Raw genomic sequence first — 72,089 nt, 5'->3', positions numbered from 1 at the left:
CAAGGCCAAGACTCTAAGGCTTGGTCTACACTCACCCTCCAAATCGAACTAAGGTATGCAACTTCAGCTACGTGAATAACGTAGCTGAAGTTTGAAGTACCTTAGTTCAATCTTACCTCGGTCCACACACGGCAGGCAGGCTCCCCCGTCGACTCCGCGGTACTCCTCTCGTCTAGCTGGAGTACCACAGTCAACGGCGAGCACTTCTGGGTTCGACTTATCGCGTCCAGACAAGACGCGATAAGTCGAACCCAGAACTTCGATTGCCAGCCACCGAACTAGCGGCTGGGTGTAGACATACCCTAAGATTATGGGTAACCCTACTTCTCCTTAATCATAGGGGCTGCAATTCTGCCTTGCCCTGTCTGGGCCAGGTATATAGGGTTGCGGATAAGAAAACTGCTTAAACATTCATAGCCTTGGGAAGGTCTATCCCAATATGGCTCTTAATCCTGACGTTTTCAATTACTTCAATAAATCTCCGTGATGCATATGAGAATTAGTATTTTCTAAGATGAAAAACAAGTTCCGTTAAATGGAATGGTGGCTGCCACTGCACTCAGACAATGTCTTTGCATTGCATGAATTGGATAGAGGATGGGAGATGGTAATTGAAATTAGTTTACAGTCTGGAGCCAGGAGAGTTTTATTCTGACAGTTAGCTATTATTCCTTTTTATTGTAAAGATGATCTTTTAAATCCTGGTATTTAGGGGGAGGGAAAATTAAAGAGCATCTCTTCAGAAATATTTTCCACAGTCTGCAATAATAGACCTTAAATTTGGTGGTTTACTGATGTATTCAAAATTAAAAACACTTTGTGTGATTTCATTTTCCCATCTGAGATTATATCATGCATAACAATGTAGTCACATTTAATTATTGCTCTAATTGTGAAATATATTAAATACATGGCAAACAAATTCCCCAGTTTCAGCTTTCCTATGGTTTTATTGTGGTTACAAAAATATTGTATCTTGTGTATCGTCATGCAAATATTTTGTTTTAGCCTTAACCACTTGAAATGTGGAGACAAAAACTTAGGACAAATCTTGCTGTATCCACACTACTGTCCTTTTCTACCACTTCAAAGTACAAAGTAGCTTTAATCAATATCTATATTTGTCACTTATTCTAGGCCTCCATGTCTTGATAGCTAAATGAGATATGTGGATATTCTTTGCTCCAGCTATTTTTGGTATGCCTTTGCTTGTGTGAAGTCCTAGTTTGATCTGCCAATGTCAGTCCTTGACCCAGGCACAAGTTGCTTAAATAGTATTTTTTGGTATCTACGATCTGTTATCCCTCTTTCCTCCACACACACACAACCTAAATGTTATTTTCCAACAATGTGGCTGAGATTTTGGATCTTAAATGAGTACATTTAAAAGAGGTGATTTCTCAGTGTATTGTACAGTCAACGACGCGTTCAAGCATATCCTTAAGTAAATCATATTCAATGAAGCACTTAAGCATTATTTAACTTTAGGCATGTGCAAAATTCCATTGAAGTTTATAGGACTTAAGCACGTGTCTTAAAATCTAAATTTAAGAATGTGCTTATGTGAATTGGGATGAGATGCTGAAGTGAAGTCCCTAATACAACAGTAGAGTGCATATGCATGCCACTTGTGTAGCATTGCTGGAGATACCTTGGGCATGTGTGGTGGCTTATTTCAGAACTCTGGTATGATCATGATTGGAGTTTGATGTGAAAGTCACATGTTCAGTCTCAGGGAAGGAAGTTTTGGTTTTGAATTTTTGCCTTTCTTTACCGTGTTAACTTATTGCGTGTAACAGTTGCAAGATCAACAGCCTTGAAAACTGAGGTCCTTTAGCCTAGGACAGGTACAATGCAGTGTATATTTATTTACACTGTTATTGGAATACCTTGGTCATGACCTGCTGTGACTCTTTCTGAGTTACTCCAGGAAGAAGAGCTTAGTCTCCATGCCTAATTTATTATTTAGCCTCTCTGTTAAGGCTTTCAATAACTGTGCCAGTTGTGATTGTGGCTTTTATACATGGACGTCTGTCTGCTGGGACTTGGCTGAGCACACCAGCTGCATTTCCTGTAAGCTACTAAAGAACCTCAGATGGTAACAACTTGACCGCTATTGACCCAAGCTAAAGTTGAATTTTCTATTTGTACTCCATTAAATTCCCCGAGACGTACAGTTTCCCACTCCACCCCATCACCACTGACTGTAATGGAATTGCACAATTTAGCCCTTAATTGACCGTCCTTATTCTCATTACTTCAGAAAATGGAGAGGCACTGTTATACTATCTAATGGAAATAGATTAGATTCCAGGGCCAGAAGGGAGCACTGTGATATCTAGTCTGACCTTCTGTATATTACAGGCCATGGGACTTCGCCAGATTAATTCCTGTATGAACCAGAATGTGGCAAAGTACCTTCTCCTCAGCAGGCTCAGTCCTTTTTAGCCTTGGAGACACAGGCTTGGGCAAAGCAAATCCTTGTAGGTAGCACAGGGTCTGGCTATTCCTTCCCTCAGTCAGTCCCTTGTGCTTGTTTATCTTCCCTTCTGGGGACAGAGTGCGGCCTTCCTTGCAGGAAGGGTTCAGAGCCTTGCTGCTCCTAGCTTACTAGCAGCTTCTCTGGTTCTCTCACTCTCCCCCCCCCCTCCCCACGCCGGGGAGAGTTTAAAAAGGTCCCAAGCAGTTGGAGCCAGCTGAACCTAATTAGTTCCCTGGTAACCCCTTGCCCAGCTGAACCTTATTTCCCCATGGTTCTCTCTCCTCAGTGGCTTGGGAGAGGCCTTTTTAACCCCCTGGGACTGATTACTACCCCCCCCCCCTTTGTAGCTGTTTGTCCTGGGTTTGCCATAGAATGAATCTCTTAGAACAATCCTCAGTGACTAAATCCTCAAAAATTTGAGAATTCTTCAAAATGCAGTATTAAATATTAAACTAAATCTAAATTAAATATCGCTAAAACAGTAAAAGAGAAATCCCTTAGGTTTGTAAATTCCAAAATCACACAAAGCTAATTTGTAATCTTACTTTAATGGACAATTGTTGTTTTGCGGTGTGATTGACATAAAGTAGTAGGTGCATCTTGTTATGTCAGTAAGATTTAGGTTCAATGGATCAGCAAACCAGGAGGAAATTAAATATTATGTTGGACATGCTCACCCAAGTATGTACAAGAACTGGTCACAATAGTTACAGCCGGGAGCGCCGCCAGCTTTTCTGTTGCCCTAGGTGGCGGAAGGTCCCGCCCCAAATGCCACCCCCCACAGAGGCGGCGGAAGGTCCCGCCGCCGAAATACCGCTGCGGCCGCCACCCCCCAAATTGTAGCACCCACGGTCGCCTAATGGGTTGCGCCGGCCCTGGTTACAGCTGGAATTAAGGTACACTGTAGATCCTCATTTAACAGAATACTACCCTCCTTCTTTGTAAGACTCCTCTGGGAAACTATATGACTTTTTCATATGTATGCCCTGAAACTTATTACACGGTATGTTGTGAAGGGTATTTCATATTTATAAAATTTGAAAAGTCTTGATACTGGAGCCAAAATGCAGTTGGCTTAAAGAAGCAAGCCACATACAGAGGAAGTGATGCTATAGTAGCACCTGTCACTGATTCATGCACACCCAATAATAAGTGGTGGTAAGAGAAGAGACCAGCTGATGTTAGCTTAGTTTCTCCTTTCCCTAAATTAAAAAAAAACAAAAGAGAAAGAGGAAGTTGTTCACATGGAAGCAAAAATAGGTAATAAAACCTGCATTAAAACTTAGGGTGGGAGAAATGTCCATTTCCTGTAACTAATTTTTTAAACCTTGTAAAACATACAGATGTTCTTATGTTGCTTTTTTTCTATGAAACATTTTTCTTTCAGGAGTCAGCTTAGCAAGCAGCCTTCAGACACAGGGCACATGCATGATATTTTTATTTAACAGTAGAATTCAAATACTATATGTTTTACAAATACAGAGTGGCTAGAGTAACATCATGCACTTCTTTACTGAATTGTTTAAGGCTTTTATTATGATCCATATTTTTTGTCTTGTACCTCCTAAAGCCAGGAGTATTCCTTCTCCAGCTGCCAGTAGGCACTTTTTTTTTTTTTTTTTAAAGGAAACTTCACAAGTTGTATCAGGTAGTTAACACAGGTTGTTAGCTATGTATACTTAACTGCTGAGCTGAGCACTCTCAAAAACCTGTTCCTCACTGAGAGTGCTGAGCACTTCTGAAAACTTGGTCCTGCAAATACAACCAAGACCTGCCAGGATTCCTGTAAGCTTTAAATTTTATAATGCCTTTTTAATCTCCATTCCTTACTATTACCAGGGTGAAATAACCCCTGAAAGTGGATCCAGAACAGTATTTGTCATGCTGTTCTGACTGCACTCAAAAATACATCTAATATGCATTGGAAATCTTCCCAGGATTAGTAGATATGTAGGGAGTAAAACAAAAAATTGTATGCATACTGTAATACCTTTGTATGATCATTGAATGCTCAGATGTGAAGGTATTCCAATATTACACTTCCTGATCTGAAACAGCAAGTTGGAGGGAAAGCATACCATCCCCCCCGGTTTATTTACTTGCCGGATCCACAGGTCCGGCCGATCGCAGCTCCCACTGGCTGCGGTTTGCCGCTCCAGGCCAATGGGAGCTGCTGAAAGCGGTGCGGGCCGAGGAACGTGCTGGCCGCCACTTCCAGCAGCTCCCATTGGCCTGGAGCAGCGAACCATGGCCAGTGGGAGCCGCGATTGACCAGACCTGCAGATGCAGCAGGTAATCAAACTGGCCTGGCCCACCAGGGGCTTTCCCTAAACAAGCCGCGTCCCAAGTTTGAGAAACACTGGTCTAAAGAACTAGTAAAGTGTTTAGAATTCACCCCTACTAGTGCCTGTCATTTTTAAACAACTGAGAACAGGTGAAAATGCATGCTTATGATAGTAATTGATGTTGCTTGCATAGCTGGGACACCCAAGTTAGTGATATGATTTTTCTCTTTGTAAAGTAGTAATCAAAATTACTTACAAATTCTCAGACATAAGTCTGCCAACTTTAATGATGTACAATGGATATTATTTTAAATGTGTCCATTACATTTAAAGAGTTCCTGCTTCTTCATGCAACATGATTAATAAAAAGAAGCTCTGTAACATCCCATCCTGTATTCTGAACCCATCACTCAATGATGACCTGTAGTGCTGATATGTGCTTTTTGAGGGCTGGGGGATGTGTAGCTACTGGTGTGAATCAAAGCTCATGTGTTGAGATGTACAATGCTGCAACATGTATTGGATGATTTATGAACACCTATGTCTCCAATGCATGTTGCATACTGGGTGGTATCATTTCGAGAGTCTCAGTCATGGGCAAAGGCCGTAATTGCATAAAGAAGCATCATGTTTGTAAGAAGAATAAAGAATGATAGACCAGTGCATAGTCTTCATGGTTCCTAGCAGATTTCTTATAAGAAGCAGCAATATAATTTATTCTCAAAGACTTGTCTGTAGTGATGCACTCCATGACCCAATGACTGGTTCCATGTGTCTGTTGTTAATAAAAACTGTTTAGGAAAAAATAAAGAAATCCAGATGGCATTTTACCGATGAATTAATAACAAACAAGTATTTTTAACTAGCATGAATTGTGTAGATCCTCAGTGAAGTGAAGCTTTGGATTGGAAATCCTGCACTTTTGATTGTACTAGAATTGTGAAGATTCACATGGAAACAGAACACCACAAATCCCAACCTCGGTCTCTACATAATCATTTTTTTACACTAGTCTTTCTGTAGCTTAGTGTAACTTCATGAGCAGAATACTTTTGCAGCCATATTGGTAATGTAATTATATAATAAAAATAGCATGGGGGGATGGGATTAGAGGGGCAAGCCATGGTTCATCAAAGGAAATGCTGTGCTGTTACACTATTGTAAATCCATATAAATCCGCTGGTTCTGAATTTGTGATCCATTAAACAAGCTTTTATTCCTTTTGACTACTTCGCAATCCTGAACAGACCACAGATAGGGCTATAATTTACACTGAGGCTCCGGTGATCTTTCAGGAGCCATCCACCAGCTAAGAATAGCAGAGCACAACAGGCTCATACCATGCACCCTCCTTCCCCTGTGCCAGAATGGCTGTATGCCAACCCTGGGGCACATCAACTCATGTCCCAGCTTCTATCCTCTTTATGGCCCCTTTACACTATTGTAGTAGCATAAAGGGTCCAGGGCAGAAGAAGAAAACAGGCCTACTTACTGACTCGCTGAAACAACTTCAGGATTATACTGGTGTAAATATACCTCAGTCCATAGTCTAAAGGGAACAGGTGCCTACGCTTGGCAAAGTGGTAGGAAGGAAACAATAGATCATCCTCTTTTATGCAACTGATTAATTCTTTGGCCATTTAGGGGGCCCTATTGGGAACAAGAGAAGAAAGAATTTGAAAATGTAAAATAGAAATATTCATTGACAGAAGCATTGACATAAAGCAGCTTGTTACTGTCAGCAGGAAGTTGAGGGCTTTTCGAGGAGAGGAACTAAGTGAAAGGCAATAAGAAATACCTACTGTCCAGTTGAAATTACAAAACAACTGAAAACCAAAATATCTTTTAACTCTGGAAATAGTGATACAAAGAAAGCCAAGCATCACTACAGGCCTGGCCTGAAGAGCATGCCTAAGAAAAATAGATTTAAGTCCAGCAAGCTTATGAAAGAATTCTTCTAAAATCACTTCTGTTGCATAACAATTTCAAAAAGCCAATTTTAATTGAATTTAAATGTCCACGTAAGGGATCAACAATTGTCTTACATATATTAACTTGGGCTTGAAAATGCATAGCAAAAATTATTTTAAAATTCAGAAACCAAAAATGAGGTTCCTACTCTTAGCAGTAAAGTAGTATGGATGGGGTTTTTTTCTCCCCATAAGTTTATTTTGCAGAAGTGTGTGTTTTTTGTTTTGTTGAGGCTTTTCAGGGTGGGGTGGGGGAAAGATAATTTGGAGAGGTTTATAATATTTGTTGTTCAAGCCATTTAATCCTCTTGTGCCCAAATAGAATCTTAATGTTTTTCCTTTGAAAGACCATAGCTCTATTTGTAGGTACAAGTAAATAAGCTTTAAAATACTTCTTTGTGTTCTCTGCCACCTTCAAGAGAATAGGTACTGAGTTAGCAAATGTGTCAGCCCAGTACTTTATGCTGGTAGAATAAAACACATTTCTGAACCACTACCTCATACACATTATGTTGCCACCATGAGGGGGAATCTAAACTCTCAGACAACCTAACCTGTCTTTCCCAAAATGGAGCCTGACCCTCTCTGACTCTTCTCTTGGGAAATGTCTTCCTGTCTATAAGAGTTTTCTTCTTAACAAGTATCAGAGGGGTAGCCGTGTTAGTCTGAATCTGTAAAAAGCAACAGAGGGTCCTGTGGCACCTTTAAGACTAACAGAAGTATTGGGAGCATAAGCTTTCGTGGGTAAGAACCTCACTTGCATCTGAAGAAGTGAGGTTCTTACCCATGAAAGCTTATGCTCCCAATACTTCTGTTAGTCTTAAAGGTGTCACAGGACCCTCTGTTGCTTCTTCTTAACACACTTTTTAACCAGTCACGCCTGAGATAAATAGCCAATAACACAGTTACTTATTCCTAACGAGGTAGTATTTGTGTCATCTTGAAGCACCAACCAAGATTAGAATCCCATTGTGTTAGGCATGGAACAAACACATCCTAAGAAACAACCACTGAGCCAAAAGATTTTCAATCTAATAGACAAGAGGGTGGGAGAAGACACAAGTGATGCACGGAGAGAGAAGTGATTGGCAGAACTGGGATTGGATCTCAAGTTTCCTTATACCTAGGCCAGTGCCCTATTCATTTGACTATTCTACCTCCCTAAATCAAGATGATATTTGAAGCTTTCTCCAGCATAGTATCTGGGAGCAACTGAGAACACTATTCACCTTGGTGAGTCAGTCCAATAGATATTGATTATTCCACTTCAGTCTGACAGCATTTTTTTCTTTGGCTTTAAAGAAGAATCAGGTTTGAAGTTCTTAACTGAAGCAGGATATACTTCTGTGTCTAATACAAAATATAAAGCTTAAAAAAATCATAGTACAGGCACTACTCAAGTATAAATTATGTCTGTTATACATTTTTTCACAAGTATGGGTGATATCAGAGATTTTAAAAGGAGGTGAATCTTACTGTATTTTCACCCCATATTGGTAAAGGAAAGCAATAAGTTATCAGTTGTAGAGATGATCTTTAAGATATTTACTTCCATCCCCTCTCCTGGGGCTTTTTATTCATTAAGAAATCTTATCGTGCTTAAAAAGGATTGTGAGAAGTTATGTGAATGCTGAGAGAGACCCGTTAGTGTAGAAAAGAGCAAGTCATGCTCATCATTATCCATTAATTGTGATTAAACTTAGTTTCCTAGTGAAGACAAGTCCACTGAGACTCAGCCCTTCCTCTGTGAAAAGGGTTTGCTTTTTTACCAAACCTATTAGAATCATAGAATTCTAATCATAGAATCATCTTCTATGGTTTTATGGTTCTATGATTAGGGTTGGAAGAGACCTCAGGAAGTCATCTAGTCCAGTGGTCTCCAAACTTTTTTGATCGTGCACCCCTATCAGTAAAAAAATTTTGAGCACGCACCCCCTGCCGCGCCGCAGGGCGGGCTCTACCATTTTGCTGCCCCATGCAAAAAAAAAAAAAAAACTGCTCAGACTCCCGCCTGAACTGCTGAAGCGCTGCACCACGAAGGATCCTCTTGTGCACCCCCTGGAGACCACTGATCTAGTCCAATTCCCTGCTCAAAGTAGGACAAACGCCAACTAAATCATCCCAGCCAGGGCTTTGTCAAGCCAGGCCTTAAAAACTAAGGATGGAGATTCCACGACCTCCCTAGGTAACCCATTCCAGTGCTTCACCACCCTCCTAGTGAATAGTGTTTCCTAATATCCAACCTAGACCTCCCCCACTGCAACTTGAGACCATTGCTTCTTGTTCTGTCATCTACCACCACTGAAAACAGCCTAACTCCATCCTCTTTGAAACCCCTTGTGACGGTGCGGGACTCACCCCTGCGGCACCTCCTCTAGTAGCTGCTTTCTCCCAGCCACAGCCCTCCCCAGGGCTGCTTTTAACCCCTGTTCCTCAGGATTGGGGCAGCCACCCCACTACACCCCCCCCTTCAGGTAGTTGAAGGCCGCTATCAAATCCCCCCCTCACTCTTCTCTTCTGCAGACTAAATAGCCCCAGTTCCCTCAGCCTCTCCTTGTAAGTCATGTGTCTCAGACCCCATTGTTAATGAAAAAGAAAAGGATGAGCTATTTCAAAAACAATTGAGTAGAAAATGTAACAGTAATACATAATCATGGGTTAATTCTGACAGGCTAATGCTATTCTTAAAAGGTCCCCTATTCAGAGATGGGACTTCAAGTAATGACCATGAAAACCAAAGCCCAAATGTGACTTCATTATGGGAGTTCTACTGCATAATGGAGTGCAGAATTGAGCCCAATAACTCTTCTTCATTCAGAATTTGTAATATAAATAGGATTTTGGTGGGATACTACTCGCACTGTAAGTGTTGAGTAGTCTGACTTTGACCCAGGTGTATGTCTTGGATTTGGGCTTTGCCTATAAAATTCAAGTCCAGATATTGAAAAACAACATTTGGAGGCTTTCAGATCTGGGGATTTGGTATGACCTATAGCAGTGGTAGTGGCTGTCTGGGAAATTTGGACACAGATTGGGGTTTGGACAATCTTTCACATTTGTGTGCAAGCACCTCTTTTCCCTAGATGTCATATTTAGGGTGTATATAATTTTAATTCTTTAAAAAAAAAAAGGAGTTTGCATTTTGTAATATTGGACATAGAAGTATATCTTGCTTCAATTAATAACTTTCAACCCGATTCTTCTTTAAAGCCAAAAGGAGGTGGGGTAGAGGACTGAAGAACGGGTATAATTTTAGAAAATAGCCTGCATTCCAAAATTCTAGATTCAAATCTAAAACCTGCCATAACTGAAAGGCTGAGCTGACTAGGTGGAACTAGTTTTCTATCTGAGGCTTCTTTCACAGATATAGGTATGTAATGGAAGACAGATGTGAGCTCAAGAATGCTGAAACTCTTCAGTTAATTCAAGGCATGAACCATAATCACTCCATGTAGGTGGGTCAACAACATCTAGTTATAAAAACATAATTTTCACCTGGCTGGATTACATCAGATTTCTCTGAGGCACTCTTACATAAATGTAGCCAATAAATGGACCTACATTATAAAACAAATTTTGGCATAAAGCACTACAATGTTTTAGTGTTGTGTATATGAAACTCCATTAACTTTAAACAAATGTATTGGAAAGAATAATGCTCTTTTTTTTTCTTTTGTACTTCTATTCCCAGTGGTTTACACTCATCTCAGGATCTATTTGTTGTTCTGATCCTGCTACCAAAGTTTACCGCCTTACAAGTAGTACTGCTGGAATTAGTGGATTATAGGAGAACCTCAATTTTTATGAATACCAGTCTCACAAATGACCAGTTATAAGGAATTATTTTTCACAATGGATAAAAATATTCCATAACAAAAGTAATGTTGATTAAGATCAAGTCAATATCCAGGCACATTCCAATATCTTTGGTGCACTGGAAATCATGTGTTGTGGTTTGAAAGACGAGAAAGTGATGCAGCACGCTATACTGCAGCCTATGCACCGTACATACTGTACTTATGAGAGATTCAATTTTATTATTTAATTTTATTAACTCAATCCCTAAAACAGTGGTTCTATTGTATATCATCCCTCCCCAAAGTATGGTTGAAGCCTCCTCCCTCACGCTTACTAAGTGTAGTGGTTTCCCCCTCCCCCATCCTTGCATGGATCAGGTCATGGGTTCTTTATTGTGATGCCAAGCTGACTCCTCTCTGTGCCTGGGACACAAGGGGTGTTGTCCTTTTGGAAATTTAATATATTATTGCTCTTAACAAAGCGTATGACCCAGTACGCAAGACCCAATACAATAATGCAAATCCCAGCAAATGAAATTCCACACCTCAAAATAAGAATATAAGAAAGGGGACTTTATTGGGGACAGAAAACAGCTTCTAGGGAAGGAAAGGTTTAAGTTCAATAAATACATTGTAAAACAACAATACAACAAATTCTCCACCTCATACCATTCACAAATGCACCATAACATCCAGCTCCCTCCCTCACACCTTTCCATGCAGATAGAATGCGGGGATGAATGTAGCAGCACTGCAAATGTTGGCTGGCTTAAAAAGAATTCAAAGGGCCTTTTTACAGTGTTTTCATCCCTGGGTGGGCAGAGCTCTCTTCTGGCTCCTTGACCTGGAGTCCTGAGCTGGTGCCAGATCAGTTCTCTCCCTATCAGGCCACTGGTCTCCTCAGGGCTGGAACTGTCTGACTATCGTGAGTGAGGGTTAATTAGCGATTCCGTGAGCTGTTCTGCTTCTCTCTCAGCTCCAAGCGCAAACAGCCATGTACTTTGGCCAAACCGGACAGTCTCTACGCAAAAGAATAAATGGACACAAATCCGACATCAAGAATTATAACATACAAAAACCAGTCGGAGAACACTTCAATCTCCCTGGCCACTCGATTACAGACCTAAAAGTCGCAATTCTCCAACAAAAATACTTCAAAAACAGACTCCAATGAGAAACTGCAGAATTGGAATTAATTTGCAAACTGGATACCATTAAATTAGGCTTGAATAAAGACTGGGAGTGGATGGGTCATTACACAAAGTAAAAACTATTTCCCCATGCTAATTTCCCCCCTACTATTGCACCTTCTTGTCAACTGTTGGAAATGGGCCATCCTGATTATCACTACAAAAGTTTTTTTTAATCCTGCTGATAATAGCCCACCTTAATTGATTAGTCTCATTATAGTTGGTATGGCAACACCCATTTTTTCATGGTGTGTGTGTGTGTGTGTCTTCCTACTGTATTTTCCACTGTATACATCTGATGAAGTGGGTTTTAGCCAACGAAAGTTTATGCCCAAATACATTTGTTAGTCTCTAAGGTGCCACAAGTACTCCTCGTTCTTTTTGCTGAAACTAACCTATTCCCTTTGTCTGAGTCAGGCTGTCCCCACCAATGAAGGACTAAGCTGTCCTGGCTCCTCATTGGCCCAGCAAACCGTCTCTCTAAATCATCCCATCAGAAGAGTTTGCGATCTATTTCGTTCCAACCCCAAACTCTCTAAACAGGCAGGGAAATGGTGTACGGATGCTCTAGAGCTATTGTCGGGTATCCATAGTGTAGGTCCCCTACAGGTTCAATCCAGATTTCCAGGACCTGGCAAACTCCAAAAGGAGAATATGTACTTGTGAAGTAAGATTATAATCAATACGCAAGGATGGCAAAATCGGGTTGATTTTTTTTCCCCTTAAAGTAGCCCATATTCAATCCAAAAGTTAGAGAGGACTTTCAAAGCACTGCAGATAGTACAATACCTTCCCATTGAGAAGTCTTTGTCCAATCCTGAACTCCTTATTTAGCCAGAATTCTTAATGAAATCCATAGGAGATTGGCGAGAGTGAGATGCAGGATTTGGACCACCTTGTCCTTTAATCACAATTAAAATGAAAGTCGGGTACAGAGAAGAATGGGTATGAGAAGAATTAAGTGGAATTCAGGTAATCTGTTACACATCTTTAAACTATCAAATTGTACTGTTTTATTTCTATTACAAGAGAACATTTTGAATAAATCTAGGAACCTGCAATATTAAGAGATAAATTTATAAATGGGGATGGGGAGGAAATACAATGTCAATGCCTACAGAAATCCATTTACCGGTTTTAGGACTGTGAGATCAGAGACCTACTTGTTTGCTGTAGTGTGCACCCATCATTACAAATGCCAGGTATTTGTAACATACAAGTTTTGCCTTTTCATTTGACAATATACTGCAGAATGATGTTCATTCCTCATGTATAAGGATTTCAATTAAAATCCATTTCAATTCAGATTAACTGTGTTTTGATGACAATCACATTATGCCAGAAATAAATGTATTAGTGTAATCTGCTTTGACTGTAGCTTCATGCTTATAAAAGTTGGTTCAGCTGCTTGACAGCTTTCCTTTGATGGAATTTTACTTCAGTTATAAGATTAAATATACTTGTGTATTAATGCTGAGTAGTGTGACTAGAGCATTTGTTATAAAATCTTAGCTTTGTGTTTATAATTTAGTCATAAATAATCCAGGGCTGAAAAGGGACCCACAAAGTCTGAAGCTTCAGAAAGAAGTTTTTATTTACAGAATCTAAACCCCAAAAAAATCAGTTGAGCCTATCTTAAGTTATTGAAGGCCCAACTTGGCCATACCCCCATCCAACATAGTGACACTTGTCCCATTCCTCTTCCCTGCACTTGACATTTCTGTGCTGCCGCTGCTGCGTCAATTAGCAAAGGTAGTATGTATGCTTGTCCGTCATTATCAGTCCATCAATCCTATCTATCCAGTTTTGTGTATACTCTCCTACTTTTTGCTTTAGCATTGTGTTTTGTTCTTGCTGGGAGAAAGTTTGCTGCTGCATAGAAAGAAATGGGCCTAAATATTTGGCCAAACTCTTCAGGATATAAATCTTGCATGTAAGATTTTTCACACTTTCTATCTGGTCACCCTACCAATCACGCAGAATGTATCAGAAAACAAAAGGCTAAGCGAAGATAAACTCTGGTTCATATTTTTATGTTACAACTCAATCTACATTCTCCTATTTTCCAGGGTCTGCTGTTTCATAGCAGGTGTGACATTTTTGAAGGGATTTTTGTAGATGCTAATTAATTTAGTCTCTCTACTCAGCTGGGCAGAGAAATAATGAATAAAAAAGAACAAAGCATCATTTTATAAAGAATGAGATGAAACCGGTAGATATTGTTTCCTTAATGGTACCTGTCAGATAAATGAAATGATACAAAACATGAAAATGCATAAAATGACTCTTGAGAATGTGTTTTATGTCTTGCCTGATGTTTGTCACGTAATACAGATGAGACTGAGGCTATGATCCTGTAAGCAGCTCCCTCACTGATTTTAAGGGGCCTGCCCACAGGATACACCTTGCAGAATTGTTTTAATACTTCTGTGAGCACAATAAATAATTTTACTATTTATAATTAGATTTAAAATATATATTTACCTGAAGCAGGTCATGTTTTACTGTGGCATGTCAGAGGTATTTTAAAAAATACAGTGTAACCCCATGTATCTGATCTAATTGGGACCACAGCCAGATTGAATAATGAAAAATCCACATAATTTGAAGAACAGGCAAAGAGCTTCAGCCCGGGAGGCGGGGCTTGGGCTGTCAGCTGGATAATGGAGGCTTGGATAAACGGGGTTGTACTGTACTACAAAAACCTTTCAGGTAAAGTACATGTGACCCATAAAGAAGATATAGGCTGGGTAACTTTATTGCACCATCCAATGATCAGAGTGGCTAGAGCTGCCTAAGAATATTATGGATTATTTTTATTGAGGGAAACTGAAGCAATATATAAGAAAGAGATAAAGTACAGAAGTTAAAAATCAGAACTATAGAAAGACACCTTGTAGACTTAAAATAATTTAAAAAAATACTTTGACTCCAGTACATGGCATCTATCACCTGAGGATCTCAAGGTAATTTTACAAACATTAAATAAATTCTACAGCACCTATCAGGTTGGTAAGTGTATCTTAGGAAAGTAGTAGTGTGTTAGAACTGGATTTTACCATTAAGAAACAGCCCTGCTTTGGGACCAATATGGAGCTGCACTGCCCCTGAAGAGTATTAGGGTATATCTACACTGCAGTTAGACACCTGCAGCTGACTTGGGCTCGGGCTAAGGGTCTGTTTAAATGAAGTGGGAGGGTCCCAGAGCCTGGGCTGCAGCCCAAGCCCAAATGTCTACACCACAATTAAACAGCCCCTTAGCCCAAACTCACAAACCCAAGTCAACTGTCACAGGCCAACCGTGGGTTTTTAATTGGAGTGTAGATAGCCTCACAGGGTATTTCTGCCTCCTGGAGTTCCTCCCTGTGTAAGGGAATACTGGTGTAACATTACTTCCCTTCCAGCACTGGTAATCCCAGCCAGTTCAGCTGCTGTATGTGCAGCAGGTGGAGCCATGGCCCTGCATACTTCTTACTTTGCCACGCCCTCTGGGGTACTGTGTGTTCTCAGTTGGGAAGTAGTCCCTGTTCTTGCCTGAGCATAGGGACTGAATTTTTCCCTGGTCCTTCTGTGGACTGGTCGGGAGTTGAGGCATGTCCTACCTGCCCCTGCATGTCTGGGTAAGGGATAACCAGAAACTATGGTGATCATAGAAACGTGCACTCTTCTCCCCTTATTATTAACAATAGCTATTCCTGTAATTCTCTCCACATAATTTTTAATCATGGCAATTTAATTCCATAATATGTTTTTCCTGACCTTCAGAAGCAGTACCATGAGCTCAGTTCCAAACAGGAATCCAAGGTATATTGTCTGAGACCTCTTAAAATGGCAATTGGTGGCACGAATGTTTGCTTAGCTTATGTCAGTTCCAGGGGCATTGGGAGAACATACTGTTCTTAGGATGGTGCCACATTCTACACTGTATAGCGTGTTCTGCAGAAAAAGGGGGGAAGTGAGTTATATGCAGCCAATTTCAAAGCTATATTCATTTAAAGTGAGATTCAGAACTTTATTTGTATCTCTTGTGATCTCAGTCATAAACTGGAGTTTGCTTATATAGAAACTCAGATTATTACTGTGTTGACATGGGGTTTCAGGGAAGTTACATGCTGGAAGTTCAAGCTCTGGCAAACAAGCCCCTTCTAAACCTCCTGGATTTTCACTACCAAAATAAATAGAGAGTCTGCAATGTGGCCATTAATTCCACTGCCAACCACTGTTGAACTTCCAAGTGCTGCAAATGAAGGAGCCCAGGTATTCCATAATGTCATCACTGCATCATCATAATCCTCTCATTCTGTTCTGTATTCTCTGAACTCTACCTGGTGGCTGAGACAGAGGCTTGAGGATCTCAAGGCAGGAGTATGTGTGGGTGAAATGAGTGAGTGTTTGTTTTTCCAAGCACAATATGAATTCATCCAGGGAAACAAACACCATGAAAGAAATCTAAAACGTCTTTTTTTTTCAGCTATTTAAATTTTGGATATCCCAAATGCAGGCATGGGAAGGTGTCCACGTTCCAGGTTTTTGGTGTGCTGACTTAGTGTCTGCATTTTCCCAGTTCCCAATCTCAACCTCTCAGTCTAGTTCCCCTTCCTTTTCTGACCCTTGCATGGCCAGCTTTGGCCCACTTCCAGCGCAATGACCTTGAATAATTATCCTTTCTTCCTCATCTTTCAATACTTTTCACATCCTCCTGCTGCCTCAGAGAGGAACCAGGTGTTCAGTTTGGCCCGTCATATGCAGAGACTCCATAGATTTCTGAGAGATAGGGGGAAAGGAAAATACAGTATTTGAAGAAAGGTAGCGAAGGGGAGATGCAAAAATGGTGGCATCCATTGCAGGATACTGAGAGATGTACAGCCAGATCATCTCTTCTGTCATCTGAGGTAAGAGAAATTTCTGTCAGATTTTAAAGGAGACTATGGTCTCCTTGAAGTAAACCCGGAATGATTACAAATTTTTTGTTTTTCAAAAGTTCACTGAAGCCTAAAAATAGATCTTTTTTCAGAGGCTACAGCTATTTCAGCTGTGCTGTGGGATACTTCATGTACTGAATTTTAAAACTAGCCTTGACAAAGCACTAGAAAATGTATTGTAGGTGACAATATCCCCTTGTAATGCAGGATTCAGAACTGTGTAACCTAGAGGATGTTTCCTATCTCTTATTACTATATGAGAATTGGCAATGATAATTTATCCATTTGATTTGAGCTAGCTGACGTGAACCCGTATTTTAGAAGACTAATTGAAATCTTCTTTCCCATTGGTGCATATATGGAAGAATATGTAAATACTGATATCAGGCATTCAACTAGCAACTACATTTTTATGGTGTGTGAAGAGGTGCATGCCAGTTACTTTCCTTCTGTGTCATCTTAAGTTTCTGCTACCACTTTTCTGAATTGTGCTTCAAGCAGCTAATAAGCACATAATAGCTCTTGTAACAAGTGCCAGACAGGTCCACTGTGCAATCATTGCCAATTTCTTCTGTACTGGAAACCTACTTTAGTGGTAGTAGTGTACGATAACCTTTGTAAATTGGCTTATGAAATGAAAAGTAGAACTGGCAACTTCTTCAGCTGTCTCTATTAATGTGTTTTTCTCCCAGCCATTTTCATGTATCTAATAGAGCTAAGTAAATAATTTACAACACATAGCTTACCCACCAACTTTTGCCTCGCTTACTGCTGTAGGATATCCTCCTCTGCATGCTATATACAAATCAGAGTCTCCCAAGGTGGCTGTACAAAAGTTTCTGCTATGGGCTCAAAGTGAATTATTGCCATTCTATGAAGACAAAAGGAATGCTTACTGGTTTGTTCTGGTCATCCAAAATTCAGTTAAATACACTTTGTCAAAGCGAATAAGTGTGGCTGGGTTAGAGCCAGAAGGGTACTGAGTGGTGTTGTATATGGGAAATCTAGTCCTGAAGATACTTTGACCTCTTTTGCCTAATTGTACTTCCTTGAAAATATCCAATGTCTGGAGTTCAGACTAGCGATGTCTGGCATTGACTCATTATGAATCATCCCGAAATGGTTAATCATTATTTTTAACGTGAATTTAGGTCTTGGAGGAGGAAATATTTATAAAACACCAGAGAATGGAATTCTTTTTTTATCCAGAAAAGAAGTATTGAACCACATGTTCAGCAAAAGTGGAGGCTTTGGCATGTTGCCCTGCTAATGTGCCTCAATCTTGTCTTGGAAGGATTACCTCTAAAGGTGAAAAAGTGATAGGTCCATATCTCTGCATTCCTTGGCCAACTCCTGAAGCTGTCCTTGCATTGTTGGTATCGTATACCTAGGAGTCAGTCATGGATCAGTGTCATCTTCTGCTAGGCACTGTACACATACATATAAAATAACAGACTCTGCCCAAAGAGCTTAAAACAAGACCACATACACACCAAATAGGCAAGGCTGGGGCACAAGGAAACAATGAGACAATACTAATCCTCCTGATGGGCACAGCATACCAGTTGCTTGACCGTTGTCAAGTTGTAGGCATCATGTCAGAGAGTTTTATGGAGGGATTTGAAAGAAGACAATGAGTCGATTTGGTATATGCTTAGGGGAGTCTCCTTCCCTACAGTCAGGGCTGGGGGTGACACTGGAAAAAGCATGATGGTGCTTCTTAAGGTAGTCAGTTGTGACTGATATTTGTGATATGGAAATCTGCCCACTGAGATCATAAGATGTGGCAATTTTTATAGTGTTCTACCCTCCCTCTCCCCCCTGCCCCACTACCCCCACTGAATTTAAGTAGGTGGAAGAGCATCTTGAAACCAATACAGAGATCCCAGGTTTTTCCAGCTTCTCTCATTTCAAAGTCACATCAAGCAAGCTGCAATAACATCTCTACTTTAGAAAAGGTACTTATTAATGCACATCATTCTTAGATCTATTTCTTCCAGTCCATTTTGAAATGCAGAGTTGAAAACGTTATGTTGCTGCTGTTTACGTTAGTGGTTGGCTTTCAAGGGAAACAAATGTAAGCAGGAAACATGTTGCTCACCCCATGCAATTTGTTAGAATTTCTTGTTAGTCTTGCAGTTCTTTGGGGCAACATGGAATTACATTTTTTCCTGCAATACAAACAGTATCTGTGGATATCTTCTTTAAATGCAAAATTACATCAGTAGGACAAAAACATTGCATGTGAATTAAAAGCAAAATATAGAATATAAGCTCCATTACACTCAGAGACATTAAAACTTTCTTAAAATCTGCCCACCTACCTACATATGTACGTACATACATGCACACACATTCAGTTGGAAAAACAAATTGGGTCAAGACAAAGTAAACGTCAAACCGAGCTATTCTTTTTTTCTTGGGCAAACTGATTCTGAAATTTTGTTTGAAAATTTTGAAAAAAGCGCTAGGAAGGCAGAACAGATAGAGAGGTTCACAGCATGGCTAACATGCTCTCTCATCCTCTCTGATTCTCCAATAACCCTAATTTCTCTCCTATTAGTATGATCTACTAAAGAATCTCACAATCTTTCTCTCCTTCTCAATATGGAACTTTCCACCTCCAAAACAATCTCTTTATCCAAAACATATTGATAAAATTGTCTGATAGATTTGCTCTTCAGAATGGATGTAAGAAGATAAATGCTGTCATATAAATGGTCTGTTGTGATGTACCATATGAATTAAATTGCTTTAGACGTTTCTTACAGGAGCTTTTTGTTCATCAGGACTTTAATTTACAGTTTATGTCCATTTGTCTGACTGTACTTGCTGTGTTTGTGATCATGCTATGTGTACTAGCCTATCAGACTGGGGAGATTATTGACATACCTTGAATGGGAAAGGTGGTGGGGAGAGGAACATGGAAGCTTGAGGGAAACTGGGTGTAGTAAACTGAGGAATTGTTATAAAGTTGGGGGAAGAGAAAGAGATTGGCCAGATCGATCTTGGGAGGAAGCTTTAGATAATTAGTTTCCATATGTCGGTGTACTCTTTTGATCCAAATCTTTCCTTAACCTCCAAATCTCTCGAAGCTCTTCTATCACCATTGTTGGCATTTAATTAACTGCTGGCATTGGAGGCTAATGTTCTAAAATGTATCACCAGGCTAGAGGAAAATAGACAAAATATGTTTTGGGTAGAGATTGTTGAGTGAATGGTGTGAGCTGAACACACCTTTTGCTTCTGGAGACTGTCAGCAATGCCTAATCTGTTTTGTTAGGCATGGGTAGGATGACCAGTTGGGAATTTTAGATTGAGAATGGTGGCTTTGTTCAATTGTAATTGTGATTTACTGTTAAACGTCCCTTAAGTTAAAAAGTTGCAGCCTTTGCCAAAATTAGAGCTGGGTAGGAACCAGATTTTAACTTTATGGGAGAATCTGCAAATTTGAAACTTCTCCAAAATGGGTAAAAACACAAAAAATACTTCTCAAGAAACAAAATTCAGAATTATTTCATTTTAGGACAATTGAAACACTTAATTTTCTATAAATTCTAAATGTTTCATTCCAATTTTCAGCTTTTTTTTTCTTGTTGCTGTGTTGTGTGCTGTGGTGTGGATAATGTAAAATTAAAAATTGAAATGAAATATAACTTTGAAATGGAAGACAAAACATTTAGTTCTAGAAAGGTCTAAATGGAATGTTTTGACCTGATTGAAGCATTTTTTTCATTTCCTTTTAAATGGGCTTTTGTTAAATCTACGCGTTTTTTCGTAAAATGTTTTTTGCTTTTGACAAATCAGCATCTTCCGATTGAAAATGCTCTACTGGAAAATTTCTGACCAGCTCAATATTACTATGCCATCTTCCTGCTGTGTTTTAAGGCAAGGGAATTTTTTTTAAGTGCCTAGACTCCAATGTTTTGTTACTTTGGCATTTCAGATCTTAAATGAAAGAGTTATTCACTTGGGCAGGGGTCGGCAACGTTTGGCACGTGGCTCGCCAGGGTAAGCACCCTAGCAGGCCGGGCCAGTTTATTTACCTGCTGATGTGGCAGGTTCGGCCGATCGCGGCCCCCTCTGGCCGCGGTTCACTGTCCCGGGCCAATGGCGTCAGGAAGCGGCGCGGGCGAGGGATGTGCTGGCCACGGCTTCCTGCTGCCCCCATTGGCCCGGGACGGTGAACCGCGGCCAGTGGGGTCTGCGATTGGCCGAACCTGTTGCGTCAGCAGGTAAATAAACTGGCCCGGCCCGCTACGGTGCTTACCCTGGCGAGCCGCGTGCCAAATGTTGCCGACCCCTGCACTAGGGGCTTAGCAGAAGAGTTCATATCTTTGCTCCTGTTTTGTTGGAGAGAACATTTGGATAAGGCTTAGTTAAAAGGGACAAGATATGATGATTTTCATTGGGAAGATTATCTTTGTATGTGAGAATGGTGTGTGTGGAATTTGCCTGTGATTCTAAACTTAAAATGTGAACAACAAAATTCAATAAAGAAGCAAAAATTACCAACATGCTGCAAGATCCATTATTTTTTGTTTTTGATTTTTTCCATTGTCCCATATTAACATTGTTTTTATGGTAGTTATCCTATATTTAATACTTTTTTAAATGTAGCACATTAATATTAATTATGCAGTAACTATGCAATTGATGTTTGTCACACTTTTTTAACATCTGACTGTTAACTTCAGTTCAGTACCTAATAGTTCCATAAACAGAGTAATCACTTTCTTCGTTTCTTAGTCACCATATCACAATCCTATCATCATTCAAATTTGGATTCCTTTTCCTCTAATCCTTTGTTCTTAATGTAAATTTTGTCAGACAAACTTGTTGTAAGGCCATAAAAATGAAAGTAACCAAAAATCTAGTTTATAATAGTCAGGAGTTTTTTTTTTTATTATTATTACTATGGGAATGTAACTGGTTAAGAGACTAGGATCATGTAAGGATAAACCTAATGGAATGTTGTGGATTTATAAATTACAAGCTTCAGCAGTCTGGCAATTTCAGTGTAGGAACTGGAAAATAAAATTTAGAAACTCGGGGCCAAATCCTCAGATGGCATAAACAAGTGTGGCTCTCTTGATTTAAACAAAGCTATACCAACTTGCACGGCACCAGCCAAGAAGATGACTCTCCCACCCCGCAAAAACCTATCATAAATGTTAACAGGTATTGAAAAATAGGGCACAGCTTTTGATGCCTGCTATATAAATCGTATTTTGGAAAGTATGATAAGCTTTGTTGAAGGAACGTTGAAGGAATGTTTGGTTGTCAATTTGTCCTGACATATCATTCGACTGAAAATTGGATAACTGTCAAATTCCACAGAAAGCATTATCAAAACGATTTTAAACTTCCAGAGCAAATGAGATTAAAAGACGATTAATATTTAGATCACTAGGAGTTTACAGACAGACAACCAAATAAATGCTTTTCAGAGATGAGCAAACAGGTTTGACTAAAGTAAGAGCTGGCTTGAACCTTCACTGAAAACTCGCATCTAGTCTTCCCTGAGGTTTGGATAACTCTTTTATTCCAACTATTTGCTGTGATCATGCAATTCTGTGCTTTCTGGTTTCAGCTAAAAGCTTAAGTGCTAAAATATCTCAAGAAAGGCTGTTCGTGAGGCCACAGGGGCTGACTTTTGTTTTTGCCGGTGAGTGCTTTTGAAGAGGTGTGTGTTTGTAGGGGGGAGTTTTGGAGGGAGGCTATTTTCAGCATATTTATACACTTCTTTCATACTCTAGTTATTGAATATGTGTCTATCATGGGTATCTTAATTTAATCATTGTTAAAATAGTAAGGAACTACATAGTTAGATTATAATAAATTACAGTATATTAAAATCCTTGCACTCGCCTACAAGCTGTCTTCACTAATGTCTCAGTTTAAAGACATTATGTGTCACTGTAGCTTTATGGATGAATCTGTCAGCAATACTATGTCTCATGGGAGGTGCTCAGCACCTCCCATTTTTTTTTAGTGGGTGCTTAAATCCTGAAGCACCCATGGAGTCAGCACCTATTCCTGAGACATTTTTGATCTAACCGGAAGTAAGGGCCTGTTCTAATTCTATTTCTAGTCCAGTCTTGTAGAATCATGAAATTTGGATGAGTGTCCTAACTCTTCTGCGACTATTTGGATAAGAATGAAACATTTAGAGATTGGCTACCCATCCAACTGAAGAGGAAAAAGTTGAGACACAAAACAAAGGCAAGGAAATTTTCAGTGAAAAATGAAATACATGCCTTGGAGCCTTGAACACCCTACACAGCATGACACAGAAAGAAGGGAGATGCCCATTGGATCTTGAGTTGTAGAATGCAGTGCTCTTTTTACAATACAAATACAACAGGCAAATACCAAGGGCAGCAAAATTAGCTAGTAACTGTTGTTCTTGAGAGTGGAAGTAGATAGAGGAGGCCCTAGTTTTGCCTAGGACTGCAGAAACCAGACCCAGCCCTAAGGAGGACCTATTATGTGTGTAACCTTTTTATTATGATTTTCACCATTTAATAATCTATTGGGAGGGGGTTCAATTTATTCTGCAGTGTGATCTTGCGGATTATCTGGGTATACCTCACGTTATCATTTCTGTGCTTGAGGGGTGCACCTCCATCCCTCTTATTCTCTGCCTGTGGCACATAATAGTCTAGTCTCCTGTGGGCTGTAATAATTTGGTCTCATTTTGGTTTTTTGGATCAGTGTGGAGGTGCTGGGTGATGATGGTGGCCTGTGCTATTCGGGAGATCAGACAAGATGATCTGGTGGTCATTTCTGGCCTTAAACTCTGACTTTATAGGACAAGTTTCGTCTGAGTGCATGTTTAATGTGACTACTGGCTGTTTCTTCTTTGACTTTTTATAGCATTGCACTTATGATACCAAACATTTAGGACACAGTTTAGAACACAAATTTCATCAACAGTAATCTGAACTCTTGCATTATTTGTACATCATGGAATAGGGATCAGGTAAAATTCTGCAAATATTGGCAACATTAAGCTATACTGGAAAACGTCCGACTTTGAAATCTGGCTGTATAGAAATCTGGCTGCTCCTGTTAAAAGCATCATATTATGAGACTGTCCACTGGTTTAATAAACACCTGTTTGTGTGTGTGGGGGGGGGGGGGGGGTAGCAGACAGTAGCTGTGGTCTTCTATGTCACACAAGCTATAGAAGTCACAAATACCTATTAGGCTCAAAGGCAGGCTGAAGCATCTAAGAGAGAGGACACCCTGTTTTGGAAGGGCAAAGTTCTTAGGTCTGATCTACATCAGAATATTAGGTCAGTTTAACTATGCTGGTCAGTGGTGTGCAAAATCCAACCCCCCTGAGCAGCGTTGTTAAGCCAACCTAAGTCCCTGAATAGACAGTGCTAGGTTGATGGAAGAATTCTTTCATCTACCTAGTTACTGCCTCCCAGGGAGAACCCTTTCCCATCAGCGTAGGCAGTGTCTACACTGAAGAACTATAGCATTTTCTGTGTAGACAAGCCCATAGAGCAGCTCCTTCCCTTTTATGATTCATGAAGGAGTACAAAGAGGCTCACAGGCTAAGATAACAATTTTTGTAGACCTTCTGAAATGGGGGAAGAAGGGATGATCCCACAAATGAATACCATAATAGAAGCCTCTGCATGATCTCTAACTTTCATCTTCATTTTTCATTTTCTAATGTTATGGATTAGAAACTGGAAAAATATACCTGTCTCAGAAGCTGTGGCTGCCATCTTAACCATGAACCTTTTCTTTTCTGAAAACACTGTGTTCAGGAGTCTAGCAATGGGCCCTATTCTTCTGCAGGAGGGTCTAAGTATCTACCACTGATTTTTTTTTTTTTTTTTTTTTTTTTTTTAAAGAGAGAAGACAGTTCAAAGTGGGAGAGGAGTTATTTTGTTTTTAAGGCTCCCATAAAGTACTGCTTCTAAAGGCTTGTATATTCAGACTGCTCTGATTGAATCTCTACAATTCCTGAAAACATGACCAGAGACAATAGTTCTCAGAGAAACATGAGACAGAGCTCCATAAGGCAGCCTTGTAAAGCAATCATGTATTTACCAACCCAATCAATCTGCTTTCACCTACCCTTACCATTAAGATAACGAAAAGCTAATGATACTTTATTTGCCCATCAGCAGGGGGAGTGTGAGTGGGCAAATTTTAGGCAAGAACTGTGTTAAGGGTGAATTGGTTATTTGGAGGAATGACTATTGGAGATTAATTAGGAAGGCTAAGAATTTTTTTTCCCAACCTTACTTGCAAAAGTCATTTGCAAAACTGTCCCATGGATAGATGTTAGTCATCTATAAATCCTACATAAAATATAAACAAGAATAAGTTTAATTTCTGACCTGTTTTGTGGTTTAATTATCATTTTTGTTCTAATTTTATTAATCTGTCTTTTTAACTGTCCCCCATGAGATATTGTCTTATACTTTTTTCAAGTACTTTTAGGTAACCATTTAGTAAAAACAACAACAAAAGAAAATACACGTTCACTCCCACACTATTAAAAATGGAATCACTTGCTCTGTCTTGGATAAGGATATCCTTTCTTGCCATTTAACCTGCAATCAAATATTAAGCAGAATGTTTGTTTTTATTTTTTGCATGAAACGACTAGTTATTTATCACAATATAATGTAAACCTATATTGGATTATCCTCCTCATCAAATCTGAAACAGAAGAATATCCCTTAACACTTAAACTTCTGCAACGGAACCAGGTCAAGGTTTGTCTTTTGTTACAATTTTGAGGCCCAATCCTGCAATGTTTTGAGTGCTCCCTGCAAAGTTTGAGGGTTGTCTTCTCCCCATGGGAGCCAAGTGCTTTCAGCTTTCATAAGAGCTCATTGCAGGAAGCAGTCCCTTGATGAAGACGACCACCAAGAGCCATGAGCAGAGGTCATTTATTGCAAGCTTTCCCACATCTTAATTCTGCCAGAAGACCACCTAGCAAGCTGGTCAGGGGGAGAGGGATAGCTCAGTGGTTTGAGCATTGACCTACTAAACCCAGCGTTGTGAGTTCAATCCTTGAGAGGGCCACTTAGGGATCTGGGGCAAAATCAGTACCTGGCCTTGCTAGTGAAAGTAGGGGGCTGGATTTGATGACCTTTCAAGGTCCCTTCCAGTTCTAGGAGATAGGATACCTTCATGAATTTATTTTTATTAATTTAAATGTAGATACTATAAGTCTGTCTGTCTTTAGATTATGGAAACTTTAGGGACCATTACCTCCACACACATTTTCAAAACAGATGCCAGCATGTTCGACATCTAGAAACTACACCATTTCATGCCAAGAACTCGGTGCAGTCTAGATTCTACTGTCTTCCTTAATTTTCTCTTTAAGTAGAAATATTCATAATTTATTAACATTTTTATCTATTTTTCCGTGGGACAAACATGCTGGCTATCTGACTGCCTCCTGAGTTGGTTGCATATTTGAAATGATGCAAATATTTTATACATTTATTTATAGATAATACAGAGGTAAACCGTAAACGCTATTTTATCACTTATCTTCACTCTTTCTATGATTTTTTTTTTAATTGAAGTTCATTTTATGTATTGAATGGCTGATTGTTTGTCACAACCAGAATATTTTAGTGAAGAGTATTTAATTCTATTCCAATCAAAAACAGTTAAATTAGGAGTTAATTTCACTGAAGTTAATGCGATTGCACCAATGTAATATAAGGTCCATCTTCCTTCATCTTTTCCTGGTTTCTTCAAAGTGGGGTGGAAACTGAAAATACTGACTGTGAAAACCTCTCATGCTCTTTGTTGAGCTACTTTGGTTTTCGCTGTGATTGGGTTATATGTGTTGATTTTAGTTAGTCCACACAAAATGGAAGGTGGGTAAATGAGGAAAAGTGGAGCTAGTCAGATTTTTTTCACTATAAATTTTGACTTGGTGGTATTTTGACAAAGTTTTTGGCTAAAAATTAACACTTCTTAAGAAATGTTTCATGTAATTGTAAACCCAATTACAAATTTTGACCAGCCCTAGTGACAAGATTCCAACTGAGCCCTTACTGTTTTCACTAGATCTAACAATTTCATAGCAGAATACTGTCCACACACTAACAAAAGTAGTCACACTGTAATGGGATTAATGGTCAATGCGGCTTTTGTAAAGGGAAATCATGTCTCAATCTATTAGAATTCTCTGAGAGTATCAACAAGCATGTGGACCAGGGTGATCCCTTTGATACAGTGTACTTTGACTTTCAGAAAGCCTTTGACAAGATTCCATGCCAAAGGCTCTTAATCAAAATAAGCAGTCACAGGATAAGAGAGAAGTATCTCATGGATAAGTAGCCAGTTAAAAAGCAGGAAACAAAGAGTAGGAATAAATGGTCAGTTTTCACAGTAGAGAGAGATAAATAGTAGGGTCCCCAGAGATCTGTACTGTGTCCAGTGCTGTTCAACATATTCATAAGTGATCTGGGAAAAGAGGTACACAGTGAGGTGGCAAAGTTTGCAGACCATACAAAATTAATCAAGATAAATCCAAACAAAGCAGACTGTGATGAGTTACAAAGGGATGTCTCAAAACTGGATGATTGGACAGCAAAATGGCAGATATTTAATATTGATAAATGCAAAGTATTGCATATTGGAAAACATAATTCCAACTATACATACAAAATATTGGAGTCTTAATTAGCTATGACTACTCAAGAAAGAGATCTCAAAGTCATTTTGGATAGTTTTCTAAAAACATCTGTTAAATGTGCAAAAAAGCTAACAATGTTAGGAACCATTAGGAAAGGGATAGATAATGAGATAGTAAATATCATAATGCCACTGTATAAAGCCATGGTATGGCTTTATCTTGAATACTGTGTGTAGTTCTGGATGCCCCATATGGAAAAAAGATGTTAGAATTGGACTAAAGGGGGAGGATGTGATAAAAGTCTATAAAATCACAAATGGTGTGAACAAAGTGAAAAGGGAAGTGTTACTTACCCCTTCACAGAACACAAGAACCAGGGGTCACCCAATTAAATTAATAGGCAGCAGGTTTAAACAAAAGGAAGTATTTCTTCACCCAACGCACACTCAAACTAGGGAATTCTTCGCCAGTGTATGTTCGGAAGGCCAAAATAACTGGGTTCAAAAAAGAATTGTATACGTTCATAGCGGAAATGTCCATCAATAGCTATTAGCAAGATGGTCAGGAACACAACCCCATGCTCTGGGTATCCCTGAGCCTCTAACTGCTAGAAGCTGGGACTGAACAACGGGAAGCATGTGCCATTGACCACTGTTGGAAGACAGGATATTGGACTAAATAGACCATTGGTCTGACTCATATGGCCCTTCTTGAGAGATCAGACGCTTGGACTGGCCAGGACTATATGAATTCTTAGTACTACTTTGTGTTTTCATGAATCGCAGATAAAAATCTATGAAGAAAAAAATTCTAATTGAGACTATATCTTTGGAATCCCTGAACAGATACCCAGCTACTACTTAGATGAAAATACAAAAATACCTTTTTTTAGAGACATTCAAAACTATTGTTTTCATACCAAAATAACCCCCCTTACCTATCACCCCAACATCAGTTCTGGATGCATTTAATGGAGAACCACTTTCTTTTAGAGGAAGGAAGAATAGTTAAAACATAAGAAGAGTGAGCATCCTGAGGATCTGTTCTGTTGCTGAGCTCTCTGTGTTTCTGTGTGACCTTTCGCAAGACACCTAGAGTAAAATTCACCACCGCGTGGAATGCCTCTGCACAATTCCCTGTACTGCTTAAGCTCTCTTGTTGGGAGCAGAATGGGGACCTGGAGCAGTATGTGCGTTTTGGAGGGCATGGGGTTGCACTTGTCACATTCTTAACAGTGGAGGACTAACACAGATGATTGCTGGAGGAGGCACTGGATCAACCATGGATTTGTTAGTGTAAAGTATCTGGACATCGGGCATTCTCTGGAGATTTTATGACTCTGGAATTGAGATCTTCAGCCTAACAGAGCCTGAGTTTGTTGACCTGGCTGAGCTGCAAGGGCTGTGACTATGAAAAATTGGTTGAGGAGTGAAGGCTTTGCTGGAATGGGGAGTTCAGTTTATGCCTGAGTTATTGCCTGTTTTCTCTTATGGAATAATGAGGGAGTCAGTTTATAAAGTGAGCTGTATATACACCTGTATATAGAAGAGAAGTAGAAGAGCAATTCCTTTTGAATCATCAAGTGTTCTCTTGTATTTGTTTAATGTTACTAGGTAACAGTCACCTGAAAGTTTCTGAATTGTATCCTTTCTACAGTCAAAAAAATTGGTTCAGCTGTTCTAATGTATCAAACTATAATATTTTAAATGTTAGGAGGACCTGTGTGGTGAGTCCATTTGGCTTACAGCAGGGAAGTCTATGCTAAAACTGTTCAAACAATATTTTACTTACTCGTACTACAATAACATCATCACCAATGTTCCCAAAGTCCTGTTACAAAGCACTTGAATGTGGGAGATGACATCACTACGGTTCAGCTTAGTATTTACACCTCATCTGCTGAATCACTCCAGAATGGGAAATTTATGTTTTTTATGGGTGTCTCATTTCAAGTACACCTCATTTGCCTCCAATGAGTCATTTTGTATGATTGTTCACTATAATCTTCTGGTAATCTTTTTTTATTATAGTACCTCAGGCTGCAATTAAGTATTTCTGTAGAACTTCGCCATAGGGGTTTCATCACCTAGTGGTACTAATGTTAAGGAGACCAGCACTATTGAGCATGATTGTAGGAGAGTATTCCAGTGCTTTGGACTTTTGAGTTGCATTAGCTTATAAATTGATTGCTTATTTTGGGAGGTAGGTGGGGAAAGGAATTGTCACTCAAGTTAATGTTTATAATATGCAACCTTTCACCATCTATATTCAGATATGGCTTAGATGAGTAATGAAAGGTTTTTACCAGTACCTTAGTTGAGGTTAAACACACGTAACTGGAGTTTATCCATCTCATTTGGGGAATATGGAGTTTTGTTTAGGATACTAAAGCCAATTCTTTTTATTTTTTTTTCTCCTTTAAACCATCTGATGACTCTGGGATATATGAAATGGGTTGGTCCACTTCAAACCAGATGTATTCATTTCAGAAAACCACACTCGGAATGGGTGCTAACTGTTGTCCTCGAGTATAATCTCAGCAGAGAAACCATAGGCAGAGACTGAATTGCATTCCCACCTCTAATGATGTTCACAAGACAACAGGGTTGAGATGCTTGTGAGGTGTGGAGGATTGCATAACTATTGTTCAAACTGCAAGAATTTATTTTTGTTTTGAAAGTTTTTACTTGTTAGAGAGATTTTCCCTACTTAATATGTGGAATATAGCAGGAACAAGTAATATTTCCACAGAAGTAACTGTAAATGTAACCATTCAATATGCTCTTTGAATAGGATTTCAGGCTTCTGAGATGATGGATTTCTAACGTATGCTATCTACAGCCATATTATTTTGTATCACATTTCACAAGGAAATGACTATGATCACCATAGCTGCTGCTGCTTTTCCTCTGTGCTCTTAGATTCTGTTGAAGTTAGCAAGTACTCTAAATTTCAGCTCAGTGAGACTGCTACTTCCCTCCTCTCCTACATCATGACACAAACACACACACCTGATAAGAGTCTTGGCACTCTGAAGAACCAAAAGCTCATGGCTTACATGGACCCCATGACTTACATGGGGACTGTCGGTGACCTAGAGATCAGGTTACATCTTTCTTTTTGACTTCAAAGCTACCTTTGTAAGAAAAAGGGCTGGAAACTTACCTTTTCTCCTTGAAAATGAATGTTGCAATTCTCCTTTGTTTGTAGGTTGCCCAAATAATGGCATTCACAAGTGTGGTCCTTGCAGGCCTCAATGGGTATGTCTGCACTGCAGTTAGACTCCCATGGCTGGCCCATGCCGGTTGACTCAGGCTTGCGGGGCTTGGGCTAAAGGGCTGTTTGATTGAAGTGTAAACGTTCAGGCTCAGGCTGCAGCCCAAGTTCTAGAACCCTTCCACCTCACAGGGATTCTAGAGCCCAGGCTCCAGCCCAAGCCCAAACATTTACACCTCATTTAAACAGCCCCTTAGCCCGAGTCAGCTGGCATGGGCCTGGTGTGGGTTTTTAATTGCAGTATAAACATACCCAAACACTTTTCTCTTTCAGGGACCTAAGGAAAAGTGGGTGGTTGTGGGAAATATGTACCTTTTTAATTGGGTAAATTTTGGTAAGGCTAGATATCTATCCAGACTCCTGAAAACCTTAAAGGAAATTCAGGGTCAGCTTGGTTTGGTGTTTGGGGGCTGATATAGTTACAACTTTTTCCTGAGGTGTAACCAGTTGGGACAGATGAACCACATTATTCACCTATCTTTTATATCCTCTTTGTTTCTGGGGTGAGGGGAAATAACTAGTTAACTTTAATGTTGAGGATTTTACATTCTGCTGAAAATGTATGATGTACCACAGCTGCTGCTGTTTCAAATGAAGACTGACAGTAAAAGTAGACTCAAAGGTCAGATAATCTTTAACAACAACAAAAGAAATCACCAGTTCTGGGAGTCAAACTCAGCATTAAAGAAAAAAATATTTTTCTACTGTGGTCGACATTTCTAATGCTAAAAAGTCCCAGGCGCTTGGCCAGTTACATTAATCATTTTCCACTGTCATAATGATGCAAGAAACACAGAATTACAGTACAGCAAACATTCTCTGGGGAATTAGATAACATTGGATACTTTGCTAACCCATGATCGTGGCCACTAGGAAAAGGCTAGCAAAGCCATAAAAAATTCCACCCACCTTTGTAAACTGGTTACAACAGTTTGTTAAAAGCAAGGAATACCTAAACTACACGCTGTTCCTGGCTGTATGACTAAACTATGAATTTGAAGTAGGGAAAAGAGTCAAAGATCTCGATTCTCTTCTTAATTATATAGTTGTCAATCAGGACTGATTCTCAGAGGTTGTGTGTCCCACTGGATAGGGAACTGGACTGGGATTCAGGAGCAGAGATGGGCGGGGAAAAAAAAAAGATAAATTGATTCCAAAAAAAAAAAAGGACAAAGGAAAAACAATCACAGAATGATGTCCATTCAAAAAACAGATTGAACAAAATATGAACAGTACATTGGAGTGATGTTATATACCCAGAAGTGCTGATTAATATTACTTGCAGAGGTGAGCTAAATTTGTGTTGTACTGGGAAGTTGCTAAGGGCAGAGTGGCGCTCAGGACAGAGAAGCATAAACATGTTACCTGTACATTTAGTTATATGGGACCAATGAAGCTTATAGTAACATAACATGGCTTCCATTGGTCGATTTACCTTTTTTTTTTCTGAAGAGGGAGAAAAATCTATGGACCTGTTATTGAGCTGTTCATCAGATATTTGAACAAAGTAATTAAAGCAGATGAACTGAAAAGCTCATTATTTAGGCTGATAGGCAACCTTGGCCCCAGTGCTGCTCATTAGAGAAACTGGAAGGAAACAGTCATTTTAAAGATGTACACATATTTGCAAGCAGCACAGCTGCTAATCATGAAGGCTGAAATAGCCTCCAGGGTGTCACTATGCAAGAGGAGTAGCTAAAACTGAACAGTGGATCTAGTGACTCATCCTTGAGTCAGCTTGTGCCTAATCCCACCAAATCCTTGCAATACATCAGGGTGCTGGGAATCCTGTGGAATACTGTGGGTGAGCATATCATGAACAGGTCCCTCACTCTGGCCTTTCATGGAATGGAACCACATCAGTTCTGCAGGAAAATTTGCCCAATAATGAAGAATGATACAAATAAATATTCTCTTGTTCTTGTTCAACCCATTTTTTCCTTTTCATATTTTACTCTCCACCATCTTCGTTGTTTTTTTTTTTTCTTTTTTTTTTCCTAGCTGTTCTTTATTCACTGCATCTCTTATCCTCCCCTTTTTCTCCCCTTTCTTCCGGTTGCCCCGTCATGGTTCCCCTGTGAATTTTATTTCTATAACAATTCATCTTAATCAGTTTCCCTCCCCTTCTACATTCTACAAATGGCTAGGGCTAAAAGTACTCTGAAAGTACATTAATTAACTAGAGAGACAGTAGAATGGCTAATAATTGCCAAATTACCACAGTATGTACTCTGGTTCCAAACTAAAAGCTAGGTGCAGAGAAAACCTTGTATAATGAAGTCATCATTTTTCCAGACAACTTATTTTGCTCTAAGCAGAGGGTAAGTATATCCAGAATTGCAGCTTGAGCAAACATTTATTTAAACCATTAAGAATGTTGTGTTCTGCTTCACTATAATGTAATAAATTGTCACTATATATACCATTTCTAAAGAGGTTCACATAACTTAGTTTACTTTAGTTTACTTGCATGCCTAGTGCCAGGTGAGAAAGGGGAATGATAGAAATGACTGTCAGGCATGAAATAAAGTCCTGCTGTTGTGGAAGACTTGTGCAACTAAGTTTAAATTTCATCCTGCTGCTAAATCTGTAGAAAGTAAAGCTTTATGCATCATCTGATGGCTTCCAGTTGCTGGAGTTTGGTTTCTGGTTAAAAACCAATATGTCTTTGATTTCAGTTCCAATGGACTTGTACAGACCCCTTCTCCCTCCCACCCCAACTCCCCGCCTCCAATTTGCTTTGATTTTCAAGTTCTAATGCAACAAAAAGAACACAGAACCACTATCAAATCCATCCAGTGTCACCGAGGTTCACATCTAAATAGTGTAAATCACAACATCTGCATGTTTTCTTTATTTGAAACCTAAATCAGCCAATGTTCACTAGAGGCCAAAAACACCTAATTGTAAAAGATGACCAAGAGCCAAAAATCCCTGCTCTGACAAGATGTCTGAGAGACCTTCAGTTTCCATACACAGCAGGAAAAACTCGATCAACCGCAACTAAGGCCTAAGTCCTCTTGTAAGTCCATAGATCTCATTGTGTGTGTTCTTAGTTTTACTAGTGTAAATTCAAAATAGTTCTTGGGACTTGGGTGGAGTTAATCAGACTTATGGTACAATAAGTGAGATCAGAATGCGAGCCAAGAGGTTGCAAACCTGTTGCTTACATCATTGTCATCTATTCCAAAATGGAACACTTGGATGATGCCTACTATATAGCTCCCCCTTCCCAACCCCCAAAAAACTTACACAGGCATGAAATGCTACTAGGAACATAATTCCAGCGCAGTTGATATTAAAATATATCATTTTTAGTAATAAAAAGTGGATCTACCTTTTGTCAGGCTAGTCTCTAATTATTTGTACCTATTTCAACCATTTGTTTCCCTACTGTTTATATTAATTTAATTTAATTTTTTACATTTGTGCTAATTTTTCAATTACAGAACGATCTGTACAAAAGTTAATGCTGTATCAAAAAGGTCCTCTTCTAGTTGTATCATACGCTTTGAAGTCTTATCTGCTCATTCCAAAAGCAAACTAGTAAACAAAGCTTATCACTTTGGCTTCAGTGTTAGGTTTGTCTTAAATATCTAACCAGATTGCCCATGCAAATAAAATATATTGTTATAACCTTTTAAAATGCTGTTCTTCAGAAATGTTGAGATCATCTTCAAAACTGCTTGTGAACCTATGTTATTCAGCTGTTTATTGACCTCTTAGCCACAGAGCAGTGAGGTTTCTGAGTCTGTGGTCAACATTTTCTAGTCCTTAAATGAATTCCAGAATAAAAGTTAATAAATATGCTTGTGCTGATTATAGCTCTATACTCAGATTGCACTTCAAGCACTCTCATTACCTCATTTTGTGGTTTAAAGATTGAAATAGAATACTCCTATTGTGGTTTGCCTTTATCTTTGCAATGTTTTGTGAAGTATGAAGACTCTTTGTACTTTAAAATTAACTTGGTTATCATGGTAACCATCAGCAAATAAAAACATTATTATCCGCAATAAAGCTATCATCCCTAGTTATGTTAACGAGAAGGCGTACGTTGGATTGTTTTTTTTCAGCTAAACATGTTGATTACCGACTAACATTGAATATTATGGGTGAGAGTCTAATTTATACTGAGGGAACTTTACTTAGCCCTACTAGGGAAAAGAAGCCTTCGAGTACAGAATCAGGCCCTGTATTTATCCTGATACAGTTACATTTATTTTGTTAATTATTTAATTATTTGAAAAGAAGGCTGTTAGATTGCCACAGCTGGTTATTATCTGGTGGTTAGATTGTAAAGCAGACTCACTTGAACAATAAGCAGAGCCCACTGTCAAGTGGCTGGACCCACTGCATGTTCTGCATATTACTACAGCCAAGAGTCTAACCCACGGATTCTGGGTCAAAGGTAGTAAAGCTACCAGATGGGGGAACAATGAACCGTTCCTGACCAAGCTAGTAGTTGTACTAAGCTAGTTTCAGGTGAAAGTAATTTATGTATAGGTTTAAAATTTAATAACCTAACTATTCCTTGTCACCAGCTCAAAACATAACCGAGCCACATTATTTTAACTACTACTGTTCTATCTTATTTTGAATCACTATTCGATATTGCTGTCTTGTTCGAATGTCCATAGCAGTTTTCTTGAATTTGAGGTAGTAAGACAATTACTGCTGTACAGCAGCTCTTAGCTTTTGATGTTTCAATAATCCATTAAATTAATAAGAAACACAGCATCTCTCTTTCCTTGATGCTGTCCAACAGATTGGAAACAAATGCCGTGTGTGTGGAGAACATGCTTGTTGGTGATTCCTTAGTTTCTATATCTCTGGTTTCAAGCTTGCCAGAGTATCTCCTGTGGAAACTTTTCTAGTTTATCGCTTCAGAGGGCTCCACTATTGGGTGCCAATGTTCGTACAGATGTACCAGCAGGGCACTTCATTTGATTTTATTATTAATTTTTTCCTCCATTTGGAAAGCACGGAAGACTATTCCTTTCCAGTACTTTCCTTTTAAAAATGTGTTAAAAGAATGCTACATTTAAATCATTAAAGATTATGAATGTCGTATTATAGTGAACTGAAAACGAAATCCATTCCCAATAGGCCTAGTCAAATCAGATGATAAGGAATACTCTGTAACAGGTTACTTCTTAGCTATGACAGCCACAGCTGCATGCCCAAGATGACATTTGCCACTGTGCAGAGCACTTGTGCAAAACCTATGAACCATTTACATTCTCAAAATAGGGCTTAGGTCAGTTTTCAATAGTGCATAGGCCCTTGGCTGTCCCTTTGTTGCCTCTCACATGCATTTTTTTGTTTTGGTTGATGTTAGTTGAATATAACTGAACTGGAGTTGCAAACCTGTAATTGCTGCTGCATCTGTCTGCTTGCAGATACCAAGTAGGATGTCAGAAGCATAGATTCTCTGGCATCTGCAATTCGCTTTATAAGTGCAAAACTGCAGGTGTACATTTTTCCGGTCCAAACTGCACCTGTGTAAAGGGATCTCTGGATGCTAATTTTAAAATGTAAATCCTTTACCTTTTTTACTGCTTTGTGGGTGTTCTGTGAGCAGACTGTATCTTCCTTAAGTACCTTCATCATTCATTCAAAACTATTCAGAGATTTCCACCCTCAGAAATAGTTTTAGCCTTGTGGACTGCAAACAGTTCAGAGTAACGATGTCACCATTTGTTTAGTTGTCGTTGGTCAGATGAATCACAAATATCAGGTGCACTGCTGAGTTGTGTCTGCCAAAAGATGAGTCTACCTAGACAGTCCTGTAACCAGGATTATTATATCAACCTATGCGAGCCCTTGTTTTTGCAATTTTAATCACTAAAGGTGCTTGGATATTTACAAAAGCCTGTACTGTAATGGATACCTAAGTGAGAGCTGCACTCTCAAAATAACTGGTAAGTAGATCTATCCCATAGTATCTATAATTTGTAGATCTAGGAAGCATTTCTTCTTAAAATGTAGTAAACTAAAGCTGCCATCATGTCACCAGACTTCATTGTTGTTAGAAGGCTATGAGAACTGATGTACAGTATCCACCACTGTTCAACTCACTTACTCATAGCGGTTATGGGGCTGCATATGCTCTTTGAATGTTTTTTTTTTTTAATCCTATAGGTATAATGGCAACTGTAGGAAATACAAAATCACAAGCACTGAATATGTCCAATTCTTTAGGCTTAGGAGATATCTCTACAACTATTTAATATTACTTCTAGCAAAACAGTAATTCTAATAGAATTTAAGTTGGGCATTGTTTTCCCTTTCTTCTGAAAAGACCTCTTTAGTAGTGACTGACTGACTTCATATTATTTCAGCATCCACAATACAAATCAGATCATATAATACATGTACAAATCTTTTTTAATTCCACTTTTAATATATCACTGTATAAAGCTTTTCCACCCAGTGTGTCTGCTGTAGCTCCTAATGCATTTCTAATTTTATATCTGTTCTAACGTCATTGTGAACTACTGAGTTTCTAGCTCTGCATTAGACTAAAAAAGCTTAAAACTTTTTAGAGAATTTTAACACTCGTGAGGTAGAAAGAGATGAGGGTAATTTAGAATTATTGTTCCTTGGCTTGTATGTATAGCTTGCTTGAAAAGTGATGTTATTCTGGGTGCCATGTGGAGGTTTTGTTTTTGAAATTGTGGGCTCACGAGCAGATTAGTCAGAACAGGTCCAGTCCTAAATTTTACAACACATCTGGGAAAATGAATACTTTCCCTGCCTGTGATTGAGACGATTGGTACATCTGTGACCCTCCATGATCTTCCTGGCATCTGTGGCAAATCTACCATGGCTTTCGCCAGTTTGTGAGGCTTCATGTCCCCTGGTGACCTGTAAGGATGGACTGGGAAAGCCAGAAGGCGAGGACAACCAGCAACTTTTAGAGCAGGAGAAGGTAGTTAGGAAAATGATATCCAATATACCCATATCCCACTGGTGCTGGAGTCAGACAGGTTCATGGACAAATTGTTGGACGCACAACGTTTTGGCTAAGGGGGGATGTTTGTAGTGTAACCTCACTTTTAACATGATGCAGGAATTAGTTTTTTAAATGAGACAAATCTTAATTGAGGGAGATTTATTTTTAATGTTAATTTTAATATAGGATTATATACTACATGTTGTATCAACAAAATTCCTTGTCACTGTCGGGCAGAGACAGGAATCCTAAACTGTTTAGGAACCTATATCTTTTATATGGCTGTGCTATGCACTAGCAACTTCTCCAACCATGTTTTGTTTTTAATTAATGAAATTTTTCTTTTAATTACTTAGGCTGCTATCACTGGCCAAAAGATTTTTTTTTAAAAGTAACATTTTTAAAATCTCTTTGATAGAATCGTTACTTCTTGACCAATACAAGAATCTTTAGTTTGTGTGAGGAACAATTTCTCCCAAAAACTTTGAGTAAAGTTCTAAAGCAGATGATGTATTGCAAGTCCAGATTTCAAAAGTCAAGTCTTTTTTCCTCCAGGGTTGTGAGAAAGGGTAGCTCTGTAAGCAAAGCTCATTTCGGGCGGGGGTTGTGTGTATTAAAGTTCTTGATCTGGTTGAAAGAACGTGGATAGTTAAAGGTCAGGTGCTGGTGGTTTTAGAAAAAAAAAAAAAAAAAGGAGTGGGGGAGTTGGGGAAGGAGGGCATGGTGTCAAGAGGCTGCAGGGTTTTGTAAAATGTTCCATCTGTAATTTCAAAACAAAATGCAAGATCAGCTCAGTAAAATCAGTCCTTGTCATCCTTTACTTATCAGCGTAGTGGTTTTTAGAAATTTCAGAGATGTCCACATAGAATTTGAAAGGATGTTTTCTCATGTCAGAAATATAGCTGTAGTGTCTCAGATGGCTGTATTTAAACAATTTGTAACATGCACAATTTACAATGGTCATCTTTGTCGCTACTGTGTAAATAGCTCACAAGGGATTGCTAGAGCAGTAGTTTGGCTTTTATCAGGATGTTAATGGCAATAGACATCTTTATTTTTCTTTTGAGGCTAAAAATTCATAATGAGTTTATGTAAAGGAGATTTTAATCTTTATTCATAGATCCATAGATTCTAGGACTCGATGGGACCTCGAGAGGTCATCGAGACCAGTCCCCTGCCCTCCTGGCAGGACCGAATACTGTCTAGACCATCCCTGACAGACATTTATCTAACCTACTCTTAAATATCTCCTATATAACCTATTCTTAAATATTAGGTAATGTTAGAGATTTTAAAATATCTTAAAGGAAGTTACTTGAATCTTGTATATTTGGGCTAAATTTATCCCTGATGTAGATTCATTGAAGTTAGTAGATAATGTTTTCACCCCTCAGCTCATATTACATTGTACTTTTCATGCCTAGCCAATATGTTGCCACTAAAATCATTTTCTTAGCTCCTTCAACTGTATCACTACCATAACCACTGATTCCCTGCACTAGATTCCAGTCTCTGTCCACATTAAATCCCTAATCCTGCAAAAACCATTGTGGGCTAAATGGAACAGATAATCTGTTGCATCAGAGCTCTGCAGGAAAAAGTGTTGGTTTCTAGCTTCCTGATTGTTAGTGCCAGACCCAGCACCACATTAAGCTATGTGGCAGCAGCCTAATTTATACTACTGTTATGGGGTCCTTAATGTAACCTACAGCAGTGAAAAATTGTTGGGGGGAGTACCTTCTACCATACTAGCGCCCACTCTCAACTTGCCCATCTGCATCGGAAACAGGCTGAGGCACAGAGCCCAACAGCAGCACGGATGCATTGGAAGAAAGTTGCCGTATATGCCAGGGGAATTCCCTGGTGGCAATATGTGTCTGTATTGTGGTCCCTGACTGGTGAAAATGGGCTGTAATTGATCTTAAGAATTTGGCCAAAGAGGGTCTATTCAAAGGTAAAAGATTACTGTCTGTGAATATGGCTGCTATCTCCTCCAGGAATAACCTCCCAAATATCAATTAATCAGTGACTTATTTTACTTTAAACTAATTAATCACTGGACTCCAGTCGAGATTCTAAGTGAGAAGTTATATTCTGAAGCACAAAACCCACCAGAACAATCTATTGTAACAAGGGGCTTATAACCAGTGAATGATTCATAGCTGAAAAGTTACTATCTTTTCATAAAATCTTACTGCCATTTTGCAAAAATTCTAGGAGAAAGGGGTTCAATGAATTTTTCTGATAATTTGTAAAAATTATCTTTAACTACACTACATAACTTAAAAGGCAAAGTACCAAGTCACTGTTCCTCAGACAGGGAAGGAAGTGGTCAATCGGGTGAACTTTCCTTTGGAAGGGAGAGTCAAATTGTTGTGAAGCAGGGGGGAAAGGAGATTTCTACAGGTATTGCTGCTATTGCTACACCTTTTTAATAGCAGCAGGCAGATCTAAACTCAAACTATAAAAGTAAATTGTAGTTCAGGGTCCAGGATGGTAAGTCTTTCTTGTTCACTTCGATTATCACAACAATTCCGTACACTTCATGTGCCTTTTGTTTTTTACAGTTCTCTTTCTAAAGTACCTAACTGCTCTCACTCATATTCCTTCACTTTTAGCTAAATAAACAAAAATCTACACAGACTTGAAGAAGATCTCTGTGTAGCTCGAAAGCTTGTCTCTTTCATTAACAGAAGTTGGCTCATTAGAAGATATTACCTCACCCACCTTGTCTCTTAAATATTTTTTCTAAAATAGCATTCTACAAAAATGGTCCATATCTTCTCGGTACTGTGAGAACATGAGTGTGAGTCAGTATTTTGGAGCATTATTACAGTATGATTCTGTTGGGTGGGAGGAGGTATGTTTTCAAAAAGAAAATATTTCTACTGCTGAAACTATATTTTGTTTATGGCAAAACCTCACAATACCACTTTAACATAAAATCTTGCTTTCTTCCGTAAGAGAGAGGCTCAAAGATTTCTGTTTCTTCTTTGTGTGAATCTTTCTGTGCAACTCCATCCTCTGTCTCATCTGTTTATTTAATCTGTAATTAACTGACGAATATATGACATCTGAAACATGCCCATCCCTAGAGTATCTAGGTGAAAGATGCACTCATTCAGGACTTGCATTAAGTTTGAGATGCACCAGCTCTAGGTTTAACTTCTTTTACTCAGATTTGTTTTCTGATTCTAATTTCATGGTGACTAGGTCCTCATCTGAGAGGAATATGTGCAATACCAACAAGATAAAAGTGGGTGGAAGATAACTTGGTTCTCTGGGGGCTTGAGATTTTCAAAAGCACCTACATGATTTAAGAAAATCTGAGAGACTTATGCGGTTAAGTCATTTAAGCATGTTTGAAAACTCCATCCTAGGTGTCTAGTGATTTAGTTCATTGGGACCCTGAGGATTCAGGCTAATTTGAAAATGAATATATGCTTTGAACAGTCACGTTGGAGATTTAGATTTAGCTACTCTTCCGAGCTTCTTGTTTCTTACATTGGCAAGGACTGCAAGTGCTGTTTGCTCTTAACACATAAAAGAGAAATAGAATTGCCCTAGTATCTTACCAAGCAACAGCATTAACAGACCCAAAATAATTCCTATATAGTCATATTGGGTGGAAGCAGACTGACCATCTGGTAGGAGTGTGTAATGGTTAAATCATGTGGGCTGGGGACATTCTGCTGAGCAGTAACGCACCTAGAAATACCACGGTGAAAAAAGTGTGCAATTAAACATGCATGAAGCTGGACCTCTTAAAAATAAAGCTTTTGCACGTGACTCAAAATGTATCTTGTAGCTAGTTTAGATAAGAAAAACTGAAGAGGTGAAATCAATATTCTCCACTTCTAATGTGTGTCTTGAGAATGTATAAACATCTTACAAAAGACATGAACAATATTTCTTCTTGTCCAGTGATCATGTGCTAGATGTCTTCTGTAACACTGGCAAATGTGGAGTCAGCAATGTACTAAAATAGTTGCATCTGCCAATCGAAATTGATGTGCTGCAGTGCTAACAGTAATTGTAATATAGTGTTAGACCCTTTTATATAATATATTACACATAAGAAAAGTACATTAAAAGAACATTATTAAGGTTGCAAAGTGAAGCACTCAAAAGTTAGGAAATGCCAGAATTGAGGTTGCCTGTGCAACATTAATTTGCCTGCTCATGCCCCCATTGTGCATATGCATTATGATAGCTTTTAATTACATGAACACATGGTTATTTTTCCACCGGACGCCCGTTTTATTCAGCATACAGGATGGAGGGTGCTCACTTAATGAGTAGCGATTCAATATTTTGTTTTCTCCTCATTCTTCAATGTGGCTCCATCCCATATTTAGTGCACACTATTCAAGCCCTGCTCTGAAGACAAAATTATTAATTTCCTGATAGTCTCTTTCTATGCCACTCATCACTACAGTACCTGACTGCTTCACAAACATTAATGAAGTTATCCTCATGACACCTGAGAGATGAGGGGATGCGTCACATTCTGGGGTGCAATCCAGACTGGTGAATAGTTGTTACCTCTTATTCTGTAGGCCTAAGTTCCTTATGCCACTGTAGCTCTCTCCCTGACACATCCGCAGCCAGCAGCAAGCATGCATTCTGTGTATGTGTTGAGCCATCCTGGTCCAATGCCCCGGATGCAGGAGCCTGCCTGCAATACCACAAGCTTCCACTGGTCTTCAGTAGCTTTTGTTAACAATTGGTACGGTGACTCCACAACCTCCCCGTATCTGAATGTCCCCCAAAACATGTGTTCTAAAATGTCCAAGCCTGTCCTGGAACAATGAGAGGAATGTTAAAGTTTGTTGCTCATTTAAAGCATCAATGTTCAACAGTTTGTTACTTTAACTGGAGTTACCAACCAGTTCAGCTCAAACACAGCACTGGATTGGTTTAAATTAAAAATGAAACCAGTTTATTTGATTAGAAAGAGAGATTTTACGTGAGTACAAGTATATTGATTAATGTCTATAATGGTTATGAGAGAAATAAAGGTAAAATGCTTTCTAGTAACTAAAACTTGGTTCAAGATTAAAATTCTTACCACATTTCCATCAAGATGAGTGACCAAACTCCTGGACCAGGATCTATCCCCGAAAGTCACAGGGCTGGTACCTTTTGTTGTCTTAGGTGAAATATACCATGAAATTGTGCATGATTCATGAGCTTTTCATTGACGCTTATCAGATACATTTCATCACATTAAAGAATTGGGGCATATTTGAAGTTGCTAAGTCAGCTGTTATTAATTAGCAGATATCTGGATGCTTCTTAACCTCTGCCCTGGGGCTGTTCTTAATGTCAGGGGGTGGTATGATACCCATATGTAAAATGGGGAATTGAGGCGCAGGGCGATTAGAGTCAATGATGCCCACAATTTTTAGGTGCCCAAGTTGAGACACCTCGGACCTAATTTTTCAGAGTGCTTACCATTATATAACATGTGCAAACTGCAATTTCTCAAAGGCTTTTAATTTGTCAAAATGTGTGAGGATTTTCATGGGGATTGCAAAAGGTATATTCTTTTGACACAAAGGCCAAAACTTTCTAAATTTCAAGTTTCTGCTCCAAAGCTTGGGAGAGCTAGAGTTTTTCGAAGAAAGAGTCACCAATATTTTTTAACATGGGCAAACCAACTGATCTTTTCCCCCCTAACCTTGTTCTCAGAAATGGATGAACCATTTTGTCTGAAATTTTCCAGAAAGAATCAGCCTGAGACAGACAGCCAACAAAGAGAATTTCAACTAAGGTAGTTTAAATAAACAACTGAAAACAGTGTATTGTGATTGGAAGTCTCAGGCAACCTATAATACCTTGGAAGACGTACAAGATAGTAATAAAAATAAAATGAAAATGGAAGTTATCATATCAAAAATTTAAGGTGACATCCCAAAACTAAAACATACAGGAATCACAAATAAAAATCAGGTATAGCTGGATGTCATAAATCTTTCTTCTTTATTATGTAGTACTGTATGGTATGTACAGCACATAACTGTGTAAACTATTAGAAGTGGTGCACAGTAGCATGCTGGAAAGTGTCAAACACTTGGAAAAGTGTTTTCTTCTTTCTCCCTTTTTTTTTATATTTGGGTTGGATTTGTTTTAAGAAATTTTGAATCAGTTTAAACTTTTAATGGCTGAACCTGTGTATGAACTCTGGAAATGTGTTTCCACAAACTCCATTTGTCCTGTGTTTAATGAATGACACAGGTTTGTTAGATACTGTCAAACATTATTTTATGGCAGTAAGAATTTTACAGCTATGCTATCTTGAGAACCAAGTGAACAGAAATATCTGATATTTCTAGTACTTGAAAAGGTTTTATGAACAATCTCCACACTGCATATCCTTAACTCAACTCATTTCTTCCATTTCTGTAGTAATATATTTGTACTCAATAACTTTGGAGAACTTCGGGACCTTCTTGTACTCAAATAGAAAGCTCTTTCTAAGCTAAAATTCATAACATTGTAGTATTAACTTACCCTTCCAATACTGCAAAATCTATATATTTATTTTTAAAAATGTAGTTTTCAGTTTCATATAGCTTATTCTTGTAAAATTGGGGGCGGGGGGTCTTTCCCCTTCCACCACCTGTTGGTGAATTGGAAGGGAGTTGATTAGAATTTATGGGGGTTTTGTTTTGTGTAGTAGTTACAATTTATCTAACATAATAATTCTCTGATTTTTATCTCAGCTGCTCTATATAGACCTGCCCAGTTCCCATGGAAGTCAATGAAGAGTTTCACTGACTTTGGGAGTTGGATTGAGCTTTCTAATACCCTACTCAGTGGTTGTACTTTGTGGGTAATTGACTGCAAACATAAAGGGTTCCACAGTCGGGCACTTCAGTCAGTGTTGCTGATTTCTACAGTTGTTGGTTTCTGATGAGAAACCACACCAAGATGCTCAGGTACTCAACTCTAGAGCTGATCAGAATACATCTTGGGTTTAGTTTTTTGTTTCTACATGCCACCCCTGAAAAAATGTTAACTCCTCATCAAAAAGCATAAAACAAAACATATTTAACTTTTTGGCAATCAAAAACAAATAATAAGAAACTGAAATTTTGTGGTTTTGGCAGAAAATGTTTGGTTTTCATCTGAAACATTTTTGGAGGAAAACCGACAAACTTTCCTTGCATTTATGACTAAATAAAAAACTACAGTTTTTAGAAAACTTTTGACAAGCCCTGTTCATCCCTCTGAAAATCAGGTTGCTTCTTTTAAATTGCAAAATAAGAATTTAGTTTCCTAAATTTAGGCACCACATTTTGAAAATATTTGCCTTAGATTTCCTAGTGAGAAATGACCTTATAAATTCCCAGTGGAGATGGATATATCCCCCATAGATATTTAAAATAGAGTAATATATTGTTTGGATTTGCAATGCTACCTGTAATTTAATAAATTATAATCCTGAAATGGTAATTTCTAAGACCTGCATTTTACAGTAACAGTTAAATAAAAACACATCTAGTGAGAACTATAAGCTTCTCTAGTTAATCCACTCACTTACACCTATTGCTAAACAGGTTATCCTACATGCATGTTTTTACTAATCAAATTCTTAAGATTGTCCTATTAAGCTTAACTGCATTACAAGGTACTATAATGAACGGTATTTGTTTAAACAAGTTGTGGGTTTCTGTACTTGTGTTGTAAATGTTTTACCCCAAAAACTTAATTTCTGTGAATTAATTTTTAAAACTAAAAAACTTCATGCTCTTTTCACACAGATGGCTGTATTTAAGATCCCTTCAGTGGTGTGCAGAAATCTGAAATAGTGTAAATTCAACTGCTGTAGCATTGACAAGTGACGTAATTAGCACGAACAAGGAACAGACAAATATATATATAGTTTGACAAAGGTAAGTTTTTTATATTTTAAATGAATGACTGATGACATCACATAGTGAGACTAAATAGTAAGTCCTGCTTTCAGATGGATAGGAAGATATATTTTAAACTACCTCCAAGCACTTTTCTGATTTCACATTCCCTCAATTGCAGCCACATATGTTTTTTAAATTCATCTATAAGATTCAGCATTGTAAAAAAGATCATTCTTTAGTCTCTGTGATCACAAGACTGAGAACCTGTTTTTTCATGCCCTCAACATGATTAATTACTCGTTGGTAATGGAGCATCACTTCAGCTATGCTGAGACATGAAGCCACTTGCTCTTATGTACTATGCACACCTGTGATTTTGTTTTATACTTGATCATTGTCCCAGCCACACAGGAAGAAAGAGATGCTACAAGGGATGTGGATTAATTAGACTGCAACTTTATTCACTTATCTGGGAAATGCCCGGCAATAGATTAAATACCTCAGGACTATTCTTTCCTTAATATTTTTCACCTATTTGGGAGAGCTGCTGTCAGCCCTCCCAAATTTAACCTGGTCCCAAGTTATTGCTGAGACCCCACTGCCCTTCCCTTGTATGAGGCTTAAGTGGCTGTGGAAAGGGGATTGTCTCCATGCTGTACTATGGAACCAGATCGCCTAGGAAATGAAAAGAGGGTTCTTTCTGGGGAGAATGGAGTTCTGAAAGGTTCTGTCTGTTATGCATGGGATAGTGGCCCTTCTGAGGTCCTCCCAGGCAGCCTGTTGCTTGGGTGATGCCCCCCGCCCACTTCTCCCCCACTCCTTTGGGTGAACTCTTAAAGGAGTCAGACTCCTTTTCTTCACACTGGCTAGACTAAATATAGACCCAGCCTTATAGTCAAGTTTATGGGAAATGCATTTTAAAGATGTACGTTACATTAGCTACTGTTTCAACAAGATTCTGACCACAAAATTTCTTTAAAAAATGCTCCCCTCCAAAAAAAAGTTAAATCTTGTTGATAAAGACCCTCCAAATTCATTTTTTAAAGAGGATTAATAATCAAAAATTGAGAAAGCTGAGATACTATACCTTCCGAGAACTTGCCCTGGTATCTGTTTCTTGTAAAATAGTCATAATCTGAATAGATTAAAAACTGTAAATTGATTGGAATCATACATAGCTTTGATTTTTACTGAAGAATAGTTTCAAGTAGCTTTATGGTTTACAAGGCCACGCCCTGTGTGTGTACACTTTGTGAAGGTAATCTACAAGAGTGAGGTGTTACTAGGAGCCAATAGATTAATCAACTCCTTATTTATTACATTATAAACTGAACCCTCAGATTGAGTCAACAGCAAAGAAAAGAAAAGTGGTAGCTCATTTGGATGACAATTCCATTGAGCAAAAAAACTCACAGTCGAGGTCACTTACAACTTCAATACAGAGCAAGGTGAGAGACTTGTGGTGTACATATTGTGAATTACTTTTAATATTCAAAGTTTTCATAAATTCTAAGGCGAGAAGGGACAATTGTTATTATCTAGTCTGACCTCATATATAACACAGACTTAGAACTTCTGCAAGATAATTCCTAGAGCAGATCTTTAGAAAAACATCCAATCTTGATTTAAAAAATGTTGATTGTGGAGATTCCACTACAACCCTTGGTAATATAAAGTTTATATACAAAGTTACTTATAAAAAGAACAGGAGTAGCCCACAAAAGCTTATGCTCTAATAAATTTGTTAGTCTCTAAGGTGCCACAAGTACTCCTGTTCTTTTTGCGGATACAGACTAACACGGCTGCTACTCTGAAAAAAGTTACTTATGTCCACAATGGCCTTAATGTCTTAACCTTTGGACAAAGAACATCTTTAATGTTCAAATGGGGGGAAATGTTATTTGATTATGGGGCATTTTTGTTTTTCATATGAAGTACCCCATTTTTCCATTTAATTAATTTTTTGGGGGCGGGGGGGGAATGTTTGTTATACAAGACTTTTGCTGTTGGGACAATATAATCACAGTTGGCTGGTGGACAAAGATTTGTCTATATTTAAGTAGACCAAGAAGAAAATCTTTGAGCAAATAGTTATTTTTCCCCCAAAATGCAGATTCAAGTCAACCAAAACTATTTGTGTATTCAGTTTTGAATTTGGTGAATAGTTTCAACCAAAATAAAATAAAGAAATTCCATAAACATCAAAACGTTTTGTTTCAGCATTTCCAAAATGAACATTTAGACAGTTAGAAGTTTCATTTCAGAATATACCTAAAATGTTTGTCTAAAAATTAAATTAACCCCTCTTAGTAAAAAGAAAGAAAAAGAAAACCTGAAAAGAATGTATTTGTTTGATCTTTGCTCTTTTTGGTTCAAGCACCAGGCAAAAATAAATTGGTTATTTGCTCATGCCTAATTTATAGATTGATTCTTGAACATCTTTTCTTCTGGTAAAATTGATTATTTCTCTTTTCCATCTCCAACTTCTGAACATGCAAATCCATGTTCATTACAGCTAAGTGAAAACTGCAAATATTATTATGTCCATATTCATTTTAATTTTAAAACAAACTTACTTTAATTGTGTCCATGCCCCTTTTTGTGTTCCCCAACCAATGAAAATTTTGCAAACATATTTTACTGGTATCAACTCTTAGGAATGCAAATGTTAAAGTTGAGTGTCCAAATAATCACTGAAATTTGGAACTTCTGAACTACATTGTTGGTTAGTTCTGAACTCTAATTGTGAATTGCTGATTTTACATGCTAATACACTATTTGCAATTGATTTAACTGACAGAAAGAGGTGATTTTAAATTATTCATTCATGATTCAGTGTAATACAGATAAATATGTATTGTTCTAATAAGTAACTATTTTTTCTGTAACCACGTCTAGCATATGATCCTAAAAGTAGGCATGAGAAATATGCAAAATCCTAATATACTTTTAAGTTTATTTTTAATTTTAAGCACCCAGAATCCACCAAGCAGAATGTGTTGTCTAATAGAAGTGAGTCAGATCGCCTCCTCCTCATTTATTTACATTGCTTTATTTTTTTTAGTCACATTTAAGATTCATCCACAGTTCCAGTGATCTCTTATTGCTGTTAAAAGATATTGTTTAAAAAAATCTAAGGTCAGGTCTATACTATAAACTTACATCAATATAACTACATAGCTAAGGGATGTGAAGAATCCACACACCCTGAGCTACATAGCTGTACCAACGTAGCCCATGTTTAGACAGTGCTATGTCAACAGGAGGGCTTCTCTAGTCAACATAGCTACAACTTCTCTCAGAGGTTGAGTACCTGTGCTGACAGGAGAAGCCCTCCCACTGTTATAGGTAGGATATTTATTGCAGCGGTGTAGCATTTAAGTGTAGACCTGCCCTCAGGCTCAGTTCTGCAAAACTTGAATGCTTGGAATTTCCATTGAGCACTATTAGTAATCTGTGCATGGAGGGCTTGTAGGACGGAGCCTCTGTTTAGTAATTTTACCTGTTATAAATGATTAACACAGCAATTGCCTTACTGGATTAAACCCCTGGCCCATCTAGTGCAATGTCCTGTCTGTCTCTGTGACAAGCAAATTCTGCTCAAATGAACTTGTGCTCAAATTTAGAGTCCTAGTCATAGAGTTCTTAAGGCCAGAAGAGTCCACCAGATCATCTAGTCTTACCTCCTGTATATCACAGGCCATGAACATCTCCCAGCACCCACATGCTAAATCCAACAACTGAAATTAGACCAAAGTAAATGAGACACACAGGCTAGACTATTATGTGATGCAGGCAGAGAATAGGAGAGACCAAGGTGCACCAGTGCTTGAGGCCCCTGCAATGGCAGGGAATTAAGTGAGAGATACCTAGATAATCCTGGCAAGTGACCCGCACCCCCACACTGTGGAGGAAGGCAACCCATCTCCCATACCTAGGGTCACTGCAAATCTGATCTGGGGGAAGATTCTTTCCTGACCTCAGATGTGGTGATTCGTTAGACCCTGAGCATATGAGCAACAACCAGCCAGCCAAGCACTGCTCAGTGCCACCTTAGAGCCCTGGCCCTCCCCACCTAGTGTCCCATCTCCATCTGTGGCCATCCCTGATGCTTCAGAGGAAAGAGATAATACAACCTTACAGAATACATTAAATACACCAGCAGGAATCCTGAGCATGAGCTTTAGGAACATAAGACATAAACTGGAGTGAGCCCTGCCCCTTCCCATCACAAGCACCTCTGTCAGACAATGACACTCATACATTTGACCAGCTCTCTCTTAAAATTAATTTGCTGTTTCATCAAAGCCAGAATGTTTCCTGGAGATGTATTGGTGTCAATTAAGGTTCTGTTGGAAAGATTTTCAAAAGAGACAGTCTTTTGGATGTGAAAGACCCAGGTTCAGGTCCCTGCTTTGCCTGATTCAGAGTGATATGGGATGAAAAATTCTGCTCTGAATTTGAATCTGCCTCCCAGGCCAGTACCCAGGTTTTGATCAGAAAACAGACATTTTAATACAAATCCATTTTTTGTTTAAACATTCAAAAAGTTTTGTTCTTGTTCCAATGGAGAAACTAAAACTGCCGAGACCTCAAAAGTTGCTGCAAAACAGAATTGTTGTTGTGCTCTTGAGAGCTCTAGTGAAAACTACTTACTAACCCCCATCATTTAGAGGTTGGTGTATACACTCAATAATTATTCATTAATTTTTAGTTTGCTATAGCACCCAAAATAAGTTAGGCTCTTTTTTTGGGCAGAAGGACACAGTTCCTATCCTGAAGAGTGTATAATCTGAAATGGCAAAATCAATGAGAGGAAGAAAGGGACACAGCATCCGGTGAGAGAGATCTGGGTGAAGCTGGGCACATATCTCATTTCTTCATTGTCATTCCCTCCCACCCCACTAACTACCCCCCCATCCTCTCTCCAGAAATCACTTCTTTGCTCTCCCCACACCAGTTTCTTGTTACTCTCTTCCTCAGCATTTGACCTCCTCCTTCAACACAAGAGTGGTTCATTCGAGAAATGAACAAATGATGTGGCTAAGTAGATAACTTAATCAGCAAGCGTCATGTTTGTGCCGAAAGAAACAGTGGATCTTCTGGAGGGATTTAAGTAAGAGTACAGTGACTTGGAAAACCTGTACAGGAAGGGTGTTCTACATATGGGGAGTGGCATGGATTAAAGTATGGGGATGTTTGTGGGGGAAACAAATAATATGTCAGGAATGAGGGCCTGCAGCTGAGTCTGGGACCAGCTTGCTCATGGCAGCTGAAACCCTTAATTGGTCACATTGGCTGAGCAGTGTTGCCAGGACTGTTCTTAAGTCCACCAGGAGTACTTGCCCAGTGCTTACACCAGTGAGCAGTTGTTGCTTCTGTGCCTGCCTTAGTCCCAGCCTTGTTCCTGCCCTTCTCCAATCTACTCCCATCCTGCTCAGTTTCTGAACCTTGGCTCCGACTCCTGACTCTTGACTCTGGCTCTGACCCACGTCTTTGACCACTAGGCCTGACTGCCAGGGCTTGGTCCATGACACAAGGTGATGAGGGTGGCATACTTGGCTGGATGGAGAGGCCAGACAATGAAAGACAAGCTCAAATAAGATAGGGAGAGGCAGAGTTACACAGGACCTTGAAGGTAATTATAGGTAGCAAGAATTTGATGTGATGGAGAAGGGGAAGACAATGGAGACATTCAGAAAGGATGAGACCTTTAGATTGATAGGCAAAAAGATTGTCCAATATCTCAGTAAAGTAGTTGCTGCTTAAAAACCAGTGGTTTTTTTTTCTTTATTTCTAAAACTATGGTAGTAATTTTAGTGCCTTTGGCTAACATGGGAAAGTGCTTCTGGTAAGTGCTATGAAAGCTTCTAAAATGTATATCAATCCTGACCTGAATGGTTCTCCCACTCTGTGTGGAAAAGCTGTTGTGTAGTGCAGAAGTCGCAAATTTCAAAAAGGTTACAGGCCATACTGGTAAACAAGACTCTGGGCTACAAGGGAGATGAAGAAGAGCAGGTTGCAGCATTAGCAGTCTATAGCTTCTGTGGCTATATAAAATGTAGTAGTTAAATGCAAGCTTTCCTTGCTTTACTACAAGGCAGTGGTTCCCATACTTTAACAACCTGTGAACCCCTTTCACTAAAATGTCAAGTCTCGCGAACCCCTTCCTAAAAATGAATATTTCCAGGGATTTTCTCCTTTACCTGAGTATGAAATATAAAAGCAGTGATCTGGGAAATATAAAATTTGTTTTTATGACATGCTTATTACACACTATTTATTATTAATTATTATTGATCATGACAGTATTTTTATTACATTACGAAAACAGCAACACTCTTCCAAGATCTCACTTTTGTAGCTTGAATCACTTTGAATAAGCCTGTTCTAACATAAGACTCCTATGTTTCATCAAGGAGTATCAGATGTGAAACAGCATGAAGGTATTTAAGAAGCCAACTCAAATAGTTCCTCCTACACAATCATTCAGGTGTTGAGCAGTCCAGGCAAACAATGTACGTTACAATAAAGCTTAAACTTGTTCTTCATAATAATTTTAAAAACACCACTAGCTGCCTATTTAATTTTAAAAACAGCAAAAAATATCCACCTCCTTTTCCATTTCTTATAAGGAGTCTTGAAGTTTAAATCTCCTCAGTGTGATAGATATGCTGGCTTTGATCTGCTTAGCTCTTGAAAGTCCGGGGCTCTGGGCTGCTCGCCCCCTGCTGTCTGGGGTCCTTAGGGACAGCTTTGTCCGCCATTAGGGATTTTTTTCCCAAGAACGCCCTGTAACATTTCACGAACCCCCGGGGTTCACGAACCCCAGTTTGGGAACCACTGCTATAAGGAATAACACACACCTACTTGTTCTTCCCCACCCCCAGCTTCTGCCTTTTCAACAACTGGGAGCTGACTTTGTTGGTTTGTTTATTTACAGTGAATTTTGCAAGGCTCTGTGGCTTATTTGTGTTCTGGATCAAACCTGTGCTAAGGATGAATCTGCCACACTCATTTTATATAGTTAAAAAGAGCTACAATATGTTGTTAGTGTTGGTGGTGGTGTTCTTAAAAAAGAGTCAATATGCCACACTCGAAACAGATGTTTTGACGTGATGATTGTAAAACACACATCTCAGCAAAACCCAGCTGCAAGTGCTGAACTATTTCTCTGATAATACTGTTACGTCCAGAAACAAAATGGACATGAATCATGTCAGTGGTTGAGGAATAGAAAGCTTGTTTCTACTCATGAACCTGTGAAATAGTGTTTGTTCTTCTAAAAGAAAAAAAAAAAGAAGATTGAATAGTGTGGCGGCATAACCAAAACAAAAAAATCCACATGAATATTCCTCGATTATAAAGTGAAATATTTTGTTACCTTCTATTTAAAATGTTTCTCTGAACTGGTGTTCAGGCAAAAAGGACAGAACAACTATGCAAAATGAGATAAGGCAGGTAGTTAATATTTCTACCTTCAAAGAGGGAAGAATAAAAAATAAAAACAATACAAATAGTTGAATTTTTATTTATTTTAAAAACTCCATGAGAATTATTTAGCAGAGTACTTGGTCCCACTTAGAAACAGCAACAAGAATTGATGAAAAAAAAGTTACTTAGCCTTACGTTTTAGCAACTTTATATAGTGAACTCATCTTTTTTGATGCCAATATAATTTCAGAAGTGCCAGGAAGATGGAAAAACAGTTTAATAAGAACCATGTTTAAAAATACTTAAAATGGCTCTGTTTATAAAACATATACATAATATACAGATAGTCTTTTCAGAGTTATTAATTTTAATGTACATGGAAACATTTAGTATGTACTTTTCCTACTTTATTAATGTTCTTTTTAAGATTTATTAGTAGCTATAAGCACCTTAATACTCGAATGCTAGAAGCTGCGAATGGGAGACAGGGAATGGAGCACTTCCTGATTACCTGTTCTGTTCATTCCCTCTGGGGCACCTGGCACTGGCCACTGTCAGAAGACAGGATATTGGGCTATATGGACCTTTGGTCTGACCCAGTATGACGTTTTTTATTTCTCAAAGTGGTGCACAAACATTATTTAACTCTGTGATAAATATTCTCCCCTTTTCACAGATGAACAAACTTCACGAAGAAGGTTGAATGCTACACATCTAGGACCTAGAAAATATGAAGGGGGAAATATTTCTGGTTATAGCAGCTGTGTAAGTTCAAGACAGATATCTGTTTAATAGCTCTGATGATTAAACTGGGGAGTCTGCTGCAGGAGGGGATGATCCTTGGCTTAGCCTCCTTCTGCACACTGCTGAGCTGGAGCAGTAGGACTTCCACGGCTTCCATTACAGAATGGAGCTACTGTTCCTCTCCTCTGCAGATTTTGCAGCTTTTTCTGCCCTTTCCTCCATAATGCAAAGTTAATTTGCCCAAGGTCACACAACAAATTTGAAGCAGAACTGGGAGAGAACCTGTTCCTAATGATTATAGGCAATGCTTCCTCTCTAGCCCCTTACCCCAAACACCTTCATTCCGTTTGTAATGTTTTTTTCCCCTCTTGGTGTACCTTTCTTTTAGACTTCTGTTGTACTAGCATCAAGAATTCATGTGCGTACCTGATGGCATCCAGTTAATCAAAAGCAAGGGTAAAAGGGATTAGGAAGTGCAGTGGGTGAATGCACTCGTTTTTTTTCACTTCACCTGTTGAAGTTACAAATGAAAAGGCATCCTCGTTACACATCAAAAAAGTGCCAAATATGGGGTATAATTGCAACTCTTTGATAATGAGGGTCCTATCAACACAATGGGAATAAAACCTGTCTTTTTACTAGGAGCTCAGCTGCAGCTTTCTGGCATACCCCTGCATTTGGCTTTAGAGAAGGGAAGTAAGAATAGCTGCACCATCCCAAGGTGAGCACTTAGAGAAATTATGCCCTAAAGCTTCTAGGTTGTGCTGGGAGAAGAAATGTCTGAAACACTCCTTCAAGGCATGCAGCATATTCTTACTCCTTCAGCCACATGTTCTGCTGGCAGATGTATACAGGGAGAGCAGTTTGGTTTTGCCTACTCATTGCACTGCCCCATGCCTTGTACAGCAAGTTGCTCTCTTGGTACTTATGTGGGCTGCTAAAGGGGAAGGAAGTCCTTAATTATCAAGGAATAATTGTCAGTCTAGAATAAACACACACCTAATCAGTCTGTGCCATTACTCACAGGAACATCTTCATCAGGTTTGAAGGTGCTTACCAGAGCTGTGCCACGTGATGTGTAGCTTGTGTACGTTCTCCTTAGTAGTTGTTGAAACCCAGCATGCAGTTGCTCTGCTGGAGTTTGGGTTAGGAAGATCATCTTCCAGCTTTTTTGTTTATTTACCTAACAATTTACATGTGTCAGCTTCCAGAATGGCTAGGATAACTGGTCAAAGTGGAAACCAAGATAAAAAGAGGACATAAGTGCCAAGTGTAGGGTCATAAGTCAAATGGAAGGGTGGGTCACAAATCAGATGAAGGTGAATAGTCCATGCATATACCTAGTGGGTTCAATACATTAAGAAACCACGCACACCACAATACATCAGCACAGAAATCTAAACGGTTTAAAATACACTGGTCTACAATTTTTGAGAAGTCGTCTGCTTCAGAGATAAAATGTGCTATTTATTATGTATTTTGATGTGCTGAATTCAAATATGACAATTAAAACAACTGATTGGCTACTGTTTCTAAGATATTTAAGCTTTTACATTTTATGTCTATGTATATTGTGTAGATAGTAGAGTTTTAATCATAAATTGTAAACCTAGGTCTTTTCATGTGTTTATGGTTGCTTTACATGATATTTCACCTGTCCTGTTTACGTAACACTTTAAAAATCAGCAAAAGGGTTATATAAATAAAATTTATTATGAAACAAAAGGCAAAAAACTATTACGTACATAGTTCAGTCCTATTCAGTGTCTACTCGGAGCTTCTTGGCTTGTCTCTTGTATTCATTAAATGGAGCATCTCTTGTCACTGTCCAGCAATAGTCTGCAAGCATTGATGGGCTCCATTTGCCCTGATAGCGTTTCTCCATTGTTGCAATGTCCTGGTGAAATCGCTCACCGTGCTCGTCGCTCATTGCTCTGCAGTTCGGTGGAAAAAAATCTAGATGAGAGTGCAAAAAATGCATCTGTAGTGACATGTTGCAACCAAGGCTTTTGTATGCCTTGAGGAGGTTTTCCACCAACAACCTGTAGTTGTCTGCCTTGTTGTTTCTGAGAAAATGTATTGCCACTAACTGGAAGGCTTTCCATGCCGTCTTTTCCTTGCCACGCAGTGCATGGTCAAATGCATCATTTCAAAGAAGTTCACGAATCTGAGGACCAACAAAGACACCTTCCTTTATCTTAACTTCACTTAACCTTGGAAATTTTCCACAGAGGTACTTGAAAGCTGCTTGTGTTTTGTCAATGGCCTTGACAAAGTTCTTCATCAGACCCAGCTTGATGTGTAAGGGTGGTAACAAAATCTTCCTTGATTCAACAAGTGGTGGATGCTGAACACTTTTCCTCCCAGGCTCCAATGATTGTCGGAGTGGCCAATCTTTTTTGATGTAGTGGGAATCTCTTGCACGACTATCCCATTCGTAGAGAAAACAGCAGTACTTGGTGTGTCCAGTCTGCAGACCAAGCAAGACAGCAACAACCTTCAGGTCGCCACAAAGCTGCCACTGATGTTGATCATGGTTTATGCACCTCAAAAGTTGTTTCATGTTGTCATAGGTTTCCTTCATATGGACTGCATGACCAACTGGAATTGATGGCAAAACATTGCCATTATGCAGTAAAACAGCTTTCAGACTCGTCTTCGATGAATCAATGAACAGTCTCCACTCATCTGGATCGTGAACGATGTTGAGGGCTGCCATCACACCATCGATGTTGTTGCAGGCTACAAGATCACTTTCCATGAAGAAGAATGGGACAAGATCCTTTTGACCGTCACGGAACATGGAAACCCTAACATCACCTGCCAGGAGATTCCACTGCTGTCGTCTGGAGCCCAACAGCTCTGCCTTACTCTTGGAGAGTTTCAAATCCCTGACAAGGTCATTCAGTTCACCTTGTGTTATGAGGTGTGGTTCAGAGGAGGAGGATGGGAGAAAATGTGGGTCCTGTGACATTGATGGTTCAGGACCAGAAGTTTCATCCTCTTCCTCTTCCTCATCTGACTCAAGTGGGAATGATTCTGGTGCATCAGGAACTGGCAGTCCTTCTCCGTGGGGTACTGGGCGTATACCTGATGGAATGTTTGGATAATGCACAGTCCACTTTTTCTTCTTTGACACACCTTTCCCAGCTGGAGGCACCATGCAGAAGTAACAATTGCTGGTATGATCTGTTGGCTCTCTCCAAGTCACTGGCACTGCAAAAGGCATAGATTTCCTTTTCCTATTCAACCACTGGCGAAGATTTGTTGCACAAGTGTTGCAGCATATGTGTGGGTCCCACCTTTTGTCCTGATCTCCAATTTTGCAGCCAAAATAAAGGTGATAGGCTTTCTTAACCATAGTGGTTATACTGCGCTTTTGTGATGCAAAAGTCACTTCACCACAAACATAGCAGAAGTTATCTGCACTGTTCACACAAGTACGAGGTATCTCTGCTCACTTTGGCTAAATGGAAATGTGTCCCTTTGCAAAATCAAACACTGACAAATAAGAGAGCACGACACTGTATGATTTCTAGAGCTGATATAGGGCAATTTGTTCAGCAGAATGATGTAAGCTTCGTTGTGATTTCATCATCCATGACTTCTAGGAATAACGTGATGCAATTCATACCATGTATGATGCAATACCAGCTTCAGATTGCATCATTCATTGTTTTGCCTAAAAAGCAAGTACTGTCCAAACCCAGTCATAGATTTATTCATAGATCCAGTCAAAGATGTATTTTAGTCATTTCTGGTTTAAATTGAGATCCCTTCCCTTTAGAACTCACTTATCCTCCGCCATTCCCAAGACAAGGGTCGTATATACTGACCCAATAGCATATCTTGAAAACTAGAGCCAATCAACAATTTTAAGCAACATTTTCGTTCTCAGTGACCTAGAATTAGTAAAGTTTGACTACATTTATTTCAGAAGCATTTTGGCTGTAGAGCAGTGATATCAGAACATTAAAAATGATTTAGAAATTGACTTTATTACATATATACACACTGAAACATCACCTTCACAGGGGAATACCAAAATTGACATTGAGAGAGAGACTGAAAGTCAGAATGGCAAAAGGTCCTGCCCATACTATTTCCCTCTCTTCCTCGCTGTTCTTAGATCTACAATATGTGGCAAATACATCACATCTAAGTGGAGCTGGAGCTATGTAAGGCTGAACGTATCCATGGTTGCTTCTGGCTTTGTGAGCACCCAAACTCGTCTCTGACAGATCACTAGACCAATCACATCTAACAGTACAGTCTAACAGGGAAAATACAATCTTTGCTAAATAATAAGGCTATGTATGCTTTGAACTGCCACATAATGAGAGCAAGCTCTGAAATTAATGACGTATTTAGCAGTTCTCTAAGGCTAAAGCTTCTATGGCTTCAGTAAATGGATTCAGTTAAGGCTATTCTAATTAGAAATGACACTGCAAACATTTTAGCAGGACACTTTTTTTTGTTTTTTGCTGAATAGCTATTTGAATCCTGCAGCCACATGGCTTCTAACACATACACGCCTCTAGCAGAAGTTGCCCTTCACCTCATCTTACTTCATTATCCAGCCTCTCAAAGAAGCACTTTCCAATAACTATGAAAAAGCACACACAACATCTACTGTATGTTATTGTTGGCATCTTGAATTGGCTTGTCTTCTACAATTAAACAAAAGTTCTAAAAGGTTCCTGGTTCAGTGTTCTTTCAGTACTGGGAAAGAGTAAAACATGCTCAAAAGAAAGAGGGCAGAAATGCTCATCTAGACTGCAACATGAAATACACTGATTGGAAAGGAAGTGCAGAACTGAACAGATTTAAAAAAAAGAAGAAGAAAAAACAATAAAACAAAATGAAAAGATAATGCTATAGGAGTACAAAGATTACAAAATACAAACAACTTCATTTGTATTTAAAACGGCAAATCAGATGTGTAGTTGGTCATGTGCATTTGATAATTTTTATTTTATGGAATTTTTCACCCTGTCACATTCTTGTTTTATGTGTAATTTCAACAACAAAAAGGAAAAAGAGAAATATTACTTTTTGCCATGTTTTCTATGCTTTTTTGCTGTACAAAATTGCCTCTTTACTGAAAAAATTGCTTAGCTTAGCAAAATTGTCCACAAAAAGGCCCATTTTTCACTTCACAGTGAAATCTAAAGACCCTTTTAATTCTCCCCACTTTTTTTTTAAAGTAATTAAGTGTAGCCTTAGTTCCAGGCCTATATAAAAACCTGTTTCTAAGGCAAAAAGGGACAATCTGATTAAATAGCATACAGTGTATTGTGTTAATTTAGCTCAATAAGTCAAAGGTGCTAACGTGACCATGTCATTGTCCAACATTAAAAAATGTTAGTGTTTGGGATTTGGTATAAAGAGATCTCAGCCTCCTTAGTAACATGTCAGACACTATTAAAAATTCTTTTATTCAAAATATGGGCCGGGGTGGGGAGTTAAAGTAGTTTGAAGTGTAAAGTATTAAATAAGGCTTTCATTTTAACAACATCCCTTGTTCCTTTTCACTTTAGCTGTAGAGAATCTTTAGAAGTGGGGAGGGGAAACCTTGTTTGACAGTCTTCTAGATGGTGTTAAAGATAACTGTCCATTTGGGGAAAAGATTCAAAGTTAATTGAAATGTGCTGGAGCTCTTACTGCTGCTCTTAAAAGTCCTATCCGTCTTCTAGAAGATGAAACAAGGCAAACACACACAAGGGGAGAGAGGAAAGACGAGAAAAGCTAGAAAATGCAGCTTTTGTCTCTGATGTTGACTTTAACTTGCAACCTCACTGCTGGAAAAACACAGGCACAACACACTGTCTTATTAGCTATTCCAATTAGCTAGGCAAACTTGTACAAGCAGCATCAGGCTATTTAGGGCATTGTGTTTAGGTACCTCTTTCTGGTGATAGTCTCTCAGTAATGTTGCTGTAAAATATACAGTCTTGGCTAGCTGAGCCAGACTTTAAAAAGAGAGGGATGGGAAAGAGAAGAAATAAGGTGGGGAAAGAAAAGGGCACATTGGGGTGGAGGGGGTGGTAACAGTCTCACATGCCAGGTGGTGTTTGGGATCTAGTTAGAGCAGTGGAAGAAGTGATGTCACCTGGGTCCCTCTCATAGGGATGTCTCGTCAGGACATCTCTCAGGATCAGAGCGATGAAGGCACCATAGTGTCATGCTGGATCCTGGGGTCCCAGGAGATGGTGGGAATAGTAGCCATGATGGAAGTGTGCTCCTTCCCCTTCTTTCAGTCAGAAATTGTTGCATTCACTTTCCCTTCCGTAACCACCTCCTGTCCCAAAGTCCTTCTTTTCTTTTTTCTTTAGGAACTCCAAAAGGGGAGTGGTAGCTGGAATAGTCCATCCTCTGACTATTTTGTTTACTAATTAGGATTAATTTCTGACACACCTATTTTGGTCCATTGATTTCCATCCCACACTTCTTTTGTTTACCAGACATCTTAATGCAGTCCTTGAGTAATAGCAATAGGCCAGTTTGTTTGGATTAATGCAGTCTTTCTGTCTCCCTTTTGCAACTTTTCCCATCAACATCTGTTGTAACACATTATGGTGACATTTTATGAACTTTCACTCACATTTTTAGCAGTTGAGCTCAACTGCACAATTACTGTAAATTTGTAGGCCCAATTATTACAACAGTTGACACTTATGAACAAGAAAATATCAAGAGTTCTGAAAGCTATAATTCTTTTAAAATTTCATGTTTTAGAACCTGATTATAGAAAAAGTTGCATAAAAAGGAAAAAAATTGTACTCAAGAAATGTTCAGTGCTGTCAGTGTAATTTAATTTGACTGTTGGTGTGCGCTTTGAAATTTTCTGTGATAATTGTGCCTAGAAACATGTTATGGGTGCATGGTATCAATCAAATAATAAATGTTTAAATCTAGATATTTAAGCAGGGGTTAAATCACTTAAATTACAATATAATAACTTCTAACTAGACCTCATCAGTCATGGTATCTTTTTTTACCATCTAGAATATTTTAGCACTAGTGGATTAGGTTCTTCTCCTTGGGCCAGTTTGCATAATGTTGCCAGAACCAGCTGCCAGGACTCCACCAAAGGCAGGCTTAAGTGCTGGTGTGGTGGTAAGTGCTGTGAGTATGCAGTATGAGTTGCTTTGTACTGGCTGAGATCTCTAGTTGGGGATAGCTTGATGCTGATTTCCCCCTCTACTGCCATCATGACTGGGTCATAGAGGGTATGTCTCACTGGAACTAAAAACCCATGGCCTGTCAGTGCCAGCTGAGTCAGGCTCACAGAGCTCAGGCTAAGGGGCTGTGTTTGATTGCGGTGTAGATGTTCAGGTTCTGGCTGCAGCCCAGGCTATGGGACCTTCCTACCTCAGAGGGTCCAAGAGCCCAGGCTCCAGCCCGAGCCTGAATGTCTACATCGCAATCAAACAACCCCTTAGTCTGAGCCCCGCAAGCCTGACTCAGCTGGCGTGGGCCAGCTGCGGGTTTTTAATTGCAGTGTAGATATACCCATAGATGTTTGTTCTCTTCCTAGTTAATAGGAAACCTCCATTTGCACTGTTCCCAACTCAGTGGTGGTAACCTCACATTTCAGTTCTGGCTACAACATATGTCCTCCCCGCCCAGGCTTCCCATGTGACTTAACACCATTTTTCAGCTGTCATGACATAATTTAGTATAAGTGTTCTTTACAGACTGCAAAGATTTCACACTGAATCTTGACCATTGCATTGTGTACTCCTAATTGCAAAGCTTAACTTTCACCCTTTAAAACAGTGTACTTATTTACATCAGCCTCAGCACTGCAATTTAATCTATAGCAAAAAGTCTTGATCTACTCAAAGAAAATTACCACCTCATATTTTCTCAGCCAGAATTGCATAAGAATGTGTGATGGTGCCACTGAAAACTGAACAAAATCAGGGAAATATGATTGATACAGGGTAGCTCACACTTTAGGGGAAAGACTTTTCTTGTTTAAAAATAAGACATCTAACTAATTTCAATCTTGCAAAGTAGGCTGCAAAAATGAAGTTGAATGAGTTATCACCATGCACCATATCAGCCTGTCTATGTTCATTGCTGGGTAAAAGCCTATCCTGTATTATGCCTATCCACAGGCTTTAAAGGAGTTGGATAGAGCATCCACCTGTGTTTGAGTGTCAAAATTGTTCGGAAGGTTCATCTCTGTCAGCCAACATACAACGCCTGAATCTGACATGAGCTATTCCAATGGCAATGCTCAGATGGGACTCAGTCCTGCAAGGTTATGAGCACTCTGCCCCAATCCAAGAAAGCATTTTCATCTTATGTTTGTTGTTGACTAATATACACTGGCGTGTGTGTGTGTGTGTGTGTGTGTGTGTGTATATAGATAGATAGATAGATAGATAACTACCCGCAATATATATTCCAAGTATACATATTATTAAGCATTAATATAGCAATTTTATAACCCACATTAGCCTGGACCTTTATTATAATCCTGTTTACTTATGCTAAGTATCCCATAACACCTTGCATTAGCTGAAATAAGCCTTGACTTAAATAGATAGGGAAACAGTCAGTATCAGGATGTATAATTGTTTCCTCATGGCAACAGAAAGGGAGTTACCCTCACAAACCTAGTTAACCTAGTAGAGGCCTAGGAGGTGTCTTCACACCCTTTCGTACCTTGAATGCGTGTACCCAGAACAAAGATAAGGGTGCATCATGACCTGGAATGCATGGGTTCAGAATAGAAGATAAAGAAACAAAGAAGGTAAAAAGCTGATTACTTTAATCCATTTTCACATGACTTATATGGTACCTTTTCCTGGTAAACAAATAGGGTATAAGAAGATGGCTTTAGGAATGTAACTTTGGTGAGCCACACACTCTACGTAAAGTGAATAACATCATTGCACAGGATTGTTTTTGGGGACTGGTATCATATGGAACTTTTTTCCTGTGCCATATTCATAAACCTGACTGACATTGGTTATTTGCTTTCTTGAGCATATATCACAACGAACCAAAGTATGATCAAGCAATTGACTATACAATTTTTAAGTATGTGAGAGAGGCACTACACAATGTGAAACATAAGATTGACTTTCATAAGTGCTTTGCTGGATTGAGACCAAGTCCCCAGCACCTTGCAGCAATGAGTTCATGGGGGTTTTATCACATTTGCTCCCACTGAATCTTTGACTTCTGGCTATTGGTCATCTCCATCTTTCTCACATAAACTAGGAAACTACCTGGTACATATAACAGATGTCTAATGGTAGGTAAAGAAAAAGATACAGTAACTCCTCACTTAACGTTGTAGTTATGTTCCTGAAAAATGCGACTTTAAGTGAAACGATGTTAAGCGAATCCAATTTTCCCATAAGAATTAATGTAAATAGGAGGGGTTAGGTTCCAGGGTAGCTTCCCCTACTCTGCAAGCACCAGGGGCGGGGGGCTCAACCCTCAGCCCGCCCACTCCACCCCTCCCCCAAGTCCGCACCCTTGACCTGCCTCTTCTTCTCCCCCCCTCCCCACCTCCTTCCCCTTTACTTTGCAGGCTGCATCCTGGCTTCTCTCCCCTCTAAACGCCACAAGCCAGCTGGCTTGCTGTGTTTGGGAGGGAGGGGGAGCCTGTGTGCCGAGTCCTCCCTCCTGCCTCCAAAACAGTGCAAGCCAGCTGATTGCCACCGGCAGGAGACAGGGGAGGGAGGGAAGGGGAAGGCGCACCACATCCTCATTCCTCCCGCCTCTCTCCTACCAGGGCAATCAGCTGGCTTGCGGTGTTTAGGAGGGTGGGGGGGAGGAGCGAGGACTCAGTGTGCAGGCTCCCCCTCCCTCCCCTCCTGCCTCCTGTTTGGGAGGCGGGGAGGGAGGGGGAGCCTGCGCACTGAGTCCTTGCTCCTCCCTCCTGCCTCCAAAACGCCGCAAGCCAGCTGATTGCTGCGGCCAGGAGGTGGGGGGAGAAGGGGGAAGGCGCTGATCCGTGGGGTCTGCTGGCGGGTGGGAGGCGCTGCGGGTGGGGGGGGCTGTAGGGAGGCTGCCAGCTGTGGAGAAAGCAGGCTGCCAAACAACGTAAGAGTGGAGCATTGCACAACTTTAAATGAGTATGCTCCCTAATTGATCAGTAATGTAACAACGAAACAACGTTAAGCAGGACGACTTAAAGTGAGGAGTTACTGTACTGTCAACTGACATAGCATTTGCTTTAGAATGGGCACAACTGCCACCTGTCCTTCTAGAAATAGTATTATGGTACTATTGTCCTCATAGACTCATAGACTTTAAGGTCAGTAGGGACCATTATGATCATCTAGTCTGACCTCCTGCACAACGCAGGCCACAGAATCTCACCCACCCACTCGTGTAACAAACCCCTAATCTATGCCTGAGTTATTGAAGTCCTCAAATCGTGGTTTAAAGACCTCAAGGTGCAGAGAATCCTCCAGCAAGTGACCCATGACCCACACTGCAGAGGAAGGCGAAAAACCTCCAGGGCCTCTGCCAATCTGCCCTGGAGGAAAATTCCTTCCCGACCCCAAATATGGCGATCAGTTAAACCCTGAGCATGTGGGCAAGATTCACCAGCCAGACACCCAGGAAAGAAATCTCTGTAGTAACTCTGATCCCACCCCATCTAACATCCCATCACAGACCATTGGGCATATGCACTGCTAATAATCAAAGATCAATTAATTGCCAAAATTAGGCTATCCCATCATACCATCCCCGCCATAAACTTATCAAGCTTAGTCTTAAAGCCAGATATGTCTTTTGCCCCCACTACTCCTCTTGGAAGGCTGTTCCAGAACTTCACTCCTCTAATGGTTAGAAACTTTCATCTAATTTCAAGTCTAAACTTCCTAATGACCAGTGTATATCCATTTGTTCTTGTGTCCACATTGGTACTGAGCTTAAGTAATTCCTCTCCCTCCCTGATATTTATCCCTCTGATATATTTATAAAGAGCAATCATATCTCCCCTCAGCCTTCTTTTGATTAGGCTAAACAAGCCAAGCTCTTTGAGTCTCCTTTCATAAGCACTCTAAACCAGGGGTCGGCAACGTTCGGCACGCGGCTCGCCAGGGTAAGCACCCTAGCGGGCCGGGCCAGTTTATTTACCTGCTGACGCAGCAGGTTCGGCCGATCGCGGCCCCCATTGGCCGTGGTTCACTGTCCCGGGCCAATGGGGGCAGTGAAAAGCAGCGCGGGCCAGCGATGTGCTGGCCGCGGCTTCCCGCCACCCCCATCGGCCCAGGATGACGAACCTGCCGCGTCAGCAGGTAAATAAACTGGCCCAGCCCGCTAGGGTGCTTACCCTGGCGAGCCGTGTGCCGAACGTTGCCGACCCCTGCTCTAAACTAAAAGAATGATAAACAGTTCTTTTAAAATTGAATTTGTCATTGGTCCTATTAATTTAATATTCTCATTTCCTCTGCAGAACTTATAGTGCTTTATAACCATATAATTCTATTGAAGCCTCTATTAATTAAACTGCTTAATCTCACGTCTTCATAATGACAAGAAACATAGCCTCACGATAAACTTCCTATGACCTGTGCTTATGTTCTGCTTTATTATATAAAGTAATTGTATAGTAGTAGGTATTTGAAGCATATCAAATTCTAAATCCCCAATGAAGTCTGAGATTGAAAAATTATTTTTCAGATCTATGTGGCCTATATGATCATTAGTATTAAAACTTGGTTAATTTAAAATAATTTCTATATTTGTGATTTGATACCTGTTAACATAGTGCTGTATTTGGATGCAGAAACAGGAAGTCTTTAAACAGATAATTGCAATCATTAATCAATTAATGGCATGTTTTTCAGAGGAGTCTGCCTCAGTGTGTGTATTGGTGCAGGTCTTTGGATGGGAAGCTATTCTCTTCAGGGTCCACAGTTCCAACCCAGCTAGTAGTTTTTATGACTTAAAGTTTTACTTTGCAACTTGCTAGCTAAAATGTTTGTGATTGCCTGATAAACATAAGGAAAATTAAAAGGATGCAAGAACAAAATTTAATTGAAAGTTGATTTTTAATATTGAACAGCATATTATCTAACATAGGATTCAGCTGTTTCAAATTTTTAGTCTTATAAACTGTATAATTAATTTGCTAACCCCTTTTCTGTTTTACGTTCTTGTGCCATTGAGAACAGAAAATACTTTGCAAAAATGTATGTTTAGTTTATGGAAAATCATTTATATGTATTTGATGACTTGGCGTAAAGAAACAGCCATTCAGTATGCTGTTCACATAACCCCTTTATAGTACTGATGGTATGTGAAATACTATATGTAGCGCTTTTCAAATTGTACTTGACAAAGAAAGAAAAAGAAAGATGCTACCAGGTCTCTTCTTGCCAGTCTATGGATTTTAAACATTGTTCTTTAACTAGGAACATCATTTTTTTTTTTTCCCTTTCAGCCTTAAGATATCTGAGGCCATCCAAAGGTGCTCTGGTAGTTCATGAATAGCTGCTTCCTGGGCTTCCTCAGCTTGATACCATGGGTGAGGATTGCTGACTCAGGGTCTCCCCTCCCTGCTATCAGCCGCTGGCTCCTCTTTAGAGCAGGGCCTCACAGCTCGGCATATGGAGAACCTAGAGATGAGTGGAGACATTAACCAGGCCTGGAACAGCATCACTGCACAAACCCCCCTCTTGGCTTAATGTATCAATGAGAAAAGAAGAAATCATTGGTTTAAAGCACTGGAGGCTGTGGGTGGGGGTAGAGGGGAATCTAATCTCTGTATTTATTTTCTTGGGAGGGAGTTGTCTTGGGAGAAACTGATAGATTTACTTTGTGGTGAGAGTGAACTGTGTTGAAGAAAAAGGTAATGAATTTGTTGTAGGTCTTGATGTCCCACTTCAAAGTTTTGCAAGGAGACTCATGCAAAAAATGTTATCTCCCTGCCTCCAGCACAAGTGTGAGAGGAAGCTATGCATGTCAGGCCTAGTCATCTACACAGGTAGAAATCTCTAGCTCCTTTTACTCTAACTCCCTTATTGTTAAGAATGAAGGGACAGGATGTAAGTGGGGATTGGTGTGTCTGAGACACATAGGTTTAAGCCTGATTCACAGCATGTAAATGCGATGTTTACTTTTCATACCCCTCTCCTACCTTATAACTGCTATTGACCTGGAGTAACTTCACAGCAACGCTTTCATTAAGGATTCAGATTTCTCTGTGCTTCTTGTCCTGTTCTTCACTGTTTGCACTTTTATGCACAAGTTCCTCAACTGCAGTGTGCACATGTCACCACCATGTATCCTGTGTATTGAATAATGAACAGAGGTCATCAATAATTTTATGTCCAGCAGAGCGCTCCACATGAGACATGAAAACTATCTGAGCTGAAAATGGTTTATTGTGGCATTCCCTTAATATATTCACCAGAAGTAACTGCTATTGTTAGTAATCAGTAATTGAGTGACTCTATTAAGAATTATTTCATAATTCATTAGGTCAGGTAATGCAATGTGATAGAATCCTGATTTGAGATAACTGCATAATTGCATTGGACACTACCCTAAGTAAAGGTACATTTCACTGAAACAATTTTTACCTTTTGTTCTATATGAATTCCATATATATAGTAAATATTAAAAAAAAAAAATCCTACCCTCTTCTCATATTTGATTCCCTTATCTTCCAGCTACAGTACAGTAGGGCAGAGAATACATTATGGAATCTTGTTCCAAAACATTATGTACTTCCTTCCCACTGCCAGACTAAATATCCAAGATGAAGTCGTTAATGTTTAATGACTTTTTACCTCATCATTTCCTTCCTTTGGGGATAGAAACTGACTTTCCTTATTTTGACATGAAAATATGGAGTGTGCCCTTTGCCTGAAAGGGTCTAAAGACATCAGCATTACAAAACTTAGAGAGAGCCTCCCTGAGGGTAGACTGACAGGGAATCAAAGTAAAGAGTGGGGTCAGTGGATGAGGTCCACCTATGCTAAGCCATGAACCCAAACAGTTCCTGGTTATAACTATGTAGAAGTGTTTTTGCTGAACACTTTGTATGAAAATAAAATAAAATAAAATAAAATAGAAGCTATCACTAAATGATTTTATTTTTTGGTGAAGCATCTCATTAATTAGATTTTTATTTTTTATTTTTTTTATAGCACAGTGGCCTTCACACTTTTTCTTCTCGGGATCTCCAAATTCACCTGCCTTTGTTTGCTGCTTCCCAAAGCCTTGTGGGATTGGGACCATGGCAAGAAACTATTATTAGCTTTGGGCAGAGAGACTAGAGGGATTGGTTAATACTGGGTGGAAGTGGTGTCGGGGGGTGAGGAATGTTAGGTTGCTGGGTGGAGAGGGTTAGATTGACAGATGATAAATATCTCCTTTCTCTCAAACTTTCTTTCCCTTGCCTACTCTTCCTGCCCACATGTTCTGCACTTGCTTCAGAGAAGCTGTGGAGAGCTATGAGCACATTGAAGCAGCACCTTTCCCCTGGCGTTGAGTGCAGTGTCGGCAGAGAGGAGCTGAACCATGAGAAAGCAGAATTTATCCATCCCTTCCCTTGCATCCTACTGGTTGCTGGGTTTTGACTGGTTGATCTACTTTTGGGAGGGAAGGAGAGAAGGCAGTTTGCTGCAACCCAGCAGTCATCCTTCATGACCCACTTCTGGGCTGCACCAGACTTGATTAAGAAATGCCTCTATAGAGTATCTTCCATCTGAGGACTGCAAAGCAGCTCACAAAATGTAGTTAAAGAGGTTTTCCCTAGGTACATACTTAGAACACTCTGCCCAGCAGTGCTCAGTCAGGTGAGTTCCAACAATGTGTCACTTAGTACATGACAACATGAGAAGTTTCTCACTGATGATGATCAGGGTCATTATTTGGACTGCTTTGTTGCACAAATCCACCTTATAAAAGGAAGTCTGTATGGTAGGGGGCCAGATGATTCTAGCTGCTCCTGTGAAGATGTGCAAGATGAGGGAGAGTGCACCCAGAATGTTCGGAGGGTGAAATTCCCCCCTTTTTGTAAAGGACTCTGTGCACCACTTAAGTCCTCCAAATGGGTCCTCTGCACAGGGGTGAAATTCAAAGCCAGACTTGAAAGCATGATGGAATCCTATTGCCATTAGCAGTGCCAAGCACCCCAAATGAGAAGAGGGGAGACAAAGTCCACGTTCCCTTTCCACACAGGTTGGTGGTCTATGGCAGGAGCAGTGGGGGCATGATTCTCCAGAAGCATCCTGTTTGGCTACCTCTGTTCTCTTGCCCAGAAAGTGATGTTGATGTGGTGTGTCTCTGCACACCTCCATCCGGTGCAGCAGTGGCTGGTAAAGTCACATCTGCCCTGAAATCATTGTAGACCTTTAAATGAATGTACACCAAGATTAACTGATGTTGGAAAGGTGGACAAGTCTGTTACAGTGGTTAAAATCAATGCAACTTGGATGAAAATAACTCCGTATAATGAGACAAAGGGTAACATTTTTGAATATGCCTGAGTGACTTGGGAGCCTAAAGCTGATTGACTTTTAATGGGATTTAGGCTCAGCCTATAAATCACTTATGCACTCTAAATATTTCTTACTCAGTATCTAGCTTCTGTTCAGTTTCCATCCATTTTCACCTTAATTTAATTATATAACCCCACTTAATGTGTTTTTTCATTTGGTTTAGTTGGTTTTGATTGTTTTCTTCCTAAGGCCTCAAGAGGTCTAGATATCAGTGGCTGTCAAATTTGAAAGGAAGTACATTTATCAATAAACAAACATGACTCCGCAGGATGTTCCCAACTGAGCAGGTTTCTGTGCAAAGGAAAAGGACTGAATCCACAAAAATGACCTTTGCCACCAGAGTAATGGCTACTTGAAATCCTTTCATGATAACAAAAAAGAACTGGAACAGGTCCATGACTGAGGAATTTGTACATATAAAGAACTAGTTATCTTCTCCTGTGCTTCTGCTATGTGGAGGCCTAAATACTTGCCGTCAGTGATGTGATTGAATGTATAGATTACATTGAAATGCACAGCACAAGATCTCCTCTGTGACTGAAAAAATTGCCTAGCCTTTTTTCCACATTGTAAGTCTGAATAAATCATTGATTTCCACCCCTGAAACAGTTGCACTTGTCTTTCTTTTTCTTTTTTCTTTTCTTTTTTTTTTTTTTTTTCCTGAGGGGGGAAGGAGGTTGCACTAATCGCATTATTAGATGATTATGTGAGCTGTTCTTCTGCCTAGCCTCATGACCTGTTGAAGATTCCTGTGTCCATAACCAATAGGATATTCATTTCTTTCTAAATGTTCATCCAGAATTCAGCTGACTAGTGCATGAGGTAATTAACTGAATATGCCATTAGGGTATTAATTTTTCACAAATGTATTCCAAACAATTGACAGTGTCTTCCAAGAAATCTCTTCACAGTTAACTCCCAGCTGGGTGTAACAACAAAAAGTTAGAATCTGTAAAAAGTAGTTTATAAAACATGACCTGTTCTTTGTTTGGTTGTTTTTTTTTTTTTAAAGAGGTCAAAAAAAAGTTTTATAAACAAGTCACTATAAATCCAAATTATTTGGAGGAAAAAATCCTGCTTCTTAAAAAATATTTTTCAAAATACTTGAGGCAGGTAAATATGCATTGTAATTCAGAATTTGGAGGAAATATTTAAGTTGTGGGTAAAAACTTTTACAGAGTTAAATCACAATTACAAAAACTACAACAGAAGGAGAATTTTTGAGGTCTAATCCAAGGGAGGAAGATTTGCATTTTTTAGGGTTACCATACGTCCGGATTTTCCCGGACATGTCCGGCTTTTGGGGGCTCAAATCCCCGTCCGGGGGGAAATCCCCAAAAGCCGGGCATGTCCGGGAAAATTGGGAGGGCTCGGTGGTGCTCGGCCGGGCCGGCGGTGCGGGTCCGGGGGCATGGTGCCGGGCCGGGAACCAGGGTCACAGTGCCGGGCCGGGCGCGGGGCCGGAGGGAGAGCCGGGGGCGCGGTGCCGGGCCGGGAGCCGGTCAGCCGGGCCGGCGGGGAGCCGGGCCCGCGGGGAGCCGGTCAGCCGGGCCGGCGGGGCCGGGGAGCCGGTCAGCCGGGCCCGCGGGGAGCCGAGCCCGCGGGGAGCCGGTCAGCCGGGCCGGCGGGGAGCCGGGCCAGCGGGGAGCCCGGTCAGCCGGGCCCGCGGGGAGCCGGGCCGGCGGGGAGCCCGGTCAGCCGGGCCGGCGGGGAGCCGGGCCCGCGGGGAGCCCGGGGAGCCGGTCAGCCGGGCCCGCGGGGAGCCGGGCCGCCGGGGAGCTGGGGGGTGCGCCGGGCCGCCGGGGGCCGGCAGTGCTGGGCGGGCTGGGGGTGGTCGGCCGGGGGCCGGGGCCGGCACCCCAGGACCCGAGCCGACCCAGGCTGGAGCCGCCGGGGGGCCAGCCTGGGCCGCGCCTCCTCCCCCCCACATCCTCCTTACTTGCTTCAGGCTTCCCGCGAATTAAATGTTCGCGGGAAGCAGGGGAGGGGGCGGAGACTTTGGGGAGGGGGCGGGGTTGGGGCGGGGGTATGGGCGGGGCTGGGGGCGGGGCCGGGGGCTGTGGAGTGTCCTCCATTTGGAGGCACAGAATATGGTAACCCTACATTTTTGCTTGGGGTTAAGTTAGAATTTGTATCTGAGTTGTACAAATAATCTTTGAATAATGAACGCTCATTTTTGGTGAAGATATCCTGTCCTTTCTTGTTTAAAAATAAGTTTCAGTGACTGCTATTTGCTCAGCTGCAAAACAGGGAGGATAATTCATAAATAACTTAATCCAACATATATACAACATAAAAATATTGTTGCTACTTTTTCTGTGACGGTCCCTAGTATTTTCCAAACACCAGAATGTACTTACACTGAGATTCATAAACAATATTCCATTCTGGGGTCAGTGGGAGGACGAGGGAGATGGAAGAACAATAGCCATTATGGGAACCCATATTATCTATGTTATAACTGCCACATTACATTAAATTTGCCTAGGATTCAGACTGGTGAATGTCCATCTCTGGATTTTGTACATTCATTTATTTATTTGTACTACAGTATTGCCTGTAGGCCAGAATCAAGATTGGGGCTTGAATAAACATAGAAAGATACTCTGCCCCAAAGAGTTTACAATCTAAATATCCAAGATGGACAATATGCTCACGCAGATCATTATTTTTATGTTAAAGAAACAGAGACACAAGTTTTCCCCAGGTCACCCAGGGTACATCTACATGGCAAGCAGAAACTCATGGCAGAAAGTCTTAGAGCCCAGGTCTACAGATTCAGGCTTTCAGGGCACAGACTTAAGGTGCTGAAAATAGCTGTGTAGATGCTCTTGCTCTTAAACCCTTCTCCCCCCCGACCCTGGGCTGTAAAGCCCAAGATCCAACGTTAGCCCAAATGTCTACACAGCTATTTGCAGCATCACAGCTTGAGCCCTGCAAGCCTGAGTCTATAAACATGGGGTCTGAGACTTAGTGCTGCAGATTTCTGCTTGCCGTATAGATGTATCCCCAGAAAGTTTGTGGCAGAGCCAGAAA

The 72,089-nt window shown here is 39.8% G+C and overlaps 1 long non-coding RNA gene across 1 annotated transcript; it reads left to right on the top strand.

Moving 5' to 3' along the window:
- The first annotated feature begins 32,818 nt into the window (after positions 1-32,818).
- Positions 32,819-55,207, top strand: LOC128830587 (uncharacterized). Its single transcript, XR_008443613.1, has 3 exons — positions 32,819-32,879; positions 45,286-45,417; positions 53,492-55,207. It is a non-coding gene; the product is annotated as an uncharacterized LOC128830587 (long non-coding RNA).
- The last annotated feature ends 16,882 nt before the right edge of the window (positions 55,208-72,089 follow it).

This window comes from Malaclemys terrapin, chromosome 1 (assembly GCF_027887155.1).
Source record: "Malaclemys terrapin pileata isolate rMalTer1 chromosome 1, rMalTer1.hap1, whole genome shotgun sequence".
Classification (NCBI taxonomy): domain Eukaryota; kingdom Metazoa; phylum Chordata; order Testudines; family Emydidae; genus Malaclemys; species Malaclemys terrapin.
Note: the sequence above shows the minus strand (reverse complement) of the source record. Positions and strands in the feature narration are given on the sequence as shown.